Source organism: Pristis pectinata, chromosome 3 (assembly GCF_009764475.1).
Source record: "Pristis pectinata isolate sPriPec2 chromosome 3, sPriPec2.1.pri, whole genome shotgun sequence".
Taxonomy (NCBI): domain Eukaryota; kingdom Metazoa; phylum Chordata; class Chondrichthyes; order Rhinopristiformes; family Pristidae; genus Pristis; species Pristis pectinata.
The window spans coordinates 142,477,690-142,534,412 of NC_067407.1; the positions used below are offsets into that span (position 1 = coordinate 142,477,690).

Genomic DNA, 56,723 nt, shown 5'->3' on the forward strand with positions numbered 1-56,723 from the left:
AGAACACCTTGGGGTTTTCCTTGATCCTACTTGCCAAGGCCTTCTCATTTAAGCAGTTATCTCTCCCATTCTCAGAGTGTAGCAGACTGAGGGGTGATCTTATAGAGGTGTATAAAATCATGAGGGGCAGAGATAGGGTGAATACACTCAATCTTTTTCCCAGGGTTGGGGAACCAAGAATCTGAGGGCACAGGTTTAACATGAGAGGGGAAAGACTTAATAGGAACTTGAGGAGCAATTTTTTTTACACAAAAGGTGGTTTTTATTTGGAATGAGCTGCCAGAGGAAGTGGTTCAGATAGGCACATTAAGAACATTTAAAAGACAGTTGGACACGTTTGTGGATTGGAAAGATTTAGAAGGATATGGGCCAAACGCGGGCTTGGATGGGGCATCTTGGTCAGCACAGACCCATTGGGCCAAAGGGCCTTTTTCCGTGCTGTTTAACTATGACTCTCCCTCCCTCCCGGCACATTTACTTAACAATAACTTTTATTGCAATAGTTACTCAGCATGTACAAGATCACTGCATTTCCACAGCTTCGTTCTAGTGGCATATGAGTGTTCTGTGTACTTGAGTGTTCTGTGAATGCAGCTGGTTTCACTGAGTTCCTGCAGTGAGTGCTGAACCTTCTGAAATCCATGGCTGGCCAGCTGCACTGAAAGAATCTTGTGCTCAGTCAAGCTAGAGGCAGCGACGTTTCATAACAAATAATAGATGAAGATTTTTACTTAAATTACTTATTCACGTTGGAGACACCAGAGACTGCTGTTACGGACTCAGTGAAAGTCCCTTTAAGATAGAGAGTGTGTGTGTATGTGTGTGTGGGGCGTGCTTACGTCAATAGAAGATAAAGGACGTAATGACGTGGTTGAAGAAGTTAGAAGAAGAAGGAGAGAGAGAGAGAAGGGAGAGAGACACCAGCCTGCTTGTTTTCTCTATCGATGGATGAGAAACAATAACTGTGTTTGCCACTGAAATCCATGTATGGAAGTTGGAAGTAATCCGGTGGAGTTCACTTTGTTGCTGACCTGTAGAAGGAAACAGGTATTTGTGTGTGGACGACCACGGTTCGGATGCTTTTCGGGGTGAGGAAGTCACTACCGAGTAAACACTGAAGTGTCGTTTGGGTTCCATCGTGGAACATTTGGATTTCGTATGTACTCTCTCTATGTTTTTCTACATCTACATCTTATCTTCAGACAACGGTGGTTGTTGAAGAAGCCCTTGCTCATGTTTCACCTTATGGCTTGCGGAACTGAACTTTAAGAACCATTCCGGAACTGGGAGTTTTGGACTTTGTCACACACACACACGACGAGTTTAGTTTTGGGGTTAACGTTCGAGGTTTAACATTTTTGAATTCTAACATACTAACATTTTTACTTTTATTTTACGTATTATCATAAGTAGTGATTAATAAAATAGTTTTTAACACTGAATCATGCTCAGTGTGTTTCTTTTGTTGCTGGTTCGTGACAAAATTGGGGGTTCGTCCGGGATAGTTCCCAAGGTTAACGAGATTCGTCCGGGATCCAATCCAAAGATTAACGAGTGTCATCTGGGATCGTTCCCCAGATTGACGAGATTCGTTCGGGATTCAATCCAAAGATTGTTGAGGGAGGTCTGATAAATTCTTTCTAATTGGCTTGTGTGTGTGGAAACCAGCAACAATGGATACATTTTTGAAAAAACCCTCTCCTGGAGGATTGCAGGGGATGAGGAAGCCTGAATTGGTGAAAATTGCTGCAGAGTTACATCTTGAGGCAGTAACACGATTTATGAGGAAGGCAGATATTCAGAGACTGATAGCTGGCCATTATGTGGAAAAGAAGGTGTTTGAGGAGGAAGTGTTAAAACAGTTTCCTGGCAGTGAAATAGCAATTTCTGAGGCACAGGTGCAGATAGCAAAGATGGAGTTAGAACAAACACGACTGAAGTTCGAGTTGGGACAAAAGAAATTAGAGGCCAAACAAAAGCTAACTCAGATGAAGTTAGAGGCTGAATGGGAACGGGAACTAATTCGGTTAAAGTTTGAGGCAGAGGAGAAGGAAAAACAGAGGCAGCATGAGTTACAAATGAAGCGCAGGAGTTCGGAATCTGATTCTGATGATGGTTTTTCAGCCAGCAGGGAGGTTCGATTAGTCCCTCCTTTTGAAGAAGATCAGGTTGATCAGTATTTCCAACATTTTGAAAAGGTTGCTGTGAGTTCAAACTGGCCAAGGAAAGGATGGGCTCTTATGGTGTGATAAAGGTAAAGCTCAAAAAGCTTATTCTGCTTTGTCTGCTGAGGATGCAGCTGATTATACCAAGGTAAAACAAGCTATTTTGAAGGCCTATGAATTGGTACCTGAGGCTTATAGACAAAAATTTAGAGACTTGAGGAAATCTGCAGATCAGACTTATATGGAATTTGCCAATGGAAAGAGAATATGTTTTGAACGATGGTGCCTGGCTAAAAATGTAGATGGGGATTATCATAAATTGACAGAATTGATACTAGTGGAAGACTTTAAAAGATGTGTTCCAGCTGAATTAACAACATATTTAAATGAAAAGGCAGTGGAAACTTTACAAGAAACTGCTAGGTTGGCAGATGATTATGCTTTAACCCATAAATCCAAATGGGGACAACCTAAAACCTTTCAAAAGAGTTACAAGGACAATCCAGGTAAACCGGAGATTAAATTGGGAGGTAATCAAAAAGGAAAAGATGAAAAGAAGCCCGTGCTGGAGAAACTGGTTGAGCGTACTTGTTATTACTGTAGGAAACCTGGCCATGTGATATCTAATTGTGCCCTTTTGAAGAAAAGGAAGGAAGCTGTGCCCAATGCTTGCTTTCAGGCAATTAAAAATCAAAAAGGTTTAGGAGATGCTGTTATGAGACCAGTCCTTGCAAGAGGTAAACGCGGAAAAGTTGGAGGAGGTGAGAAAAGAATTCCGTTCGTATGTATCAGAGGGTTTTGTTTCACTGAATGATGAGTCACCCCAGGTGCCAGTGAAAATTCTTAGAGATACTGGGGCTAGTCAATCTCTCTTGCTGGACAGTGTTTTAAATTTTGGTGAAGAAAGTGACACTGGTGAAGTAAATCTAGTACGAGGCGTTACAGGTGAGACCATGTCTGTCCCTTTACACAGGGTGATTTTAAAGTCAAAGTTCGTAGAAGGACCAGTCGAGATAGGGATAAGACCTAGTTTGCCAGTGGAAGGAGTTTCTTTGTTATTGGGAAATGACCTTGCAGATGGAGAAATTGTTCCTGTGGTACGGTTAACAACCAAACCAAGGATTGATGAGTCTGAGAATGATCCAGATGTTTACCCATCATGTGCAGTGACTCGAGCTAGAGCTAGAGAATTAGCCAAGACAGACAGTCCGGGGCAGTCTGATGTGGTTCCTTGTGACAGTCCTAAACAGGAAGAAAATTATGATGCCTTATCTGAGACTTTTCTGTCTTCACTGGAGGATCAACATCCTTATAGTGAGCCTGAATTTAAAGATTTGTCTTTGTCGAGGAAGGATTTTATGGTGGAACAGACAAAGGACCCTGAGTTGACAGAATTGAAAGAAAAAGCTCTCTCATGTGAGGAGATTGAAAAGGTGCCAACTGGATACTATGTCAAAAATGGAGTGTTAATGAGGAAATGGAGACCTCCTCATGTTCCTGTTACTGAGGAATGGGAAGTTATTCATCAGGTTGTTGTTCCAAAAGTTTATAGGGATGAGATTTTAAAGCTGGCCCACAGTATGCCTTTGGGTGGTCATTTTGGTGTGAATAAAACTGTAGGGAAGATCTTGAAACAATTCTATTGGCCTGGTTTGAGAAAAGATGTGGTGATGTTTTGTCGAACCTGCCACACATGTCAGATGGTAGGTAAACCAAATCAAAAACCCCCTGTGGCTCCGTTGAAGCCAATTCCTGCTTTTGGTGAACCGTTTTCGAAGGTGATTGTGGACTGTGTTGGCCCCTTACCAAAGTCTAAGACTGGAAATCAGTATTTGTTAACCATCATGTGTGCCACTTCTAGATTTCCAGAGGCAATACCCCTTAGAAATATTAAGGCCAAGACGGTGTCAAAGGCTCTTGTAAAATTTTTTACCTTGTTTGGTTTGCCAAAAGAAATACAATCTGATCAAGGTAGTAATTTTATGTCAAAAATTTTTCAACAAATAGTCTATGAGCTGGGAGCAAAGCAGATTGTATCATCTGCATATCACCCAGAATCTCAAGGAGCTCTGGAGAGATTTCATTCTACTCTCAAAAATATGCTGAAGACTTATTGCTTTGAAAACACCAAGGATTGGGACGAAGGTATCCATTTACTTTTGTTTGCCGTTAGAGAATCGATCCAGGAGTCAATAGGATTTAGTCCGTTTGAGCTTGTATTTGGACATAGGGTGAGAGGACCTTTGGAGTTGTTAAGAGAGCAATGGGTTAATGAGGAAGTTCACTTGAGTCTGTTGGACTATGTCCAAAAATTTAAAACTCGGTTGGAGAGAGTCTGCCAGCTAGCGAGAGAGAATCTGAAAACAAGCCAGATAAGAATGAAGACATATTTTGATAGACGTGCTCGGCCTAGGACATTGGCAGTGGGGCAAAAGGTGTTGGTATTTTTCCCTAGCCAAAATAATCCCTTGCAATCTCGTTTTTCTGGACCCTATGTTATTGAATCTCGAGTGACTGATTTAACATATATAATCAAAACACCAGATAGACGCAAGAAAACACAACTCTGTCATGTAAACATGCTAAAACCTTATTATGAGAGGGATTCAGTTGTGGCCTTGGTGGATGGTGTAAAGGTTGTTTCTAGAATGCCTGATGTTGATGTTGAGGAAGGCCAATTTAGACCAAATATTGTTCCATCGAAACTAAAAAACCAAAATATCCTGGAGAACCTTGAAACGAAGTTGGACCATTTACAAGTTTCACAAAAACAACAGATGAGAGAATTAATTTTAAAATTTAAAAATCTGTTCCCAGATGTTCCAAACAGAACATCGATAATTACCCATGATGTTGATGTTGGGGATGCAAAACCAATCAAACAACACCCATATCGAATGAATTTGGAAAAAAGTAAACTTGTTGGTCAGGAGATAATATACATGTTGGAAAATGATATTATTAGACATTCTACTTCAAATTGGAGTTCGCCCTGTGTTATTGTACCTAAACCTGATGGAACTGTTAGATTTTGCACAGATTACAGGAAAGTAAATGCTGTAACAAAGTCAGATGCTTACCCTATTCCTAGGGTGGATGATTGCATAGACAGAGTGGGAAAGGCAAAATTTCTTACAAAGATTGACCTATTAAAAGGGTACTGGTGTGTTCCATTAACAGATAGAGGAAGGGAGATTTCAGCCTTTGTAACCCCTTCTGGATTGTATGAATACAATGTTTTACCATTTGGAATGAAAAAATGCTCCGGCAACATTTCAAAGAATGATTAATTCAGTGATTCATGGGTTAAAACATACAGATGCCTACATTGACGACTTAGTGACTGGGAATGATACTTGGGAAGATCACATCTCTGCGTTAGAAAGGTTGTTTGAAAGACTTTCCAAGGCTAACCTTACAGTTAACTTGGCTAAAAGTGAATTTGGCCATGCCACTGTGACGTATCTTGGTTATGTTGTAGGTCAAGGCAAGCAAGCTCCTGTTCAGGCAAAAGTTCAAGCAATATCTGAGTTCCCTATTCCCACAGGTACGAGGACTGTTAGAAGATTTTTGGGAATGGTTGGATATTATCGAAAATTTTGTAAAAACTTTGCTGATATTGCTCTTCCCCTAACTAATCTTCTGAAGAAGGGAGTAAAGTTTGTTTGGACAGATTCTTGTCAAGAAGCATTTGAGAAGCTGAAAGCCATTTTATGCTACCATCCTGTGCTCAAATCACCTGACTTTGAAAAGCCATTTTCATTAGCAGTAGATGCCAGTGATGAAGCTGCAGGAGCTGTGTTGTTGCAGAAGGGTGACCTTGATGATATTGACCATCCTGTAGCTTACTTTTCAAAGGAATTTAATGAGCATCAAAAGAATTATTCCACCATAGAGAAAGAATTACTGTCGCTTGTTTTAGCCTTGCAACATTTCAGTGTATATGTTTGCACCGCTCAGAAACCATTGACTGTATATACAGATCATAACCCACTGGTGTTTCTGAGCCGAGTCAAAAACAAGAACAGAAGGCTGTTAAACTGGAGTTTAATTTTGCAAGAGTTTGATCTCAGGATAACTCACATTAAAGGCAAAGATAATGTGATTGCTGATTGTCTTTCCCGATGTTAACTGGGAAACATGTATCTGTACTAATCTGATAGTCTGTAGTTGTGTAGCATGATAATTATTAACATTACTAACTGTATGCGCGGTTAAAATTTTCTTGGGAAAATTTTTTTTTAGGTGGGAGGTGTTACGGACTCAGTGAAAGTCCCTTTAAGATAGAGAGTGTGTGTGTATGTGTGTGTGGGGCGTGCTTACGTCAATAGAAGATAAAGGACGTAATGACGTGGTTGAAGAAGTTAGAAGAAGAAGAAGGAGAGAGAGAGAGAAGGGAGAGAGACACCAGCCTGCTTGTTTTCTCTATCGATGGATGAGAAACAATAACTGTGTTTGCCACTGAAATCCATGTATGGAAGTTGGAAGTAATCCGGTGGAGTTCACTTTGTTGCTGACCTGTAGAAGGAAACAGGTATTTGTGTGTGGACGACCACGGTTCGGATGCTTTTCGGGGTGAGGAAGTCACTACCGAGTAAACACTGAAGTGTCGTTTGGGTTCCATCGTGGAACATTTGGATTTCGTATGTACTCTCTCTATGTTTTTCTACATCTACATCTTATCTTCAGACAACGGTGGTTGTTGAAGAAGCCCTTGCTCATGTTTCACCTTATGGCTTGCGGAACTGAACTTTAAGAACCATTCCGGAACTGGGAGTTTTGGACTTTGTCACACACACACACGACGAGTTTAGTTTTGGGGTTAACGTTCGAGGTTTAACATTTTTGAATTCTAACATACTAACATTTTTACTTTTATTTTACGTATTATCATAAGTAGTGATTAATAAAATAGTTTTTAACACTGAATCATGCTCAGTGTGTTTCTTTTGTTGCTGGTTCGTGACACCGCAGATGCTGCAATCTGGAACAACACACAAACTGCTGGAGGAACTCAGCGGGTCGAGCAGCATCTGTGGGGTGGAAGGAATTGTCGACGTAGACAATTCCATTCCCCCCATCGATCCTACTCAATCTGCTGAGCTCCTCCAGCAGATTGTTTGCTGCTACTTTGCTACCAAGGCAGCGAGAGGTATAGATGTCCATGGAGAGGAGGCTGGTGTCCGTGACACGCTGGGCTGTGTCCACAACTCTCTGCAACCTCTTGCGGTCCTGGGCAGAGCAGTTGCCGTACAAGCCGTGATGCATCCAGATAGGATGCTTTCTATGGTGCATTGATAAAAGTTGGTGAGTGTCAAAGGGGACATGCCGAATTTCTTTAGCCTCCAGAGGAAATAGAGGCTCTGGTGAGCTTTCTTGCTGTGGTGTCTACATGGTTGGACCAGGATGGGCTATTGGTGATGTTCACTCCCAGGGACTTGAAGCTGTCAACCCTCTCGACCTCAGCACCATTGATGTAGACAGGTGCATGTACACCACCCCCCTTGCTGAAGTCAATGACCAGCTCTTTTGTTTTGCTGACATTGAGGGAAAGGTTGTTGTCATGACACCATGTCACTAAGCTCTCTATCTCCTTCCTGTACTCCGACTCAGCGTTATTTGAGATTTGGCCCACTACGGTAGTATCATCTGCAAACTTGTAGATGGAGTTAGAGCAGAATCTGGTCACACTGTCATGAGTGTATAGGCGGTAGAACAGGCGACTGAGGATGTAGCCTTGTGGGGCACCAGCATTGAGAATAATCTTGCTAGAGGTATTGTTGCCTGTCCTCACTGATTGCGGTCTGTTGGTCAGAAAGTCCAGGATCCAGTTGCAGAGAGAGGCGTTGAGTCCCAGGTCTTGGAGTTTGGTGATGAGTTTGCTTGGAATTATAGTATTGAAGGCAGAGCTGTAGTCAATAAACAATAGTCTAATGTAGGTGTCCTTACTGTCCAGATGTTCCAGAGATGAGTGTAGGCCCAGGGAGATGGCATCCACTGTTTCGGCGATAGGCAAATTGCAGAGACGGGAAATCTTCCCCGGTGAGACACTGGTGGGTTCTTACAACAATCCAGTATTTACATGGTTACCTACACTTATACCAGCTTTTAAATTTAAATCCCTGATTCATGTAATTCCTTAAATTTAATTCCCCATGGGGATCTTCTTTCCCATGTCTCTGGATCAATGGACCAGCTCTCTGGCACCAATCCAGTAACAACCACAATGTTACTGCTCCCGGAAAGTTGGTGTAGAGTGAGGCTGAATAGGTATTATGACCACTGAGGACAGAGATGAGGGTATTTCCTGTGGAGGGAGATGCTCCTGGAGACTGTGGGAGGAATCTACTGGAACAGTGAGAGACCAGAGGACCACATGCTTCACATGACGGGAGTGATTGTCAAATTTGGATTAGAATATATGAAGAATAGTTCGTAACTTTGGGGATGACACGAAAATAGGTGGTGTTGTAAACAGTGAAGAGGAGTAACAAAAGTTGCAGTGGGACTTGATTGGTTGGGTAGGTGGGCTGAGGAGTGGCAAATGGAGTTTAATTCAGATAAGTGTGAAGTGTTACATTTTGCAAGGACAAATCAAGGTGGGACTTTTACACTGAAGGAGGGGCCCTGGGTGCTGTTGTAGACCAGAGAGACCTTGGAGTACAGGTGTATAGTTCCCTTAAAGTGGAGTCACAGGTAGACAGGGCAGTGAAGAAGGCTTTTGGCTCACTGGCCTTCATCAGTCAGGGCATTGAATATAGAAGTTGGGAGGTTATGTTGCGATTGTACAAGATATTTGTGAGGCCACACTTGGAGTACTGTGTTCAGTTTTAGTCACCTTGTTATAGGAAGGATGTGATTAAACTGGAAAGAGCACAGAAAAGATTTACAAGGATGTTGGCAGGGCTTGAGGAACTGTTATAGGGAGAGGTTGGACAGCCTGGGACTTTACTCCTTGGAATGTAGGAGACTGAGGGATGATCTCATAGAGATGTATAAGATCATGAGGGGCATAGGTATGGTGAGCGGTCTTCTCCCCAGGTTTGGAGAATTGAAAACTAGAGGACAAAGCTCTCTAAGGTTAGAGGTGAAAGGTTTCATAAGAACCTGAGGGGCAACTTTTTTACCCAGCAGGTGGTCGATATATGGAACCAGCTGCCAGAAGAAGTGGGTGAGGCAGGTACATCAGATACATTTAAGAAGTATGTGGACGGGTATATCCAAGGACATCAATTTAAAGTGAGTGGAAGAAAGTTTAGGGGGGATGTTAGAGGTAGGTTCTTTACACAGAGAGTGGTGGGTGCCTTGAACACACTGCTGGGGAGTGGTGGTAGAGGCTGATACAATAGGGACATTTAAAAGGATCTCAGATAGGCACATGGATGTCAGACAAATGGAGGGCTATGGCCTGTGTAGGAGGGAAGGGTTAGATTGATCGTGGAGCAGGTGGCATGGTGGCACAACATCGTGGGCCGAAGGGCCTGTACTGTTCTGTACCGTTCTATGTTCTCTATATACAGATGACAAGGTTTGGAGGGATATGGGCAAAGTGCTGGGAAATGGGATCAGCTTGAATATACATCTGGTTCAACCTGGACACGGATGGGCAGTTGGGCCTTTTTTCTTGCTGTACAACTCTATGGCTCTGTCAATGTGCGGTGGATGCTAGCAGTTCAGTCGATGACACCAAGCGTGGCGATGGTTGAGCAGCTGGAGATGCACTGGCACCAGTGTAAACGGAATTTGACAGTCAACCATCCGCAGAGGTTCTGGATTTTGGTTTGAGGGGAACTGCAGGCTGCAGGTTGCGAGAACTTACCATGAGGAAGTAAGATGGTGGTTGATAAAAGTGTGGACGCAGGGCACACTGGACGTTAGTGAGGCATTAAGTCAAGGGATGTGGTAAAGCAAGAGGAAGGTCGGTGGGAACACAGTGACTTCAAATGTTGGTTTGTGGTAAAAATGAGAAATAGAAAGAAGGGAAAGAGGGCTTTACAGAGACCAAGAACGTACTGATGGCCTTCTTTGTGAGTCATGGACTCACAGTGAATCATAGAATCATAGAACTGGCCCTTCAGCCCACCTTGTCCATGCTAACCATGATGCCTATCTATGCCTTTCTCATTTCCCTGCATTAGGTCCCCATCCCTCTGCAGCTTTCCTATCCACGTACCTGTTCAAATGTCTTTTAAATGTTGTAATTGTTCCTGCCTCTGCCACCTCCCCTGGCAGCTCGTTCCAGATATTCACCACTGTCTGTGTGAAAAGCTCAGATCTCCTTTAAAGCTCTCCCACTGAAGGCCAACATGCAGATGTATCAGACATTTAGGAAGGCAAGTGAAACGCTGGCCTCCATTGCAAGCGATCTGAGTACAGGATATCTTCCCACAATACATGGCCATGGTGAGACCAGACTTTTGTCCTTCTTACCTGAGAAAGGATGTACTTGCTGTGGAGAGAGTGCAGTGAAGGTTCACAGAAATAGTTCCCAGGATGGTGGCTTTGTTAGATGAGGGGGGGTTGAGTAAACTGAGCCTGTAATCTCCAGAGTTTAGAAGACCAGTGGATTGAAGTGTACAAAATTCTGAGTGGCTCAGCCCAGTAAGCACAGGAGGATGTTTCCTCTGTGTCAGGAGTTCAGAGCAAAGGGTCAGTCCAACAGGAAGGGGTGGTCCATCTGGGACTGGAATAAGAAGACATTTATTTCCTGAGAAGGTGATGAATGTTGGAACTCCCCACAGCAGAGGGCTGTGGAGGCTCGGTCTTTGATTCAAAACAGGGAATGATGGGTTTCTGATATTAGTGAATCAAGGGTCAGGGCAGGAAAGCAGTGCTGGGGTAGAAGATCCTGTTGAATATTTGTTGAATGTACCTGTAACTGTTGAATGTCCAATGTAGCTATCTGTGCCCTGAGTTCACCCGCCTGACCTGTCAGGCCTCTTGTACTGACATAAATGCAATTTAATCCAACAGTCTTTCCTCACTGCCTGCCTTGCTGCTGCCTGTCTTTACTGACCTGACTGTCATTGAATTCTATCTTAACTTCCAGCCTCCCATCTGCCTCATCCTACTTTGGATCCCACCCCCTCCCAATCTAGGTTAAACCCTCCCTCCCAGCACCAGCAAATCTGCCCCCTCGGATATTGGTTCCCCTCCAGTTCATGTGCAACTGTTCCCTCTTGTATTGCTGCCCTCACCCTCCCGCGCTGAGCCTCAGCGCCAGTCCTGGTGCCACAGACCCGGCTGCCTCTGCTTTCTCCTGAATAGTCATTGCCCACACCCACCCCCAACAGTATCCAAAACAGTATATTTATTTTCAAGGGAAATGGCCCCAAGGGAATCCTGAATCATCTGTCTACCCCCTCCACTGTTCCTGGTGGTCACCCAGCTACCTGCAACCTACACGTTTGGTGTGACCACCTCACTGAAACTCTTGTCTTTGATGCTCTCAGCTTCCTGGATGATCTTAAGTGCGCACAACTCAAGGTGATTAGCTCGGGGGCTGCAGCTGGACGCACTTCCTACAAGTGTAGTCCCCAGGGACACTAGAAGTCTCCCTGGTCTCCCACACCCTGCAAATCGAGCATACCACTGCCCTAACTGCCACCCTGATGACCAAGTATGAAGATTGATATTGGAACAACCTTAGCTGTGCTTACCCGGACTCTTACCTCTGCTCAGCCTCTTCACTGAAGCCTCACAGCCAAAGCCTCAGCACTTTGATCTCAAACACAGGCTCCCGCAAAATGGCCTCTCCGCTGGAGCCTGCCTCCCTCCCCTACCCGCAGACCAAGTTTTAAACTCTGCTGGCTCCTCCCCTGGATTAAGTCTGCTGGGTGTCAAAAACGACGTTTGTGGGAAATAACTAACTTACCTTGTGAAGTGTTAAGCTACAGGGAAGGGTAGTCAGAGGCCTTATTGCCTCTGCTTCCTCTTTCTGTGTCCTCAATGACTGCTGCAAGAAGGAAGTTCCGTCAGCTGGGCACATCAATGTGGCACAACTTATTTCCTGCACATTCTGTAAACTGTGGAGAAGACGACTCCCATTCTATTGAGATGAGCAATAAACGTCTTTCTGCTGTGACCCTATTCCTCTGCGTTGCTGTGGGTAAGTCCCAGTGTGTTGCTGTGGGTAAGTTCCAGTGTGCTTGGGTGGTGTTGGAAGTTCTGTCCCAGAACTTGACGTGGTTTGAGCAGTGCTGTGTGTCCTGCGTTTTGTGTGAATCCTATAAGTGGAACATTGTGTATGGGACACGAGAGCAAGAATATAGTTACATGGTGAATGGGTCATGCACTTTGTATAGTCTGAGGACGTGTAGCACAGCAAGTCTTCATTGGCTCTTCTATCATTACTTCAATGGGGTCTGTCAGAGTAACAGTGTTCACGGTAAGGCTGCGTATTTGGAGAGAATTAACCAGTATAATAGAATCATAAAATAACTACATCTCAGAAGCATCCACTGGGGAAATTGCATTAATCTGAAGATTAAGGGGAAGTACTTGTGGGGGTTTAATTAATCTGAACAAGAGAGGTGTTTATTCAGGTAGATTTCCTGAACATTCAGGAGCTCCAGATTCCCAGCATCTGCAGTACTTTTCATTTTCACTAAGGAACTATATATCCTCCACAGTCACTTGACTGCTGACGCGACAATAACGGAAAAAGTAGAATTTTTCAGTTCCAGCAGCCAGAGCAGCAGAGGGGAGGAGGCAGCAGCATATTGTGGGCGTTTTGCAGGAATCGAAGGGAAGCAGGTTCTAGCAGAGCGGCCAGTTTTGGGAGAGGCTGTGTTTGAGCTGGAATGCCGTGTTTGAGTGTAAGTGCTGAGGCTTTGGTGGGAGGAGGCTGAGCAGGTAGGTGCAGGTGAGGTTTTGCTAAGAATTGGTCTCCCTGTTAGAGTAGCTGGGATGTCAGTCAGGGCAGTGACCTGCTCCTCCTGCAGGATGTGGAAGATCAGGGAGACTGCCAGTGTCCTTGAAGATTACACCTGCAGGAAGTGCGCCTGGGTACAGCTCCTGACTGACCACATTAAGGAACTGGAGCTGGAGTTGGATGCACTTAGGGTCGTCCGAGATGCCGACAGCATCACAGATAAGACTTTTAGCGAGGCGCCACGCCTAAGGTTCAGGCAGCAGATAATCTTGAGACCACCAGGCAAGGTAGAAGGAGTAGGCAGACAGTGCAGGATCCCCCTGTGGCCATTCCCCTCAGCAACGTCTACCCCTTCGGGTACTGCTGGGGGGTTGACCTATCAGGGTACAGCAGCAGAAGCCAGGTCAGTGGCACTGCGGCCGGCTCTTGAGGCTGAGCCGGGAAGGGTAAAGTCCAGCAGAGCAATAGTGATTGGAGACTCGATAGTCAGAGAGACAGACAGGAGATTCTGTGGCCGTGAAAGAGATACCAGGATGGTGTGTTGCCTCCCAGGTACCAGGGTCAAGGATGTCTCTAAGTGGCTGCAGAAGAAGGGGGAGGGGGAGCAGCCAGTGGTCATGGTGCACGTTGGCACCAATGACTTAGGTAGAAAGAGGGAAGAGGTCCTGCGCAGTGAGTACAGGGAGTTAGGAAAGATGCTGAAGAGCAGGACCTCGAAGGTAGTCATTTCTGATGCAACATAGCAGGCAGGGCAGGAATAGGATGATAGAACCACTGAATGTGTGGCTGAGGTTCTGGTGCAGGGGACAGGGTTTCAGGTTCTTGTGTCATTGGAACCTCTTCTGGGGAAGGGGTGACCTGTACAAGAGGGACGGGTGCACCTCAACAGGAGGGGAACCAATATCCTGGCCGGGAGGTTCACTGGTGCTACTTGGGAGGGTTTAAACTAGTTTGGCAGGGGGATGGGAACCAGATCACCAGGTCAGGAAGTGGAGGGATTGAGAGATGTCAGGGCCAGTTGCTGTGTTTATTTTCATGTTAAGGATATTAGGGGTAGGGGTGATGAACTTAGAGCAGGAATCAGTACATGGAACTATGATGTTGTGGCCATTCCAGAGACTAGGTTGAGAGAGGGACAGGAATGGGTGCTCAATGTTCCAGGGTTTCGATGTTTCAGAAAAGATAGAGAGGGAGGTAAAAGAGGAGTGGGGGTGGGGAGTTGCCCTATTCATCAGGGACAATATCACAGCTGCACACATCTCCGGAGCATCTGGACAGTAAAGACACCTACGTTAGACTATTGTTTATTGACAACAGCTCTGCCTTCAATACAATAATTCCAAGCCATCTCATCACCAAACTCCGAGACCTGGGACTCAACACCTCCCTCTGTAACTGGATCTTTGACTTTCTAACGAACAGACCGCAATCAGTGAGGATAGGCAGCAATACCTCCGGCACGATTATTCTCAGCACTGGTGCCCCACAAGGCTGCGTCCTCAGCCCTCTACTCTACTCCCGATACACTCATGACTGTGTGGCCAGAATCTGCTCTGACTCTATCCATATATTTGCAGATGATACCACTGGAGTTGGCCGTATCTTAAATAATGATGAGTCAGAGTACAAGAAGGAGACAGAGCGCTTAGTGACACATGTCATGAAAACAACCTTTCCCTCAATGTCAACAAAACAAATGAGCTGGTCATTGACTTCAGGAAGGGGAGTGGTGCACATGCACCTGTCCACATCAATGGTTCTGAGGGTGAGAGGGTTGAGAGCTTCAAGTTCCTAGGAGTGAACACCACCAACAGCCTGTCCTGGTCCAACCACATAGACGACATGGTCAAGAAAGCTCAGCAATATCTCTACTTCCTCAGGAGGCTAAAGAACTTTGGCATGTCCCCGTCAACCCTTACCAATTTTAATGGATGCACAATAACAAACATCCTATATGGATGCATCACCGCTTGGTCGTACAAGTTAAAACAAGAGCAGAATGCGAAGAAAGTGTAACAGCTGTAGAGAAGGTGCAGTGCAGGCAGACAATAAGGTGCAACGTCATAACAGGGTGGATTCTGAGTTCAAGAGTCCATCTTATTGGACTAGGGAACCAATCAATAAGTCTTATAACAGCAGGGTAGAAGCTGTCCTTGAGCCTGGTGGTACGTGCTTTCAGGCTTTTGTATCTTCTGCCCGATGGGAGGGGGGAGAAGAGAGAATGTCCGGGTTGGGTGAGGTCTTTGATTATGTTGGCTGTTTTACTGAGGCAGTGAGAACATATAAAACATAGAACAGTACAGAACAGAACAGGCCCTTCGGCCCACAATGTTGTGCTGACATATCTACTCCCTCCTGCCTACAGAATGCCCATATATCTCCATTTTCCTCTCATTCATGTGCCCATCCAGACCCTTCTTAAAAGCCCTCAATGAATTTGCCTCCACCACCCTATCAGGTAACGCATTCCAGGCATCCACTGCTCTCTGAGTAAAAAACGTACCCTCACATCTGTTCTGAACTGACCTCCTATCACCTTCAATACATGCCCTCTGGTATTGGATCACTCAATAATGGGAAAAAGATATTGTTTGTCCACCCTATCTGTGCCCCTCATCATTTTATACACTTCCAACGGATCACCCCTCAGCCTCCGTCGCTCCAGAGAAAAGAGCCCAAGTTTGTCCAGCCTCTCCTGATAGCACATGCCCTCTAATCCAGGCAGCATCCTAGTAAACCTCCTCTGCACCCTCTCTAAAGCCTCAACACCCTTCCTATAGTGAGGTGACCAGAATTGCACACAATACTCTAAATGCAGCCTAACCAGAGTTCTGTAGAGATGCATCATCACTTCTTGACTCCTGTACTCAATACCTCGATTAATAAATGCAAACATTCCAGTTATCCAGGTTAAACCCAATCTGCCATTTCTCTGCCAACATCTGCAGCTGATCAATATCACACTGTATCCATCGCCGGTCTTCTACACTATTCACAACTCCACCAATCTTGGTACCGTCTGTAAACTTACTAACCCACCCATCAACATACTCATCCAGGTCACTTATGTACATCACAAACAGCAGAGGTCCCAGTACAGATCCCTGCAGAACACCACTACTCACAGACCTCCAGCCTGAATAAGTCCCTTCAACCACCACCCTACAGGCAAACCAGTTCTGGATCCACACAGCCAATTCTCTACTGACCCCATGCATCCAAACTTTCTTGATTAACGGATTATGTGGGGCCTTGTTAACTGCCGTACTGAAGTCCATATAGATGACATCCACAGCTTTACCTTCATCAATCTCTCTCGTCACCCTGTCAAAAAACTCAACCAAGTTAGTAAGACACGACTTGCCCTGCACAAAGCCATGCTGGCTTTCCCTAATCAAGCTATTGGATTCCAGATTCTCGTATATCCTATCTTGAAGAATTTTCTCCAGCAATTTCCCTGCAACTGACGTGAGACTCACCAGTCTATAGTTCCCTGGATTTTCCCTTGTTCCTTTCTTAAATAGAGGAACAGCATTAGCCACTCGCCAGTCCTCCGGGACCTCACCCGTGGTCAAAGAGACTATAGACAGAGTCCATGGAGGGGAGGCTGGTTTCCATGATGTGCTGAGCTGTGTCCACCAGTCTCTGCAGTTTCTTGCGGTCATGGGCAGACCAGTTGCTATACCAAGCTGTAATACATCCATATAGGACACTTTCTATGGTGCGTCGATAAAAATTGGTGAGGGTCAAAGGGGACTTTAGCCATACTGGACCTGGTGTTCAGTAATGAGCCTGGCGAGGTCACCGGCCTTTCAGTGGGGGAACAGTGACCACAACTCCCTAAGTTTTCAGATAGCTTTAGATAAGGATAAGTATGGAGCTTGCTGGAGAGTATTAAATTGGGGCAGGGTGAATCACAAGAGCATTAGGCAGGAACGAGGGAGAGTTAATTGGGAACAGTTGTTCTTGGGCATGTTCACATCTGACATGTGCAGGGTGTTTGAAGTGCAACTGCACAGAGTACAGGACAGGGATGTTCCAGTAAGATGGAAGGGCAAGGATGGCAGGGTGAGGGAACCTTGGATGTCGGGAGAGGTGGTGAATTTAGTCAAGAAGGAAAAGGAAATGTAAAGTTTCGGAAGCTCAGATCAAACAGAGCCCGTAGGATTATAAAGAAGGCAGAAATGAACTCTTCCTGATTGAGAAGAGCCAGGAGGCACCATGGCAAATAGAATTTAACCCGGAGAAATGTGAAGTGTTGCACCTTGGTGGGACTAATGTCAGGAGGCAGTTCACTCAAGGGCAAGACCCTTAACAGTGTTGAAGAGCAGAGAGACCTTGAGGTGCAAGTCCATGACTCATTGAAAGTGGCTACACAGGTAGACAGAGTGGTTAAGAAGACTTATGGAATGCTTGCTTTCATTAATTGAGGTATAGAGTATCGGAGTCATGATGCATCTCTACAGAACTCTGGTTAGGCTGCACTTAGAGTATTGCGTGCAGTTCTGGTCACCTCACTATAGGAATGATGTTGAGGCTTTAGAAAGGGTGCAGAGGAGGTTTACTAGGCACTGGCGTGCCTTCTTGATGTTTGCATCAATGTTTTGGGCCCAGGATAGATCCTCTGAGATGTTAACGGCCAGGAACTTGAAGCTGCTCACCCTTTCCACTGCAGACCCCTCAATGAGGTCTGGTGTGTGTTCTCCCGACTTCCCCTTCCTGAAGTCCACAGTCAGTTCCTTGGTCTTGCTGACGTTGAGTGCGAGGTTGTTGTTGCGACACCGCTCAACCAGCCGACATATCTCACTCCTGTACGCCTCCTCATCCCATGTGAGATTCTACCAACAACAATGGCGGTTCGACAAATTTATAGATGGCGCTTGAGCTGAGCGTAGCCACTCAGTCATGAGTGTAGAGAAAGTAGAGCAGTGGATAAGCACACGTCCTTGAGGTTGTCAGCGAGGAGGAGATGTCACTGCCGATCCACACTGACTGTAGTCTCCCGATAAGGAAGTTGAGGATACAGTTGCAGGGGGAGGTACAGAGGCCCAAGTTTTGAAGCTTGTTGATTAGTGCTGAGGGGATAATGGGGTTGAACGCTGAGCTGTAATCGATAAATAGCAGCCTGACATACGTTTTGCTGTTGTCTACATGCTCCAAATCCGAGTGGAGAGCCAGTGGTATTGGTATTGGTTTATTATTGTCACTTGTACTGAGGTACAGTGAAAAACTTGTCTTGCAAACCAATCGTACAAGTCAATTCATTACACAGTGCAGTACAGAATGCATTGATGTAGTACAGGTAACAACAGTGAGACTGCATCTGCTGTAGAGCTGTTGTGGCAGTAGGTGAATTGCAGCGGGTCCAGGTCCTTGCTCAGGCAGGAGTTAATTCTGGCCATGACTAACCTCTCAAAGCACTTCATCACTGTAGATAGGAGTGCTACTGGGTGACAGTTATTGAGGCTGCCCACCGTGCTCTTAGAAAAGTAGAAAACCTGCAGCACATACAGGCCCTTCGACACACAAAGTTGTGCCGAACATGTCCCTACCTTAGAAATTAGTAGGCTTACCCATAGCCCTCTATTTTTCTCAGCTCCATGTACCTATCCAAAAGTCTCTTAAAAGACCCTATCGCATCTGCCTCCACCACCGTTGCCGGCAGCCCATTCCACGCACTCGCCACTCTCTGAGTAAAAAAACTTACCCCTGACATCTCTATATCTGCTCCCCAGCACCTTAAACCTGTCTCCTCCTGTGGCAACCATTTCAGCCCTGGGAGAAGCCTTTGACTATCCACATGATCAATGCCTCTCATCATCTTATACACCTCTATCAGGTCACCTCTCATCCTCCGTTGCTCCAAGGAAAAAAGGCCGAGTTCACTCAACCTATTCATAAGGCGCGTTCTGCATTCCAGGCAACATCCTTGTAAATCTCTTCTGCACCCTCTCTATGGCTTCCACATCCTTCCTGTAGTGAGGCGACCAGAACTGAGCACAGTACTCCACGTGGGGTCTGACCAGGGACCTATATAGCTGCAACAATACCTCTCGGCTCCTAAATTCAATTCCCTGATTGATGAAGGACAATACACTGTATGCCTTCCTAACCACAGAGTCAACCTGTGCAGCTGCTTTGAGCGTCCTATGGACTCAGACCCCAAGATCCCTCTGATCCTCCACACTGCCGAGTCTTATCATTAATATTATATTCTGCCATCATATTTGACCTACCAAAGTGAACCACTTCACACTTATCTGAGTTGAACTCTATCTGCCACTTCTCAGCCCAGATTTGCAACCTATCTATGTCCCTCTGTAACCTCTGACAGCCCTCCAAACTATCCACAACACCTCCAACGTTTGTGTCATCAGCAAACTTACAAACCCACCCCTCTACTTCCTCATCCATCATTTATAAAAATCACAAATAACAAGGGTCCCAGTACAGATCCCTGAGGTACACCACTGGTCACCGACCTCCATGCAGAATATGACCCGTCAACAACCACTCTTTGCCTTCTGTGGGCCAGCCAGTTCTGGATCCACACTGCAATGTCCCCTTGGATCCCATGTCTCCTTACTTTCCCAATAAGCCTTGCATGGGGTACCTTATCAAATGCCTTGCTGAAATCCATATACACTACATCTACTACTCTCCCTTCATCAGTGTGTTTAGTCACATCCTCAAAAAATTCAATCAGGCTCGTAAGGCAGGACCTGTCCTTGACAAAGCCATGCTGACGATTCCTAATCATATTATACCTCTCCAAATGTTCATAGATCCTGCCTCTCAGGATCTTCTCTATCAGCTTACCAACCACTGAGGTAAGACTCACTGGTCTATAATCCTCTGGGCTATCCCTACTCCCTTTCTTGAATAAAGGAACAACATCCGCAACCCTCCAACCCTCTGGAACCTCACCCATTCCCATTGATGATGCAAAAATCATCGCTGGAGGCTCCGCAATCTCCTTCCTCGCCTCCCACAGTAGCCTGGGATACATCTCATGTGGTCCCGGTGACTTATACAACTTGATGCTTTCCAAAAGCTCCAGCACCTCCTCTTTCCAAATATCTACATGATCAAGCTTTTCAGTCTGCTGCAAGTCATCACTACAATCACCAAGATCCTTCTCCATAGTGAATACTGAAGTAAAGTATTCATGAAGTACCTCTGCTATTTCCTCCGGATCCACACACACTTTCCCACTGCTACACTTGATAGGCCCTATTCTTATCCTCTTGCTCTTCACATACTTGTAGAACGCCTTGGGGTTTTCCTTAATCCTGCCCACCAAGGCCTTCTCATGGCCCCTTCTGGCTCTCTTAATCTCCTTCTTAAGCTCCTTCCTGTTAGCCTTATAATCTTCCAGATTTCTAACATTACCTAGCTCTCTGAAGAAAGCTTTTCTTTTCTTCTTGACTAGATTTATTACAGCCTTTGTACACCATGGTTCCTGTACCCTATCATAATTTCCCTGTCTCATTGGAATGTACCTATGCAGATCTCCACACAAATATCCCCTGAACATTTGCCACATTTCTTCCGTACTTTTCCCTGAGAACATCTTTTCCCAATTTAAACTTCCAATTTCCTGCCTGACAACCTCATAATTCCCCTTACTCCAATTAAACGCTTTTCTTACATGCCTGTTCCTGTCTCTCTCAAATGCTATTGTAAAGGAGATAGAATTACGATCACCATCTCCAAAATGCTCTCCCACTGAGAGATCTGACACCTGACCAGGTTCATTTCCCAATACCAAATCAAGCACAGCCTCTCCTCTTGTAGGCTTATCTACATATTGTGTCAAGAAACCTTCCTGAACACACCCAACAAACTCCACCCCATCTAAACCCCTTGCTCTAGGGAGATGCCAATCGATATTGGAAAACTAAATTTCCCATCACGACAACTCTGTTATTATCAGACCTTTCCAGGATCTGTTTCCCTATCTGCTCCTCGATATCCCTGTTACTATTGGGCGGCCTATAAAAAACACCAAAAGGTTATTGACCCCTTCCTGTTCCTAACCTCCACCCACAGAGACTCCGTAGACAGTCCCTCCATGACGTCCACTTTTTCTGCAGCCGTGACACTCTCTCTGATCAACAGTGCTTCTTGGGCCCCGGTATGCTTCCTGCCCTTTTGAAGCAGGTGGGAACCTCAGACATGCAGCAGTGAGAGGTTGAAGATGGGGAAGAAGTTGCTCTTCAATCGGATCATCCAACCTCCAAGCTCTTGAATCTTCTCCCAGAAAGTAGAAGGGAGAAAGGCGAATGGCCAGGGTGCCAGGTATCCCTGACGATACTGTCAGCCTTCCTGAAGCAATGCACGGTGAAGACGGACTGGATGGAAGGAAGTGAGCAGCCTGTGATGGACTGGGCAGTGTTTACCCCTCTCTGCAGGTTCCGTCGGTCCAGAGCAGAGCATGGTATGGGGGGAGGGACCAGGATGATCACATCGGTATTGGAAGGACTGCTGCTACATCTCTTTCTATTGCATGGACTTCAATCTTGGTAACACGCTTACTGTGCAGCACTTACTTTTTGGAAGTCCATTCACACATCAACCACATTTCCCTCCTTGGCTGTCTCTGTTACCTCCTCAGAAGACTCTTATCAAACTTTCCCCAGTCAATGCGCAGAGAGGAGCAGGGAGTAGTTTTCTTGGACTGGAGGGCAGTGTACAGTGGAGTTCCCCTGGGGGTGGTACTGGATTCTGTTTTTCTCAGTGTAAATTGGTGACTTGGTCCTGGGTGTACAGAACACAATAACCGGACTGTTGGACAACACCACGCACCAGCAGGCTCAACAGTAGCTTCTATCCTGCTGTTATGGGAATGTTGAATGGAACTCTCATGCAATAGGATGGACTCTTAGCCTTACAATCTACCTTGTCATGGCCTTGCACCTTGTTGTCTGCCTACAGTGTACTCTCTGTAACTGTAGCACTGTGTTAGAACATAGAACACTACAGCACAGTACAGGCCCTTCGGCCCACAATGTTGTGCCGACATTTTATCCTGCTCTAAGATCTATCTAACTCTTTCCTCCCACATAGCTCTCCGTTTCTCTATCATTCATGTGGTTATCTAAGAGTCTCTTAAATGTCCCTAATGTATCTGCCCCCACCACCTCTGCTGGCAGTGCACTCCACGCACCCACCACTCTCTGTGTAAAAAAAAACTTACCCCTGACACGTTACCCCTGACATCCCCCTTATACCTTCCTCCAATCACCTTAAAATTACGTCCCCTCGTGTCAGCCATTGTCGCCCTGGGAAAAAGTCTGCTCTGCATTCTGTTATTGCTTTTCCCTTGTACTACCTCAATGTACTGATGTGGTGAAATGATCTGCATGGATGACATACAAACAAGGTCTTACACTGTACCTTGGTACATATAACAATAATAAACCAATTAGTGAATTGTGAAGTGGAAAGACAGAAGGCATTGGAAAGATAACACAAATGCTGTGTCACATGATATCTTCCAGATTCACTCAAAGGATAAACAAATTACTGTCTGCGTTCCTCCCACAGACCAACATTCACATTACTGAGACCCTGCTTACACTGAGCCAGCTGCACTGGACAGGCTAGGTGGAGACATTATATTCAAACGTTACCAGGAGGAGAGGGAGAAAGATTCAAGGGTGTGCTGGAAGCCTCCTTGAAGACAGGCAACATCCCCACTGACCCCTGGGAATCTCTGGCTCAGGACTGCTCCAAGTGGTATTGGTATTGGTTTATTATTGTCACTTGTACCGAGGTACAGTGAAAAACCTGTCTTACAAACCAATCGTACAGGTCAATTCATTACACAGTGCAGTTAGATTGAGTTAGTACAGAGTGCACCGATGTAGTACAGGTAAAAACAGTAACAGTACAGAGTAAAGTGTCACAGCTACAGAGAAAATGCAGTGCAATAAGGTGCGAGGTCACATCAAGGTAGATCGTGAGGTTAGAGTCCATCTCATTGTTTAAGGGAACCGTTCAATAGTCTTATCACAGTGGGGTAGAAGCTGTCCTTAAGTCTGGTGGTACGTGCCCTCAGGCTCCTGTATCTTCTACCCGATGGGAGAGAAGAGAGAATGTCCCGGGTGGGTGGGGTCTTTGATTGTGCTGGCTGCTTCACCAAGACAATGAGAGGTAAAGACTCTAAGGATGGGAGGCTGGTGTCCGTAATGCACTGGGCTGTGTCCACAACTCTCTGCAGTTTCTTGCGGTCCTGGGCAGAGCAGTTGCCATACCAAGCTGTGATACATCCAGATAGGATGCTTTCTATGGTGCATCGGTAAAAGTTGGTGAGAATCAAAGGGGACAAACCAAATTTCTTTAGCCTCCGGAGGAAGTAGAGGTGCTGGTGAGCTTTCTTGGCTGTGGCTTCTATGTGATTTGACCAGAACAGGCTGTTGGTGATGTTCACTCCCAGGAACTTGAAGCTCTCAACCCTCTCTACCTCAGCACCATTGATGTAGACAGGTGCATGTACACCACCCCCTTTTGTGAAGTCAATGACCAGCTCTTTAGTTTTGTTGACACTGAGGAAAAGGTTGTTGTCATGACACCATTCCACTAAGCTCTCTATCTCCTTCCTGCACTCCGACTCATCGCTGTTTGAGATACGGCCTACAACGGTGGTATCGTCTGCAAACTTGTAGATGGAGCTAGAGCCGAATCTGGCCACACAGTCATGAGTGTATAGGAAGTAGAGCAGACGGCTGAGGACGCAGCTTTGTGGGGCACCAGTGTTGAGAATAATTGTGCTGGAACATTTGATATGGCATTGAAATCCTCGACTCCATGCACTGGGAGAATGCAGTGGCTCTGTGTAAGGACAGAAGGAGTGCACCACCCACCGCCCTGCCCCATCAAGTATCATCTGTCCCATCTGTGGAAGAGTCTGTGGTTACCATATTGGTCTCATCAGCCACCTTCGGACTTTCAAAATCAGAGTAGAAACTAGTCACCTCGATCTAAAGACACTGCCCAAGTAGGAGGAAGAGGAAACTATCCAGTCTCTCCTCATAACTCCAGCCCTCCGTCCCGGCAACGTCCCTGTGAATCACTTTGTTCCCTGCCGGTCCTAGTGCCCCTGACGTTGCTGCCAGGGCTGGGTATTTTTTGGTTGTCTCTGCTACGTGAGTGGTAGAAATATCAATATTTCATAGTTTAAATGAGGGAGAGTTGATTCATCAGAACCATGACAAGCTGGAGTTCTCTTCTCCTGTGTTTTCAGTCAAGCACCTGTGAGCAGGGACCAGCTCTTAGTCTGAACACAGAACAAAGTTTCTAGTTTTCTCCACTCTGACAACACGCTCCATGATCAAATTAGTTTTCAAAAATCCAAGATGACATAGAGAGCAGACGATCAGTTTGCACATCAGTGCTCACCAGCCATTAGTGAGGGGCCACAGTGCTTTGGATTGTGGCCCAGTGATAAGGCTCCAGTGTTGCATCATCTGTTCTTCAGAGCACCCTCCCAGAGCGTGGTCTTTATTCCTTGGAAAGTAGGAGAATGAGGGGCGACCTTATAGAAGAGTTTATAATTATGAGAGGCATTGATAAGGTGGACGGTAACAGTCTTTTCCCCAGGGTAAGGGAGTCCAAAACTAGGGGGCATCGGTTTAGAGTGAGAGGGGAAAAAGTTTTAAATTAAATTTTAAATTTTTTTTAAAATTTTATTTACAACGTGGTAACAGGCCCTTCCAGCCCAACGAGTCTACGCCGCCCATTTTAAACCCAAATTAACCTACCCGTACGTCTTTGCAATATGGGAGGAAGCCAGAGCACCCAGAGGAAACCCATGCAGACATGGGAGAACGTACAAACTCCTTACAGACAACGACGGGAATCCAACCCCAATCGCTGGCGCTGTAATAGCGTCACGCTAGCCGCTACGCTACTGTGCCACCCAAGTTGAATGAATGCCAAGGGGTAACATTTTCTCTCAGAGGGTTGTGGGTATATGGAATGAGCTGCCAGATGAAGCTGTAGAAGCAGTACAGTAACAGAGCTTAAAAGACATTTGGACAGGGACATGGATGGGAAAGGTTTAAAGGGGTATGGGCCAAACGCAGGGAAATGGGAGTAGCTCAGATACTCATCTTAGTCAGCATGGACGAGTTGGGCCAAAGGGCCCATCTCGGTGCTGTATAACCATGATTCTGTGACCCCCTCCAGCCCCCATTTGTCCTTCAGGCCTGTCTCCAACCCACTGTTCTGCCCATCAGCATGTCCTGCCGTTTGGTCACCACCCGTGGTCAGTCTCACTCTGACCCAGACCAGTTTGGCTCTGCTGTTGTATCCCATAGGCCCTGCTCCCTTCTGACCTTCAGTTGTTTACTGCCCACAGGTCTGAAGGCAACGACAGTCCTGATCCAGTCGCCAGGAGATGTGAAGGTGCGTGAAGGTGAAACGGTGCTGATACAGTGTGTCCTGGAGAGCAGCGATGTGCAATACACTGTAGAGAAATATGATGTACACTGGTACAACTCACGCAATAATCTAACAGAGGCTGGAATAGTACTTAGTCTTTTCAATAGTGGCGGTGTTTACAGGTTACCGGGTTTCTCCGGTCGATTTCAGCTTTCTCGGAATGTCACCAGTAACAGCTACTCACTGACCATCAGTGACGTGAAGACCACGGACTCTGCCGATTACATCTGTGGAATCTGGGGGACATTCTTTGGAAAAGGAACCCGGCTGAATGTGACCAGTGAGTACTGTATATTGGTTCTATTTCCAATCCTGTCTCGGTATCAACATCTCACGAGTAACCGTGATACCGTGTTTCAGTTTTACAGAATCAGCTGTTGTAGGAAGTTTATACTGCAGAATGGAGAATAAAGTGTGGGCCAAACTTAATGTGGATGATACTTCACCACCCACCGAGTTCAGGGGTAATTAGGGACGGAGAAGAAATGTCGGCATTGCCAGTGACATCCACGTCCCAGCAATGGATAAATATCAACAGATGACAGAACATTCTGGAAGGCCCCAATAATCCGCTCGCTGACCCTGGTTCTGCACCCGGCTCACCAGTGATGTTTGTCACCTTCCCCGTCACCGTCCCGGTCCCTGGTTTCCGCACTGCCTGTAAACCCTCCCCTTCGCTTTCCCGTGCTCCCTTAAACACTGACCACATGAATTGGACTGTTGCTTTCTTACAGCTTTCTTTAGAAAGTTAATTAAAAGTGTGTTTAACAAAATAACCTCCAAGACTCTGGAAAACCTGCCAGTCCGACAGCAGCAGGTCCCTCAGTACCGGATTACTGGAGTTTTAACATCTCAGATCCAAGCCTCTCTCTGCAACTTCGGGTGAACTTTTTCTGTCTATTCCCCAAATCTGACAGAGGGTCTCGGATCTGAACCGTTACCTCAGTGTCTCTCTCCACAGATGCTGCCTGACCTGCTGAGTGTTTCCAGCATTTTCTGCCTTTATTCCCCACTTTTATTCTCCATCCTGTTTGCAACGTTCCACTGCCTTCCTAATGAACTGTCGCTGACAACTGCCCACTGTGTGAAAGCCGAGAAAGCTACCTACTTGCCGACAGTGGACAGCTGTTCTCTCAGTTTGACCTGAACCAGTCTGGGTGGGTAAAACGGGTCACAGAACACAGAACACACAGCACAGGAACAGCAAACAATCTGTCTGAGGTGCATTAGGGACACACTTCCAACAAATGCAGATGACAAAAGACACAACTTTAGAAAACAATGATGGGGACGGACTGCAGGAGGACAGAGCACAGATGCACAACCCGCAGCCTGTTTAGGGTTATAGGGTCATAGAGACAGACAGCACGGAAACAGGCCCTTCGGCCCATCTCTACATGCTGACCAGGTGCCGACCTGAGCCAGTCCCATTTCCCCGTGTTTGGCCCATGTCCCTCTCAACCCTTCCTATCCATGGACCTGTCCAAATGTCTTTGAAATGTTTTTAAATTGTACCTGCTTCTACAACTTCCTCTGACTACTCATTCCATATACCCCCACCCTTTGTGTGAAAGAAATATCCCTCAGGTCCCCTTCAAATCTCTCCCCTCTCACCTTAAACCTGCACCCTCCAGTTTTAGACTCCCCTACCCTGGGGAAAAGATTGTGACCATCCATTATCTCTGCCCATCATGATTTCATAAACCTCTGTAATGTCATCCCTCAGCCTCCTTCACTCCAGGGGCAACACTCAGCCTATCCCGTCTCTCCTCATAACTCCAGCCCTCCGTCCTGGCTACGTCCCTGTGAATCACTTTGTTCCCTGCCGGTCCTAGTGCCCCTGACGTTGCTGCCAGGGCTGGGTATTTGTTGGTTGTCTCTGCTACGTGAGTGTAGAAGTATCAATATTTCATGGTTTAAATGTGCAGGAGGAGATGGTTCATCAGAACCATGACCAGCTGGAGTTCTCCTCTCCTGGGTTTTCAGTCAAGCACCTGCGAGCAGGGCCCAGCTCTTAGTCTGAACACAGAACAAAGTTTCTAGTTTTCTCCACTCTGATAACACGCTCCATGATCAAATTAATTTTCAAAAATCCAACTTCACACAGAGAGCAGATGATCAGTTTGCACATCAGTGCTCACCTCCCATTAGTGAGGGGCCACAGTGCTTTGGATTGTGCCCAGTGATAGGGCTCCAGTGTGGCATCATCTGTTCTTCAGAGCACCCTCCCAGTACATGTGCCCATCTCCAGTGAATCCAGATTCTCTACCCTTAAGGTGAACTTCATTGAGCTGATATACACGCAATAAATCATCTTTGGTCTTGTACTCAAATCCTCCAGCTGTAATGAGCAACAAACATTTGCCTCTTCGACTGCACCTACATGTGAGTTTTCAGTAGCTGGTGCACCAGGACACCCAGGTGCCTTTCAACATCAACAGTTCCCGGTAGCTCTCCAGGTAAAAATACTCAGCATTTCACTTTATTCCCACTAAAGTGGACAATTCAGTTCTCCCCTCTCACCTGGATTCACCAATCACCTGCCAGCTCTAGCCCCACCCCTTCCCTTCACCTCTTTCTACTGGCTAGCTCCCCGCTACACACTCAGTCCAGATGAAGGGTCTTGACCGGAAACATCTCCCCCCACAGATGCTGCCTGACCCACTGTTCCTCCAACAGCTTGTTTTCCCATCAGTTTACCACATTGCCCTCCATCTGCTGTGTTGTCCGCTCACTCAGCTTGTTCATATCTTGTTTATATCCAGGAAATTAAAGCTGCTGACCCTCTCCACCGCTGATCCACAAATGCAGGCTGGAGCATGTTCAACTGGTCCGGGATCTCGTGCAAACAAAATCCAAATAACCCACATCCATTGCTTCCCATCCTTGCACTCTACCAGACACCTGCTCAACAAGCTCCCCTTGAGGACACGTACCACCAGACTTAAGGACAGCTTCTACCCCACTTGTGATAAGACAATTGAACAGTTCCCTTATACGATGAGATGGACTCTGACCTCACGATCTACCTTATTGTGACCTTGCACCTTATTGCACTGCACTTTCTCTGTAACTGTGACACTTTACTCTGTACTTTTATTGTTTTTACCTGTACTACAGCAATGCACTCTGTACTAACTCAATGTAACTGCACTGTGTAATGAATTGACCAGTACGATTGGTTTGCAAGACAAGTTTTTCACTGTACCTCGGTACAAGTCACAATAATAAACCAATACCAATACTTTCTGAAATCTGTTTTGACTTTACTCTGTCATATTATTGTTCTATAAATGTCACCTCCTTTATTACAGGTTCCAGCATTTCCGTACAACATGTCAGCAGTTCACCATTTTCTCTCTCCTTCCTTCCTTAAATTGCATTTCCCATTTGCTCCCCTCGATTCTGCAAGAACCATTGCAGAATTTCGGGAATGTTTCCATAGCACCCACTATCTCCATCGCCACCTCTTTCAAACTCTGCATCGAAGATCATCAGGTTCTTGGGATTTTTTGGATTTAACCACATTACCCTGTCAGGCCGCATTTCTTCACCAATATTAATTTCTCTTCCTCCCTGACTTAGTGCCAGATGTTGGCTTTGAATAAGGTGAGTAAAATTCTGTAAATCATGTACAGTTGTTGTAATGTTACTAATTATTTCAAAACGAGGGCAGGCACGGTAGTGTAGCGGTTAGTGTAACTCTATTACAACTCCAGTAACCCGGGTTCTATTCCGGCTGCTGTCTGTAAGGAGTTTGTATGTTCTCCCCATGTCTGCATGGGTTTCCTCCGGGTGCTCCAGTTTCCTCCCACATTCCAAAAAGATGTACGGGTTAGGAAGTTGTGGGCATGCTGTGTTGGCACCGGAAGCGTGGTGACACTTGTGGGCTGCCCCCAGAACACAATGTGCAAAAAGATGTATTTCACTGTGTGTTCAATGTACAGGTGACGAATTGAGCTATCTTATCTGAATGTACTAAGTCTTTTAAGCATTTTCCTTAATTTTTAGAAATGTTTTCAATTTTTTAAATTGTATTTTAAACGTTGATATTTACCAACAAATTCTGATTGTTAGGGACTTTCAGAAATGCTGTGAGACCTGGACAGCTTTGACAGGGCCACGGTGGAGATTTGACTCCTATCAAAGGCTTTCAGAGGAGCTCTGTGTGCAGGGCTTGATCTGACCACATATACGCCTCAGTTACATTGTTTGAGCCTAGGTCCCACGCACAGTGCCTCGTTCCAGCAACACTTCAGGCCAGTTTTTAAGTTATTGATATTCTCCCTTTAAGGTGCAGATGTTCCTGTCCTTATGCAGTCACCGAGCCTGGAGCATGTCACTGAGGGCCACACAGCGCAGTTATGGTGCACCATGACCAGAGCCAGATTGCAAGACACCGATGTCCACTGGTACCGGAAACTACTCGAGCAGGACTTGGAGTGGGTTTTAACACATAAGGCAAGAGGCAGCCCACAGTGGGGACCAGGTTTCACTGAGAGGTTCCTGCCCTACAGGGACAACTCCAATAGCAGGTTCATACTGGCTGTTACAGACGTGGAGCCCAGTGATTCTGCCATCTATTACTGCAGAGTGTGGGGAGACATCAGTGGGAACGGAACCCAGCTCGTCGTAGGCGGTGAGTCCAAATTATGTTTAGCTTTATTCACCAGTGTGTTACTGCATAGACTAACTAAAGACGGTGAGCATGTCTTTGTGTGGGGGAGGTCGTGTCTTATAAACTTGCTTGAGTACTAGAGGAGGTGCTGAAGGTGATTGATGAGGGCCTGGCAGTGGATGTTGTCTACATGGACTTCAGTGAAGCTTCCTGGTGAATCTCCTCTGCACACTCTCCAATGCAACATTCAACACCTTTCTTTCACTTCCCTTCCCACCATCCAGGGGAAGCAGTGATTCACTTGTACCTCTTCTAATCCAGTGTCCCACACTCGGTGTTCACATTGTGGCCTCTTCTACACTGGAGAAAGCAAATTCATATTGGGTGATGGCTTTGCAGAGCAGCTGCGGTCAGTCTGTAGGAGTGATCCTGGGCTTCCCATCTTAATTCCCAGTCCCACTCCCACTCCGACCTCTCTGTCTGTGACCTCCTGTACTGTTACAGTGAGGCCCAAGATCAAAGCTTGCTGACTGTTCCTGATTAATCTGTACCTTTCCAAATCAATGCTTATCAGGTCCATTGGGAAACACTCCAGTAACTGGCCAGGTAAACCAACTGCCTTGTGATTACTTGTAGTTCCCCTTCCTTCATTAAAATGTAATTCTATCGAATGTTTGGGGAAGGTTGGAGGAACAGGACGTCTCTGAGGGCTGTGCTTTATTCAGTGATCCATTGGGTCAGTTGGTGGAAGCAGGTTTCACAGCAACATTCCATCAGGAGTTGGATAAATACTTGAAAAGAACTTTCCGCAGGACCCTGGGGAATGAGTGGGTTGGGATCAGTGGGCACCTTTTTCAAAGAGCTAGCACAGAAGATGGGCTGAATGGATTCCTTCTGCACTGACACTGTTTCCCAGATGTTTTACCCAATCGTGATTCCCTTTCAGCTCATCAAACAGATGTGTACCAGGCTGTGAAGACGTACCTCACCTTCCTCATTCTGGTTGTGTTGCTGGCAGTTCTCGCTGTCACTGGAGGCATTTTGCACATCAAACGCAGAGCTTTGGGAAGCCACCAGTCCCGTATGTGTGCCTAAATCATTCAGTCTGATCCGGTTGTTGCGTGCAGTTAGTAAACTGTAAAGGGCTGGGACTGATTGTCAAAGAGCCGGTCATTGTGCTGTTGGCAACACTGTAGGATTCTCAGCTCTGAGGCTGATGTCAGTGAGACTTTATACTCTATTTCACAGCCCCACCCGCAGCAGCTGAAGACCAAACACCAGCAGCAGATTATGAAAATGTTTCCAAGGCAAGGGAGATCCCGGTGAGTTCTGATTGTTTCTTGGATAAGTAGAGGTGCTGAGATCGCTTCGGTGGTGTGTTCTTGGCTTCTTCCACCAGGGATGTTCCCCACTGGCACAGCAGATCAGTGAATATTTCAGCAATGTCTTTATGATTTGCAGTTGTATGTGGTGTATGTGTCCCTGGACATAGAACACAGCCCATAGGACAGCACAGCCCAGGGACAGGCCCTTCGGCCCACCGTGTTTGTGCCGACCATAATGCCAAATGAAACTAATCCCTGCACATAATCCATATCCCTCTGTGATCATCTGTCTGTCTAAATGCCTCTTAAATGCCACTGTGGTACCTGCATCCACCACCAGCCCTGGCAGTCCATTCCAGCCACCCACCCCCTCTGTGTAAAAAAACTTGCCCCACACATCTACTTAAACTTCCCCCCCTCTCATCTTAAAACCAGTGTTGACAATGTTCAGACCAATGTAACTGTTGGATTGTGTCCTATTGCAGACTTCAGGAGATCCAAACGCCACCTACATGGTAAGAAAGGTCACACTTAGAACACTGAAACATTTCCCAGAGCCTGGGTTGCCCAGCGGCTGTTACCACCATTTCTGTGTTTTCTACTAGGCTTTGCAACAACCCATTCAGTCCACCTACGGTTATCTCCAAGGTACGTTGCAGTAACCTCTGACAAGGGTGTGGCTAAACCATGTGATGTTGTCAACTGCTGTAGAAGTGGTGAGATTGTAGGGAAGCCTTCAGACAGGAACAACCAGTGGGCAATGAGCCCAGTGTGGTAATGGGTCAGCGGGAGCTCAGTCGGGCGATGGGTTGGCTCAGGGTGTGAATTCCCAGCTTTCACTGAGTCAGATCATTCAGCCATACACACACGTCCTTGCAATCCTGCTCGGGCTGAGCATTTAAACGACACAATGCAATTGATTTTCTAATTCATTATCCCCCATTGGTTTCAAGGTTGAGCAAATATTGTCCCTGACTTTTCCAACAAGAGCTGTTCCGTGCAGTTGGAAGATAATGATCGAGGCAAAGCTCCCATTCGCCGTCCACGTCCTCTCCTGGACCCACCAGTGACTGGTCATGATGATTTCAGGGACAGGACACCCGCCCCGAGCAATCACTTAGCGTAGTCTCCACCTGAACCACTGCCGAGATGAGGCAGGGCTACATTTTCTCAGCAATGATCACAATTGGATTGTGTTGCCTTCAGTTCAGAAGGTGGAGGTTTTCATCCTTCAGTTCAAGTTTATTGCCATGGACAGACACACCCAGGGCATAAGTGCCGTGAAGATTCACTTTTTGCAACAACAGCAGCTCAGTACGTCACGGACAGGACAAACGTAACTTAACATCAACTTAAATTAACATCGATACATAACTTCCACCTGCGCAAAGGTAGACAACAAAATAAACATAACGACACCAGTGCAAGTTGAGGGAAACACAGTCCGAGGTGGTGTTGGGGTTTTCAGGTGGGTTCAAGAACCTGGCGGCAGTGGGGAAGAAGCTGTTGTTGAACCTTGAAGTGTGGGGTCTTCGGGCTCCTTTACCTCCTGCCCGATGGCAGCATCGAGAAGAGGGCACGGCCCGGATGGTGGGGGTCCCTGGTGATGGATGTCACCTTCCTGAGACATCGCCTCGTCGATGTTCTCGATGGTGGGGAGAGCTGTCCCCGTGATGGAACAGGCTGTCCCACCGCTCCCTGTAGCCTCTTGCGTTCCGGTACATTGGAGTTCCCATACCAGGCCGTGATGCAACCAGGTGTGATCTAACTGAAGTGCTTCCAATGTTAATGTGGTTCGTTCTGCTGGACTGAGAGAAGCCAGTTGGTCTGGTGGGGAATCCAGAACGTGGGGCTGCAACATCACTGGAGCCCAGCTGTTCCGGAGACAGTCCTGTGGCAGTGGGGATGTGCAACCCTCTCCCTAGACAACTGGAAATTCCCGAACTGAGCCGGGTTGACATTTGCTGGTTTTGGACAGAGATGGGTGATTGGAGTTAAGAGAGGTCACCGTCTGATCAAGTGACAGAACAGAGTGGAGGGGCCGAGTGGTCTGCTCACCCTATCCACTTTGTCTCCCCTTTGCACAAAGTGTTCACGGCCCCAGGTGTGGGCCCAGCGCCGTAACACCAGCGTTAAGTGTCACTGATGGAGCCCCACCATCCATGGCTGCTTCTGCCCTCAGTCCACTGTATCCAGCAGCAGCCCGGCACAGTGGTCAGGACCAGCCGTGTTGACCAGTTCATTATCCTTGGACATACGTCCAGGCTCAGGATCAGCAGAGGTCACTCAGCCCTGAGAGCCGACCTCTCCGTGGCCCAGACACTCAGCGGAACCTCTCGGGCAGTATCTGACACGGACCCGAATTCTCCTGTTCTTCGCTGGCTCACTTCACACCACTGTGCCCTTTGTAATTGTGTTTCAGGCCATTAACAAGCATCTGACAGCTGAACCGCAGAGGGACTCGGGCTGTGTGGTGTGGCCTCGGCTGGGTGAAGGAAAACTGGATGGAATTCTCCACAGACAGACTCATCGGACATGTAACAGTTTAAGGCCCAGAGATTAGATTCATTTTATGTGTGGGAGAAAAAGAATTTTATCGGAAACAACATTTGGGACATTTGCCTCAGGAGAAACCTCCTGTCTTGATGGGGGAGGGAGCAAGAACAGGGGTGTGAGAGGGATCAGTTGTTAGAACATGGAAGATGGAACAGTACAGCACTGGACAGGCCATTCGGCCCACAATGTTGTGCTGATCTTGATGCCAGTGTATACTAAATGTCCTCCTCCTGTGTATCATCCACATCCCTCCATTCCCTTCATATTCATGGGTCTGTCTAAAAGCCTCTTAAACTCCACCAAACTGCCTGCTTTCACTACTGCCCCTGGTCACCCATTCCAGGCACCCACCACCCTCTGCGTAAAAAAGCCTGCCCCTCACGATGCCTTTAAACTTCCCCCTCTAACCTTAAACGCATGTCCTCTGGTGTTTGATGTTTCTCCCCTGGGGTACGACCCTGACTATTTACCCTTTCTACAGTGTGCCTCTCATAATTTTAAGAACCTCTAACAGGTCTCCCCTCAGCCTCCGACACTCTGGGGAGAACAATTCAAGTTTGTCCAACCTCTCCTTATAACTCATACCCGCTAATCCAGGCAGCATCCTGGTGAACCTCTTCTGCGTCCTCTCCAGCACCTCCACATCCGTCCTATAACAGGGCGACCAGAACTGCACACAATGCTCCAAGTGCAGTCTGACTGAAGTTTTGTACTGTTCAGGGGTGATGTCGTCACACAACAGCCAGTGGGTGTGTGGACCTCCTGACAGTGATTTGTAAACCACAGTGTGGTTCCCCATTCATGTGGTTCATCAACCACAAGGCTGCTGTGAGCTTGACAACCTGTGGTACTTGCACACCTCCTGACTGTGTACTTCATAACCTCGCAGGGGGCCTGGCTGTAGTGGTCTTTCCAAGGTCTTTCCTGTGATTGTATCCCACCCCACCACCAGCCCACCCATCCATGGACCTCCACACCTTCTGCTGCCCTTTGAAGTTCCCCCTCCTCACCCTTCTCCACAACAATCCCCCATTCATAAAAAGTGCAGGGCAAGTGACATCACAGGGAAGCTGTCAGATCATCAGTCAGGAAAGATGATCAGATGTAGAGATTTTGCAATGATTATTTAAAATTCCTCAATTTATCTTTCTGCTTTAAAATATTGCATTGACTGTTTAAACTGTTTAGCTGCTTTAGTGTAGAAATTGAAAGCTTCTAACAAGTTTGCAGCTTAAACTGTGAGACCAAGTTCAGAAGATAAGGACTGGGCTGTCAGAGCAGCAAATTAATAACAAGCAATCTGAAAGGGAACACAGAAGCAATGCAAGATTCTGTAGGTCAGGGTTGGACGGCTGAGACCTATTGCCTGAAATTGCTGTGCCGGGTGGGAATGTTGGGAGGCTTCATGTGTCCCTCGGAAAGGGCAGGAATTTGGAAGGTGCTTGTCAATCTCAAGCTGGGATTCAGCTGTAGAGGAAGCAACGACATGGTGAAGGATTGCGGCCCAGAATGGGTTTCTGGCACAGGGACACTGGAATGCTGTGGCCCCAGGGGATCCCACGGTGAGGGAGTCAGTCAGACAGTCCCACAGCCTGCAGAGTTTGAGTGCCACATGTCACTGTGGTGAGGCCGTGATGCAGAGTGTTCTGTGAACTTTAATGGTGTAATGTTTTAAATAGAATGCTTAAACATACATAAAAGTAATTCTGGTGTCTTAATATCATCACTGATATGGAGAATTGTTTTAAAGATTATTAAAGGCTCAACAAAAAGGTGTTACTTCAGTCTTAACATGGAGTGTTGTCAAGAAGGAAAGCAGTTAAATCAAAAGTGATGCTGACTGCATTGAAATTGATTAGGCGGTGCTAATTTTGAAAAAAGCAAGATAACTGGACAGAACATTAAATAAACCTCCAACAATGGAAATGTCTCTTCCCTGAAAGTGGCGTCAGGTAGACAGGGTGGTGAAGAAGGCGTTTGGCACGCTGGCCCATTGTGATCTGCTCTGTGATGAGAAGGAATATTGGGGATGGCACTGAGAGCCTTGAGTCTGTTCACCAGGAGCACAGCCCAAGTATCTGGTGGGAGGAGTGCCTCACTTCACAAATTACCCATCCACATCGCCATGAAACACCTCCTGCCGCAGGTGTGGCAGAGTCTGCACATCCCACAAGTGGCCTCATCAGTCACCTCGGAACACCCACAGCTGGGGTGAAGACAAGTTTCCAAGCTTGAGGCTTCCTAGGAAGGAGCAGGTCCCATCTGAGCTTGTTCCAACTTGGGATGACTAGTTTCAGTTTCACTCTTGACTCTGATTCTGAGCTGACTTGCTTTTGAGGACATTGACTCTCCCTTCAGGTAATGTGCAGGACCCAACTTCACCCCAGCTTGTTCATTAGAACACAAGACAATAGGAGGAGGCCACTCAGCCCCTCAAACTGCCCCACTACTCAATATGATGACAGATGATCTACCCCAGGCCTCACCTCCTCTTTTGTGCCAGATTCCCACAGCTCTTGACTCTCTGATCTTTCAACAATGTCTCTGCTTTCTCTTTAATTACCCCAGTGATCCAGCCTCCGCAACCTCCGTGGTACAGAGGTTCACCACCCTCTGCCAGAAGTTCCTACACACCTCAGTTTTAAATGTCCACCCCCTAGTCTTATAACTCGGACCCCTCATTTGAGATTCTCCCACTCATGGAAACATCTTGCCCACTACCTTGCCATGCCTGCTTGGGAACTAATAGACTCAGCAACATTCCTGCTACCTTAGCGTAATGCTATTACAGAGCCAGCAACCCCGGGTTCAATTCTGGCCGCTGTCTGTAAGGAGTTTGTACGTTCTCCCCGTGTCTGCGTGGGTTTCCTCCGGGTGCTCCAGTTTCCTCCCACATTCCAAAGACATACGGGTTAGGAAGTTGTGGGCATGCTATGTTGGCACCGGAAGCATGGCGACACTTGCAAGCTGCCCCCAGAACACTCGACGCAAAACCATAGAACACTACAGCACAGAAAACAGGCCACTCGGCCCTTCTAGTCTGTGCTGAAACTTTATTCCGCTAGTCCCATTTACCTGCACCCAGTCTATAACCCTCCAGACCTCTCCTGTCCATGTATCTATCCAATTTATTCTTAAAACTTGAGAGTGAGCCCGCATTGTCCTCAGTGGTTCAAACCTATCCAGAACCTCATGCGTGTTCCCCAAACAACCTTTACATTTGTGCTGTTCATTTCCCTGAGAGCATCTGTTCCCAGTTTATGCTCCCAAATTCCTGCCTAATACCATCATAATTAGTGCTCCCCAATTAAACACTTGCCCGTATCGTCTGCTCCTATCCTTGTCCATGGCAATGCTCAAGTTTGGAGAGTGTCGCTGAAAAGCTCATCCACCGAGAGGTCTGTCACCTGACCAGGTTCATTGCCTAGTACTAGATCCAGTATGGCCTCTCCTCTCCTCAGTCGGCCTGTCCACATACTGTGTCAGCAATCCTTCCTGGACACACTGAACAAATTCTGCCCCATCTAAACCTTTGGCACTGAGGTGCCAATCAATGTTAGGGAAGTTGAAGTCTCCCATGACAACAACCCTGTTATTTTTGCACCTTTCCAAAATCTGCCTCCCGATCTGCTCCTCAGCGTCCAGTAGCTACTAGGGGGCCTGTAGAATACTCCCAATAGAGTGATTGCTCCCTTCCTGTTTCTGACTTCCACCCACACTGACTCAGTGGATGATCCCTCCACCACATCCTCCCTTTCTGCACCTGTGATACTGTCCCTGATCAGCAATACCACTCCCCCACCCACACTGTCTTTTACCACCCTCTCTAACCCTTTTGAAACATCTAAACCATGGAACATCAAGCAGCCAATCCTGCCCTTGCAACAGCCAAGTCTGTGTAATGGCCACAACATCTTAATCCATGTCCCGTCCTATGCTCTCAGTTCAACACCCTTATTCTTAATACTTCTCGCATTAAGGTAAACACATTTCAACTCATCCCGTTGACTGTGTTTATGCCCCGTCCCCTGCCTATCCTTCTTCACAGTCTCTCTGCACATTGCATCTACTTTTACACCAACTGCACCATCATCTGACCTAACACACTGGTTCCCATCCCCCTGCCAACCTAATTTAAACCCTCCCCAATAGCCCCAGCAAACCTGCCCGCTGTGACTCCCCTCTGGGACAGTATTCCAGACCCCATCCTCCATAATCCTCAGAGGGGTTTCCTCCTGGAAGTTCAAGTGGCTGTGTGACAGCGGGGTCTACTGTTAGGACAGGAACCCTGTCCTAAGCAACTTCTTATCTCCACATACACATCACGTTTGTCCAACAGGTTCATGATCAGACCTTGCTCTAATGTTCTCCTGTTTCTCCTGCAGGGAACAGCTGGAGTTGGCATCAAGCAAGGAGGCTATTCAGCCCATTGTGCTATGCTAGCTCCATGCTGCAAAAATCCAAAACCAGACCCACTGCTGGTAATTTGACTCTGTATTGCTGGATGTTGTGGGTCCCCAGATGTTCAGTGCAGAGACCAGTGAACAACGAGCAGTACAATTGGGGTACCTGGTCTAACAGCTCATACACTTCCAAATAAATGCAGGAAGTAGAGATCCAAGCGAGGTTTGGTCAAGTGTACCATGGCTGGAAGTGTTGAAAGGATCATAAGCAACGTGACGATCCAACTTTGTGTGACAGCCTGTCAGTGCATCCAGAAACAGGCACTGTATAATAATCAGTACCGAGGGAGTGCTGCATCTCAAAGCACTTTAAGAACAGGAAGATAGAACAAATGAAAGAGTGGCTGAGGATCTGATGCAGGGGACAGGGTTTCAGGTTCTTGGATCATCGGAACCTCTTCTGGGGTATGGATGACCTGTACAAGAGGAGCAGGTTGCACCTTAACTGGAGGGTAGCTAATATCCTGGCAGGCGGTTCACTGGTGCTGCTCGGGGGGGTTTAAGCTAGTTTGGCAGGGGGATGGGAAGCAGAGCACTGGGTCAGAAAGTGGAGGGATTGAGGGGGAGGGAGATGTCATGACCAGTAAGAACAGGCAGGAGCAAAGTAAAAGACACAATGGGACAGGTGGGTTGGTGTTTCTAGTTTAATGCCAGGAGTATTATGGATAAGGGTGATGAATTTAGAACCTGGATCTGTACGTGGAACTATGATGTTGTGGCCATACCAGAGACTTGGTTAAGAGAAGGACAGGAAAGGGTGCTTAATGTTCCAGGGTTTCGATGTTTTGGAAAATAAAAGTGGGGGGCGGGGGGGGGGAAAGTTGCACGATTACTCAGGGACAATTACTCGCAATTATCATAGCTGCACTCAGAGGGGACAGATTGGGGGGTCATCCATTGAGTCTATATGGGTAGAACTCAAAAATAAGAAAGGTGCAATCACTCGGATGGGATTATGCGCCAAAAACCACCGGGACATTGAGGGACATACGTATATGCAGGCAGATTAGGGAAAGGTATAAAAACAACAGGGTTGCAGTAGTGGGTGACTTCAACTTCCCCGATATAGACTGGGACCTCCTCAGTGCAAGAGGTTTAGACAGGACAGAATTTGTTAGGTGTGTCCAGGAGGGTTTCTTAAATCAATATGTAGATAGTCCAACAAGAGGAGGGACCGTACTGGACTTGGTGTTGGGTAATGAGCCTGGCAAGGTGACTGACCTTTCAGTGGGAGAGCAGTTCGGGAACAGTGACCACAACTCCTATAGATACTACTATAGATAAGGATAAATATGGACCTTGTGGAAGGATATTAAATTGGAGCAGGGCAAATTAGGAGAGCATTAGGCAGGAGCTAGGCAGAGTTAATTGGGAACAGCTGTTTTTGGGTGTCCACATCCTTCATGTGGAGGGTGTTTGAAGACCAACTGCACAGAGTACAGGACGGGGATGTTCCAGTGAGAAGGAAGGACGAGGATGGGAGGGTGAGGGAACCTTGGATGTCAAGAGAGGTGATTTTAGTCAAGAAGGAAAAGGAAGCATATGTAAGGTTTAGGAAGCTCGGATCAAACAGAGCACTTGAGGATTTTAAAGAAGCCGGAAAGGAACTGAAGAAGGGAATTAGGAAATCCAGGAGGGGCCATTGAAAAGTGCTTGGCAAGTAGGGTGAAAGAGAACCCCAAGGCATTTTATCCATACATCAAAAGCGAGAGGATAACTAGGGAGAGGGTAGGGTAAAGGAGGGAACATGTGCTTAGAAGTGGAAGATGTGGGTGAGGTCCTAAATGAGTACTTTGTATCAGTATTTACCAAGGAGAAGAATGTGGAGGTTAGGGAGATCAGTGCGGAGCATGGTAATATGCTAGGGAATTTTAGGATAATGAAGGAGGTGGTGTTGGGTCTCTTATAGAAAATTAAGGTGGGTAAGTCCCCAGGCCTGATGGGATATACCTCAGGTTATTGAGAAAGGCAAGAGATGAGATTGCTGGGGCCTTGACCAATATCTTTGTGTTCTCTCTCGCCAGAGGCGAGGTCCCGGAGGTCTGGCGAGTAGCTAAATTTGTTCCATTATTCAAGAAATAGGGATAATCCTGGAAACTATAGACCGGTGAGTCTCACGTCGGTGGTAGGGATTCTTAAGGTTAGGATTTATGAGCATTTGGAAAACCATGGCCTACTTATGGACAGTTAGCATGGCTTTGTGTTGGGCAAGTCGTGTCTAAGTAACCTGATTGAGTTTTTCCAGAAGGTGACGAGGGCGATTGATGAAGGTAGAGCTGTGGATTTTGTCTACATGGATTTTAGTGAGGCGTTTGACGAAGTCCCTCATGGGAGGCTCATCCAGAAGGTTAAGATGCATGGGATGCATGGTGAATTGGCCATCTGGATTCAGAATTGGCCTGCCCATAGAAGACAGAGGGGAGTGGTCGATGGGACTTATTCTAGCTGGAGGTCTGTGACTAGTGGTGTTCCTCAGGGATCCGTACTGGGACCTCTGCTGTTTGTGATGTATATAAATGACCTGGATGAAAACGTAGATGGGTGGGTTAGTAAGTTTGCAGATGATACAAAGATTAGTGGTGTTGTGGATAGTGTAGAAGACTGGCAAAGGATCCAGCGGGATGTGGATCAGTTGCAGATATGGGCAGAGAAATGGCAGATGGAGTTCAACCCGGCCAAATGTGAAGTGTTGCACCTTGGGAGATCCAATGTAAAGAGACAGTGCGCTGTTAATGGCAGGACCCTTAACAGTGCTGATGAGCAGCGGGATCATAGCTCTCTGAAAGTAGCTGGGAAAGGTGGCTTATGGCATGTTTGGGCATTCAGTTCAAGAGTCAGAAAATTACACTGCAGCTTTATGAAACTATAGTTAGACCGCACCTAGAATATTGCATGCAGTTCTGGTCATCCCAATATAGGAAGGATGTGGAGCCTTTGGAGAGGGTGCAGAAGAGGTTTACCAGGATGCTGCCTGGATTAGAGGGCAGGTGCTATGAGGAGAGGTTGGACAAACTTGGGTTCTCTGGAGCGGTGGAAGCTGAGGGGAGACCTGATAGACGTTTACAAGATTATGAGAGGCACAGATAGAGTAGACAGCTGGTATCTTTTTCTCAGGGTTGAAATGTCTGATACCAGAGGGCATGCATTTAAGGTGAGAGGGGGTAAGTTTAAATGAGATGTGCAGGGCAGGTTTTTAGCACAGAGAGTGGTGGGTGCCTGGAATGTGCTGCCAGGGGTGGCAGTGGAGGCAGATACGATAGAGGCATTCAAGAAGCTCTTAGATAGGCCCATGGATGTGCAGGAAATGGAGGGATGTGGACATTGTGTCGGCAGAAGGGATTAGTTTATTCGGGCATTTGATTACTAATTTAATTAGTTCAGCACAGCATGATGGGCTGAAGGGCCTGTTCCTGTGCTGTACTGTTCTAATGTTCGATATTATGCTTTGGACCCAGTGAAGTACTTTTTGTTGTTGTCATGTAGATTACACTCCAGTTCCAGCAGTGCTACAGGCAATAATGAAATAGATGCCAGAGCATCTGTTTTAGGTTTTTGTTGAGAGATAACAATCCATCTGAGATGGAGAGCTTGTATCCCAAGTGCTGAAATAGTATTACCCTCCTCCTGATCCACGGGTCCTCTCACACACAGCCTCCCCCACTTGGGTCCACCTGCCCATCATCCCCACCTCACCTGGATCCACCTATTACTTGCCAGCTGATCCTGCACCTCTCCCCCTGACCTCTTTATATTGCTTATCTCCCCTGTACACTCTCAATCCTGATGAAAGGTCTCGACCTGAAACATTGACTATCTCTTTGCCTCTACAGATACTGCCTGACCTGCTGAATTCCTCCAGAATTCTTTTTCATCCTAGTTAATGTAGAGCTTCTTGGATGTTGTTGTGCCTGTTAAGTGATGAATTTTCTTACACACACAACTTGAGGTTGTGAGGGGTCAGGGACTCTGACACTCAACTCCAAGTGTCCAGTTCCTGTACTGAGCTTGTAGCCCAGGTACTGAAGCATTTTCCAGCTAAGCTTTCGGTCAGTAGAGATCTGCCATCCTTGACAATAATATGACAGCAAAATCAGTGGGACATTGAACATGGAACAGCACAGCACAGCGGAGAACAGGCCCTTTGGCCCATGATGCTGAGCCGAACTAAATAAATGCTTGACTAAACTATTCCCTTCTGCCTTATCCCTCCATTCTCTGCACATTCATGTGCCTACCTAAAAGCCTTTTAGGTAGGCACATGTATTTGCCTCCACTACCACCCCGTCAGCACATGGGGTCGAAACGTTGCAATGGTTGAACTTTTTCTTGTTGGTGAGAATGGTTTGACCCAGGCCCTGCTCTAGACCGGCACAGCTTGCTTCATTGTCAGGTGAGTTGTGAATGGAGTTGGACATTGCAGAGTTATGAGCTTGTGACAAAGGAACAGTCATTGCTGAACATGTTTGAGCCAAGGGGACCAGCCCACGGTGCTCCTGCACCAACTTCCTCTAGTGATTGGGCTCCAAGAGCTCTGACAGCTGTGGTTCAAGCCATGGATGGATTTTCCTCTGACCTATTCCCCGTTCACTTCAACATTACTGGTCTTTGGTCGACCTCTGCCTTAATATCTTTCCTGGATGAGTGCAGATAGGTTGAGCGAGCTCGGGCTTTTCTCTCTGGAGAGAAGGAGGATGAGAGGTGACTTGTACAAGATGATAAGAGGCATAGATCGAGTGGTCAGAGACTTTTTCCCAGGGCGACAATGGCTAACATGAGGGAACGTAATTTTAAGGTGACTGGAGGAAGGTATAAGGGGGATGTCAGGGGTAAGTTTTTTACACAGAGAGTGGTGGGTGCATGGAAAGCACTGCCAGCAGAGGTTGTGGGGGTAGATACATTAGGGACATTTAAGAGACTCTTAGATAGACACATGAATGATAGAAAAATATGGAGCTATGTGAGAGGGAAGAGTTAGATAGATCTTAGAGCAGGAGATTTATTATCACTGACTTAAATGACATGAAATGTGTTGTTTTGCAGCAACAGTATAGTGCGAAGACATAAAATTACTGTAAATTAAAAAAGTAAATAGTACAAAACCAAAAGGAATAACGAGGTAGTGTTAATGCACCATTCAGAAGTCTGATGGCGGAGGGGAAGAAGCTGTTCCTGAATCGTTGAGTGTGGGTCTTCAGGCTCCTGTACCTCCTCCCTGATGGTAGTAACGAGAAGAGGGCACGTCCCGGGTGGTGAGGGCATAGGAGGTTTTTTTAATAGGCAAACCATTCACCAACTTTCACTCACTCCACCACTGACACACAGAGGCAGCAGTTTGTACCATCTACAGGGTGCATTGCAGCAACTCACCGAGACTCCTTCGACAGCATCTTCCAAAGCCACCACCTCTCCGAGCTAGAAGGACAAGGGCAGCAAAAGCCCGGGGAACACCAACCCCTAGAAGTTGTCCTCCAAGCCACACACCGTCCTGACTTGGAAATATATCGCCGTTCCTTCACTGTCGCTGGGTCAAAACCCTGGAACTCCCTCCCCAACAGTGTTGTGGGTATAGGCACACCTCAAGGACTGCAGCGGTTCAAGAAGGCAGCTCACCACCACCTTCTCAGGGGTAATTAGGGATGGGCAATTAAATGCTGGCTCATGAAGCCCTCATCCATTGAATGAAAGAAAAAAGGAAACCACTCTGACCTGCCTCAGAGCACTTGGAGCTGCCTCGGAGCACTACGTACAATGAATAACTTCAGTTATTTCAGGTAAGGAGTGATTCACTGTAAGCTATAGGGACTAGGAAGAATTGGCACAGCTATTGAATAGTGAGAAGCATCTTGTTTACATGGACGTCAAGAAGCTGACTGTGGCTGGCTTTTTAAGATGAGTCTTCAAATGGAAGTAGATATGTGTGCAATGGTTCACATTAATCAGACTATACTGGAAGGTGCACTGTGTGTCTGCATAAAGTCCTGTTTCAAGGGACTTTGCAAAGATGAAGAAGTAAACCGATTAGCTTAAGGGAGCAGATTGCAGCAGGAACAGCCAGCTGTCGATGTTTGACAAACAGATGCTACCCAAGGATGGACTGGGACCTAGAGACTCAGTGCTTTCTCCATCACAGCAGCCCTTGAGTGCCAATATCTGCTGTCATTCATCATTCTGCTGGTCTGTATAAGACTGAAGCACACACGCATCTTATGTAGGAACAGGAGGAAGGCGATTAGATCTTTGGGCTGTTCTGCATTCATTTGATCATGACTGATCAACTTTACCACCTCATGTCCCTCAATCAATTAACCTGACAATCCTTCAGTCTAAGAAATGGAAACCGCTTTTGGTTTAGAACCTCAGATTCCACTATAAGAGGAACCATTTCTCTCTGTCCAACTTCTCTGATCTTGATTAGTGAGGGAAGTGGGCTGAAGATTTCCAAATGGCTTTCAATTCATGTAAGTGCAAGTTGTTGCATTTTGGGAAGTCAATCTGGGGAGGACTTTCACAGTGAATGATTGGGCCCTGGGGAGTGTTGTGGAACAGAGGGACCTGGCGGTACAAGTACATGGTTCACTGAAAGCGGGAGACAGGGTGGTGAAGAAGGCGTTTGGCACATTGGCCTTCATCAGTCAGCACATTGAGCATAGAAGTTGGGAAGTTATATCGCAGTTGGAAAAGTCATTGGTGAGACCACACTTGGAGCATTGTGTACACTTTTGGACGCCCTGTTATAGGAAAGACATCATTAAACTGGAAAGAGTGAAAAGAAGATTTACAAGTATGTTGCCAGGACTCAAGGGCCTGAGTTATAGGGAGAGGTTGGGCAGGCTAGGACTTTATTCCTTGGAAAATAGGAGATTGAAGGGTGATCTTATAGAGGTGTATAAAATCATGAGGGGTATAGATAGGGTCTATACTTTTTGCCAGGGAGGGCGAACTGAAAACTAGAGGGAATAGGTTTAAGGTGGGAGGTAAAGATTTAAAGGAGACCTGAGGGGCAACATCTTCACGCAGAGGGTGGTGGGTATGTGGAACGAGCTGCCAGAGGAAGTGGTTGAGGCAGGTACAATAATGACATTTAAAAGACATCTGGATAAGTACACGGATAAGAGAGGTTTAGAGGGATATGGGCCAAATGCAGGCAAGTGGCCTCAAGTTCGTTCCTAGGAGTGATCATTACAAACAGCCTGTCCTGGTCCAACCATGCAGACGCCACGGCCAAGAAAGCTCACCAGTGCCTCTACTTCCTCGGGAGGCTAAAGAAATTTGGCATGTCCCCTTTGACACACACCGACTTTCGTTGATGCACCATAGAAAGCATCCTATCCGATGCATCACGGCTTGGTAAGGGAACTGCTCTGGCCAAGACCACAAGAAACTGCAGAGAGTTATGGACACAGCCCAGCACATAACAGAGACCAGCCTCCCCTCCATGGACCCTGTCTACACTTCTCACCACCTCGGTAAAGCAGCCAACATAATCAAAGACCCCACCCACCCCGGACATTCTCTCTTCTCCCCTCTCCTATTGGACAGAAGATACAAAAGCCTGAAAACCCACATACCACCAGGCCCAAGGACAGCTTCTATCCCGCTGTTATAAGACTCTTGGATGCCCTCATACATGTGACAATAATAAACCAATTTACCAAATGGGACTAGCTTGGTGGGCACCATGGTCAGCATGGATGAGTTGGGCCGAAGGGCCTGTTTCCATGCTGTATTATTCTCTGATTCTATAACTCCTTTAATAACCTTGAAGCACCTCCCCTCTGTGGCACTATGACAAAGAGGAGCTGCCTCTGCAAAGGCTGTTCCCTTGTGTGGTCTCCCTATCACCTCCTGCATCATCACTCTTGGCCTCCAATTCCAGACCTCCTCTTTCGTTCTCCCCTGCTTGTGAACCACCTCCTTTCCCACTTCATTATTTCTCTCTCCACAGATGCTGTCTGACCTGCAGACTATTTTTGGCATTTTCTGTGTTAGCCCCATTTTATCATTTTACCGTCGCAAAAGGGGACCATTCCGTCTCTGGGACCAAGTCACAGAACATTGTGACAAGCCCTTCAGCCCATAGAGTCTGTGTTGACCATTTACGCACCCTGCACCAAGTTTGAAAGTTCTCTCTAATTAGTCCCCCCTCTCTGCAACACCTTCCTTATCAGGTATTTATCTGGTGTTCTCTGGAAAGCTCTCATTATATCTGCTTCCATCAACCCTGTCAGGCAGCTTGTTCCAGACAACAGGAACTCATACCACATTTGTGGTATAAAGTTACAGCAGTGGTCTTCAGCGGTGTGTCAGCTGGCTTCTTGTGTAAATCTGTAAAGGCTGATGGCCCTGACAACATCGCTGAGGACCACGACCAGATTGTGGCTCTAATACCCCATGCTGACTCCTCACTGGAATGCGTTGTCAGAAGTCCCTACTTTCATGTGAGATGTTATAGGAGGTCCAAGTGAAAACACATGATCCTCATGGCAGTATTTAACGTCATTGAGTCATACAGCACAGAAACAGGACCTTTGACCCAACTGGTCCGTGCTGACCAAGATTCCCATCAAAGCCAGTCCCATTTGCCTGCGTTTAGCCCATATCCCTCTAAACCTTTCCTATCCATGGACCTGTCCAAGTACTTTTTAAATGTTGTTAATGTACCTACCTCAACCACATCCTCTGGCAGCTTGCTCCAATACAATCTGTCTATCACCTTTTAAAATACATTCAACAGCTTGGCCCCCACAGTTTGCTACCCTCTGAGTGAAGAAATTTCTCCTCATCTCAGACCTGAATGTTTCACCCTGTATCCTGAGCCCAGGAGAAAGAAATCCTCCCTACATCCTACATCTGGCCCTGTCAGATTTTTGTATGTTTCAGTGTGATTCCCTCTAATTTTTTGGTCTCTGCTGAATACAGGCTGAATTGATCTAATCTCTCCTCATTCAACAGTCCCACCATCCCAGGGGTCAGTCTGGCGAACCTTTGCTCACCTCCTCTTTACCAAGTATATATTTTCTTAAGGAGACCAAAAGTACACACGGAACTCCACATGTGGTCTCACCAAGGCACTGTAAAGGGCAATCTTGCTGCCATACTCAATATCTCTTCTGATAAAGGCCAAACATGTCACTTGCCTTCATCTCGCTGCACCTGCCCAATGTCTGGTATACAAGGACACCCAGACATCCCCAAATCTATCGCTCCGCCATTCATAACCTCTTATACCATCAAAGTGGATAACCTCATCCTTGTCCACAATGTACTGCATCTGCTAAATGTTTGTCCACTCAATCAACTTGTCTAAATTGCCTTGAATGACATTTTCATTTATATTGAGTTATTGGCTTGCTGATGTTTCTGGCAAGGCTGGCATTTATTGCCGTCCCTGGTTGCTGTGTGATACAGCAGCATCCAAAAGAAGCAATACTCCCTCAGAATCTCACTGGAACGTCAGCCTAGATCGTGTTCTCAAGTCATAGAGTGACATAGCACAGAAACAGGCCCTCCGGCCCACCATGTCACACTGATCAACGAGTAATCTGTACGAATCCTATTTGCCTGCTAATACCTTGGATATACTTGTCTTGATACTTACCTGGGATGGAATGGTTCAGTTATGAAGAGAGACTTATGTGAGAGTTTCTGCCTGCATCACCCCCTCAGCAGTGCGTTCCGGATTCCAACCACCTTCAGGGTGAAAAAACTCTTCCTCCAATATCCTCTAAACGTCTTTCCTTTACCCTAAACCGATGCCCTCGAGATTTTAATGCCTATGTTGTGGGGATACATTTTCTCTGTGAATCACCTCTCAATCTACTATCTCCACTGTCTATGCCCCTCATAATTATGTACAATCTATTGGGTCACCCACTCAGCCTCCTCCAGTCCAAGGAAAACACACCCAGCATCTGCAGTCTCCCTTCATAACTGAACCACTCCATCCCAGGAAACATCCTGGCAAATCTCCTCTCCACCTTCTCCAGTGGAGTCATGTTCTTCCTATGGTGTGGTGACCAGAACTGTGCACCATTCTCCAGCCATAGCCTAACCAATGTTCTATAAAGTTGTACCATAACCTCCCTGCTGTTATATTCTATGCCCCAGCCAATGAAGTCTAGTACCCTGTACGCCACCTTCACCAACTTTGCAACCTGTGCTTACTACCTTCAGGGATCCTTGCCATGTACACCAAGGTCCCTCTGTACCTCAGTCCTTTTTGGGTTTTACCACTCATTGTATATACTTTGGCCTTACTGGTCCTCTGAAAATGCATCACCTCACATTTTTTCAGGGTTAAATTCCATTTGCTAGTGCTCTGCCCATCTTAACAACTGATCAATATTGCTCTACAGTAGATTGAGAGGTGATTCAAAGAGGTGTTTTCCAAGGAGCAAGATAGAATTGAAAAAGGAAAAGAAGGAGCGGAGGTTTAATGTGATTAGCAAAAAGGGTGAAATGAGGAACTTTTTTCATGCGTTGGGAATTTGTGATTTAGGATTCACTGCCTGAGTGGTTGGTGGAAGCAGATTCTACCATTGCTTCCAAGGATCTGAAGAGGTACTTGACAGAGAGAGAAAAATAATTCAAGGCTACCAGGAAAGTGGCAAGACTCCACAGAGCTTTGATGTACAGAGGGATATTGGGTCCATAGCTCCCTGAAAGTGGCAACGCAATGAGATAGAGTGGTAAAGAAGGCATACGGCATGCTTGCCTTCATTGATCGGGGCATTGAGTATAAATGTTGGGAAGTCACATTGCAGCTGTATAAAACTCTGGTTAGGCCACCCATGGAGCACTGTGTGCAGTTCTGGTCACTGCATTATGGGAACGATGTGGAGACTTTGGAGAGGGTGCAGAAGAGGTTCACCAGCATGCTGTGTGGATTAGAGTATTAGCTATAAGGAGAGGTTGGACAAACTTGGATTGTCTTCTCTGGAGCATCGGAGGCTGAGGGGAGACGTGATAGGAGTTCATAAAGTTATGATAGGCTTGGAAAAAAATGAAATCAAATCCTTAGCAAGGACATAGGATCAGAAGATGTAGAATCCTTGTGGGTAAAGAAACTACAAGGGTAAAAAGACCCTGACGGGAATTATATACAGGCCTCCGAATAGTAGCCAGGATGTGGGGTACAAATTACAACAGGAGAAGGAAAAGGCATTTAAAAAGAGCAATGTTACGGTGGTCGTGGGGGATTTCAATATGCAGGTAGACTGGGAAAATCAGATTGGTTCTGGATCCCAAGAGAAGGAATTTGTCGAATGTCTACAAGATGGTTTCTTAGAGCACCTTGTGATTGAGCCCACTGGGGAAAAGGCAACTCTGGATTTGGTGTTGTGCAATCAACCAGGTTTGATTAGGGAGCTTAAGGTAAAGGAACCCTTAGGAGGCACTGATCATAATATGATAGAATTCACCCTGTAGTTTGAGAGGGAGAAGCTAAAATCAGATGTATCAGTATTACAGTTGAGTAAAGGTCACTACAGAGGCATGAGAGGGGAGATGGCCGAAGCTGATTGGAAGGGGACCCCAGCAGGGATGACGGTAGAGCAGCAATGACTGGAGTTTCTGGGAATAATTCAGAACACAACTAGATAGGGTGGTAAAGAAGGTGTATGGCATACTTGCCTTCATTGATTGGGGCACTGAGTGTAAAAGTTGGGAAGTCACGCTCAGTTCATTCAAGATCAGTTCATCCCAAAGAAGAAGAAACATTCTAAAGGGAAGATGAGGCAACCATGGCTGACAAGGGAAGTCAAAGGCAGCATAAGAGAGGGCATACGATATTGCAAAAATTAGTGGGAAGCTGGAGGATTTTAAAAAACCAACAGAAGGCAACTAAAAAAGGAATAAGGGGAGAAAAGATGAAATATGAAGGTAAGCTGGCCAATAATATTACAGAGGAGAGCAAAAGTTTTATTCAGATATATAGAGTAAAAGAGAAACAAGAGTGAACATCGGACCACTGGAAAATGACGCTGGAGACGCAGTAATGGGGAGCTAAGAAATGGTGGACGAACTGAATAAGTATTTTGTGTCAGTCTTCACTGTGGAAGACACCCAGCAACATGCCAGAAATTCGAGAGAGTCAGGTGACAGAAGTGAGTGTAGTCACTACTCCTCAGGAGAAGGTACTTGGGAAGCTGAAAGGTCTGAAGGTGGATAAGTCACCTGGACCAGATGGACTACACCCCAGGGTTCTGTAAGAGGTAGCTGAAGAGATTGTGGAGGCATTACTTGTGATCTTTCAAGAATCACTAGAGTCAAGGATGATTCCAGAGGACTGGAAAATTGGAAATATCACTTTTTAAGAAGTGAATTTACAGAAAACTCTGCTTTAAGTGTGGAATGGGTCAGGAGGACGTTATTGGCAACAATGCCCTCCAAGGCAAAAGACAGGAAATGATAGGCCAGTTAGCCTGACATTAGTGGTTGGTAAGATGTTAGAGACCTTTATTAAGGATGAGGTTTCAGGGTACTTGGAAGCACAACGGTAACACGAGGGAACATAATTTTAAGGTGACTGGAGGAAGGTATAAGGGGGATGTCAGGGGTAAGTTTTTTACACAGAGAGTGGTGGGTGTGTGGAACGCACTGCCGGCAGAGGTTGTGGGGGCAGATACATTAGGGACATTTAAGAAGCTCTTAGATAGACCCATGAATGACAGATAAATGAGGGGCTATGTGGGAGGGAAGGGTTAGATAGATCTTACAGCAGGATAACATGTCGGCACAATATTGTGGGCTGAAGGGCCTTATTGTGCTGTAATGTTCTATGTTCTAAATTAGGCTGAAGTCAGCAAGGTTTCCTTGAGGGGAAATCTTGCCTGATAAATCTGTTGGAATTCTTTGAGGAAGTAACAGGCAGGATAGACAAAGGAGAGTCAGTGGAGGTTGCTTACTTGGATTTTCAGAAAGCCTTTGACAAGGTTCCGCACGTGAGGCTACTGAACAAGATCAGAGCCCATGGTATTACAGGAAAGGTACCAGCATGGATAGAAGATTGGCTGACTGGCAGAAGGCAAAGAGTGGGAATAAAGTGGGCCTTTTCTGATTGGCTGCCGGTGTCTAGTGGTGTTCCGCAAAGGTCAGTGTTGGGTGCGCTACTTTTCACGTTATATGTTAATGATCTGGATGACGGAATTGACGGCTTTGTGGCCAAGTTTGTGGATGATACAAAGATAGGTGGAGGGACAGGTAGTGTTGAGGAAGCAGGGAGTCTGCAGAAGGACTTGGGCAGGTTGGGAGAATGGGCAAAGAAGTGGCAGATGGAGTACAGCGCAGGGAAGTGTGCGGTCATGCACTTTGGTAGAAGGAATAAAAGCGTCAACTATTTTCTAAATGGGGAGAGAATTTAGAAATTGGAGGTGTAAAGGGACTTGGGAGTCCTAGTGCAGGATCCCCTGAAGGTTAACTTGCAGGTTGAGTCGGTAGTAAGGAAGGCAAATGCAATGTTAGCATTCATTTCAAGAGGACTAGAATATAAAGGCAAGGATGTAATGCTGAGGTTTTATAAGGTGTTGGCCAGATCACATTTAGAATATTTGGGCCCCATATCTAAGGAAGGATGTGCTGGCATTGGAGTGGGTCCAGAGGAGGTTTACGAGAATGATCCCGGGAATGAAAAGGTTAACGTATGAGGAGTGTTTGATGGCTCTGGGCCTGTACTCACTGGAGTTTAGAAGGATGAGGGGGGGAATCTCATTGTAACCTACTGAATATTGAAAGGCCTGGATAGAGTGGACGTGGAGAGGTTGTTTCCAGTAATGGGAGAGTCTAGGACCAGAGGGCACAACCTCAGAATAGAAGGATGTTTCTTTCGAACAGAAATGAGGAGAAATTTCTTCAGCCGGAGGGTGGTGAATCTGTGGAATTCATTGCCACAGATGGCTGTGGAGGCCAAGTCATTGAGGATATTTAAAGTGGAGGTTGATAGGTTCTTGATTAGTAAAGGTGTCAAAGGTGACGGGGAGAAGGCGGGAGAATGGGGTTGAAACGGATAAATAAGTCAGGCTTGATCGAATGGTGGAGCAAACTCAATGGGCCAAATGGCTTAATTCTGCTCCTATGTCTTGTGGCCTTATGGTCACAGATAGAGTAGACAGAATCTTTTTCCCAGGATGGAAACGTCAAATACTAGAGGGCATAGCTTTAAGGTGAAAGGGGGATGTTTACGTGGCAGTTTTTTTTACACACAGAGTGGTGGGTGCCTGGAACACACTGCCAGGGGAAGTCGTGGCAGCAGATATGATAGCACCTTCTGAGAGGAATTTGGGCACATGAACAGGCAGAGAATGGAAGGATGTAGGCCAAGTGCAGGCAGATGTGCAGTTTTAAATTGGCATCATGGTTGGCATAGACACGGTGCGCCGAAGGGCCTGTTCTTGTGCTGTACTGTTCTGTGAAAGAGTGAAGTAATTGAACAGACCAGATTGTTCTTACAGATGTCTGGCACAGGTTCAATGGGCTCTGTTATAATGAGTGGGCGGGAATCCTGTCTGGGTGTGTGAGGCAGGACAATCAGCAAGTTGACTGTTGGGCCAGACTGGGAGAGAACAGGCAGGGTGAGGGACATGTGTAGAGTTGATGATGGAGGGAATGAGTGGGTCACTTTCAGAACATGGGATTTAAATCTTGCTGCAGTGAAGCTTCGGAGCAGCAGATTGTTGAGTGAACCAAGGACAGAGCTATAATCAGTGGTATATCAAACACAGTGAAGAACACTGAGTGGTCATCAACCTGAACTGTGAGTTCTGCTTCTCTCTCCACAGATGCTGACTGATCTGCTCAGTATCTCCAGCATTCTCTGTTTTAAACTGGTGCATGTAATGCCCCACGGGTCAAATATTGCCTGTCCACCTTAATGGGAATAGGAGGAAATTTTCCCCTTCATCCCTCCCCACTGACCATAAATCCACAGGATGAACATTGAATGCACTTTCTCTGTAGCTGTGACAACTTACCTTGCATTCTGTTGTTGATTTACCCTGTACTACCTCAAAGCACTGTGCAATGAATTGATCTGTATGAATGGTATGCAAGACAAGTTTTTCACTGTACCTTGGTACGAGTGACAATACTAAACCAATACCAATACCAATTGAAGGTGCAACATCACTGGAATGGGTGCTTCCAGAGTCCATTTCAGTGTGCACTGGATATCGGAGAATCCACGGACAGTGGACACTCTGAGGTCATCAAGAGCGGAAATCTCCCTGTGCGATGATGTGAAGGAGCAGTGGGATCAAGACAATCTTTTAATTATCAGTACACTGACCTGGTATCAGGAAAAGAAAGGGACAGACTGTATTCACCCAGGGGCCTGAAATGTTTCTGCAAATTACTTTCAAGAGCGGCAATTATCCTGTCTCCATAGCAACTAGGACTTTGGGACTTGCGGAGGATCCCATGTGACCGTTTGACGAGTTATTGGAGGTCACATGTGAATTATCACCTGATTAATCTCCACTGTCTGAACACTGCTTGTTCCCTCCAGCTGATAGGGAGAGAGAGACAAGAGAGACCATGAATTCTACAGCACAGCCAGAGCTCTGTGAGCCCTCATAGAAGCATACAGCTTGGAACCAGGCCCTTCAGCCCACCTCGTCCATGCCTGCCATCAAATAATCCCATTTTTTTATTCCATCCACATTCCTATCAGCTCGCCACAGATTCTACCCGTCACCCACACAATAGGCCCAATTTACAGCGGCCGATTAATCCACCAACTTGCACGTCTTTGGGACGTCGGAGGAAACCGGGGAAACCAACGCGGCCACAGGGAGAACGTGCAAACTCCACACAGACAGCGCCCGAGGTCAGGATTGAACCCGGGTCACTGGAGCTGTGAGGCAGTAGCTCTACCAGCTGTGCTAGTGTGCCTCCCTATCCACCCCGTCTAGAACAGCTGACCTGGGAATACAGAATTGGTGGTGGGGACATGAGAGGGGCCTATCCCAGGATAGAGGGCAGATGGATCCCACATTCTGTCAGACAACAGGGGAGATGTTCAATGGAAAATAACACCCAGTTGTTGAGAGAGCTGTTTTATGCAATCAGTGCTGACAGTGGATATTGTATCTCACGGTGACTCCAGTGTTCCTGTCGAGAGCCAAAGGCTGAAAAATAAAATCCTGCTGGTTCTTAGCAAAGCTGCCAGCTGGCATGCTTTAGACCTGCTGGGTATCACGACTTGGTACAGCAACTGCTCTGCCCAGGATCGCAAGATACTGCAGAGAGTTGTGGACACAGCCCAGCGCATCATGGACACCAGCCTCCCCTCCTTGGACTCTGTCTTACCTCCCGTTGTCTTGGTGAAGCAGCCAGCATGATCAAAGACCCCATCCACCCGGGTCATTCTCTCTTCTCTCATCGTGTAGAAGATACAGGAGCCTGAGGGCACGTACCACTAGACTTGAGGACAACTTCTACCCCACTGTGATAAGACTATTGAACGGTTCTCTTATACAATGAGATGGGCTCTGACCTCACGATCTACCTTGTTGTGACCTTGCACCTTATTGCACTGCACTTTCTTTGTAGCTGTGACATTTTACTCTGTACTGTTATTGTTTTTACCTGTACTACATCAATGCACTCTGTACTAACTCAATGTAACTGCACTGTGTAATGAATTGACCTGTACAATCAGTTTGCAAGACAAGTTTTTCACTGTAACTCGCTACAAGTGCCAGTAATAAACCAAAACCAATACCAATACATGGTTATTGATGGCCAGACTAGCATTTACTGCCCATCATTAGCTGCCCTTGGGGAGGTGGGGGTGAGCCACCTTCTAGCACCACTGCAGTCCTTTTGGTGAAGATGCTCCGGCGGTCCTAGAAGACTGAGTTTCAGGATTTAGAATTACAGCTCTGTTATTGTTACTAGGTCTAAGTCCTGGAACTCCCTCCCCACCATCATTGTGGGAGCACCTTCACCAGAAGGACTGCAGCGGTTCAAAGCAGTTTACCACATTTTGGGGGAGATTAAGATCGGGAAATAAATGTTGTCCTGGCAAACATGAAGTGATAGAGCCCCTCATGGCAGGCTGAGCTAGAAGATTAAGATGCATGGGCTCCACGGTGACTTGGTAGATTGGATTCAAAATTGGCACCAGAAGCGTGGCGACATTTGTGGGCTGCCCCCAGAGCACTACGCAAAAAATACATTTCACTGTGTGTTTTGATGTACATGTGACTAATGTTATGTTATCTTATAGAAGACAGTGGTGGAGAGGTGTTATTCTGACTGAAGATCTGTGACTGGTGGTGTTCCGCAGGGATTGGTGCTGCGACCTCTGATACATATAGAGTCATACAGCATGGAAGCAGGCCCTTCGGCCCAACTCGTCCATGCCAACCAAGATGCCCATCTAAGCTAGTCCCATTTTCCTGTGTTTGGCCCATATCGAACTTAACCTTTCCCATCCATTTACCTTCTCAAACATCTTTTAAATGTTGTTGTTGCATAAATAACTTGGATGAAAATGTATATGGGCTGATTTGTAAGATTACAGATAACACAAAAATTTGGTGACTTGTGGACAATGAGGAAGGCTATCAGGATACAGATCAGTTGCAGATATGGGCGGAGAAATGGCAGATGGAGTTTAATCCAGGCAAATGTGAGGTGCTGCACTTTGGGAGGCCAAATGCAAGGGGAAAGTACGCAGTAAATAGCAGGACCCTTAAGAACATTATGTACAGAGAAATCTTGGGGTCCAAGTCCATAGCTCCCTGAAAGTGGCAACACAAGTAGATAGAGTGGTAAAGAAGCTGTACGGCATACCTGCCTTCATTGGTCAGGCATTGGGTATAAGAGTCAGGAAGTCATGTTGCAGTTGTAAAAACTTTAGTTGGGACACATCTGGAGTATTGTGTGCAGATCTGGTCATCCTATTACAGGAAGGAAGCAGAAAGGGTGCGGAAGAGGTTTACCAGGATGAGAGAGTATTGGATTGGAGAGTATAAGCTGTAAGGAGAGGGTGGGTGAACTTGGGTTGCTTTCTCCAGAGCATCAGAGGCTGAGGGGAGACTTGATAGAAGTTTATAAAATTACAAGAGGCATAGATAAGGTAACTCAAGTGTTTTTCCCAGGGTGGAGGTCAACTAGTAGAGGACATAGTTTTAAGGTGAGAGGGAGAAAGTTTAAAGGAGATGTGTGGGGAAAGCTTTTTTACACAGAGCAGTGGGTGCCTGGAAGGGGCTGCCAGGGGTGGGGGTGGAGGCAGATACGATAGAGGGGTTTAAGAGGCATTTAGACAGACACATG

The 56,723-nt window shown here is 46.5% G+C and overlaps 1 protein-coding gene across 1 annotated transcript; it reads left to right on the forward strand.

The window, feature by feature from the left end:
• Window positions 1-25,281: 25,281 nt before the first annotated feature.
• On the forward strand, window positions 25,282-35,749 carry LOC127568036 (uncharacterized). The gene is made up of 7 exons (XM_052011285.1): window positions 25,282-25,765; window positions 29,780-30,124; window positions 31,050-31,184; window positions 31,352-31,425; window positions 31,914-31,943; window positions 32,034-32,076; window positions 33,851-35,749. Exons 1-7 carry the CDS (start codon window positions 25,282-25,284, stop codon window positions 33,856-33,858), a joined length of 1,119 nt encoding a protein of 372 aa, XP_051867245.1. The 3' UTR covers window positions 33,859-35,749.
• Window positions 35,750-56,723: the final 20,974 nt, after the last annotated feature.

What these genes read in the sequence shown, in the direction of transcription:
- LOC127568036 (XM_052011285.1), top strand. Translation starts at nt 25,282, where the DNA reads ATGTCCTGCCGTTTGGTCACCACCCGTGGTCAGTCTCACTCTGACCCA. An exon ending in AACCCGGCTGAATGTGACCA is followed by an intron (nt 25,766 to 29,779) that starts GTGAGTACTGTA and finishes TCTCCCTTTAAG; the next exon opens with GTGCAGATGTTCCTGTCCTT. An exon ending in TTTGGGAAGCCACCAGTCCC is followed by an intron (nt 31,185 to 31,351) that starts GTATGTGTGCCT and finishes TCTATTTCACAG; the next exon opens with CCCCACCCGCAGCAGCTGAA.